The sequence below is a fragment of the Pinus tabuliformis genome, chromosome X (genome assembly GCF_031772625.1).
Source record: "Pinus tabuliformis cultivar Carrire ecotype Pingquan chromosome X, CPIR1, whole genome shotgun sequence".
NCBI classification, from domain to species: domain Eukaryota; kingdom Viridiplantae; phylum Streptophyta; class Pinopsida; order Pinales; family Pinaceae; genus Pinus; species Pinus tabuliformis.
This window is the reverse complement of record NC_142308.1, coordinates 1,667,087,008-1,667,140,539: the sequence shown is the minus strand read 5'-3', so window position 1 is coordinate 1,667,140,539 and position 53,532 is coordinate 1,667,087,008. Positions and strand designations below refer to the sequence as shown.

The 53,532-nt window shown below is 39.7% G+C and overlaps 3 protein-coding genes and 1 pseudogene across 3 annotated transcripts; 3 read left to right on the top strand and 1 right to left on the bottom strand.

Moving 5' to 3' along the window:
- Positions 1 to 6,452: 6,452 nt before the first annotated feature.
- On the top strand, positions 6,453 to 7,617 carry LOC149146410 (transcription factor ABORTED MICROSPORES-like; annotated as a pseudogene).
- A 5,205-nt stretch (positions 7,618 to 12,822) lies between these two features.
- Positions 12,823 to 36,840, top strand: LOC149146409 (protein IQ-DOMAIN 6-like). Its single transcript, XM_089449723.1, has 4 exons — positions 12,823 to 12,878; positions 13,063 to 13,148; positions 36,547 to 36,660; positions 36,743 to 36,840. Exons 1-4 carry the CDS (start codon positions 12,869 to 12,871, stop codon positions 36,821 to 36,823), a joined length of 291 nt encoding a protein of 96 aa, XP_089305849.1. The 5' UTR covers positions 12,823 to 12,868; the 3' UTR covers positions 36,824 to 36,840.
- A 40-nt stretch (positions 36,841 to 36,880) lies between these two features.
- Positions 36,881 to 37,691, top strand: LOC149146408 (protein IQ-DOMAIN 6-like). Its single transcript, XM_089452750.1, has one exon. It carries the CDS (start codon positions 36,881 to 36,883, stop codon positions 37,571 to 37,573), a length of 693 nt encoding a protein of 230 aa, XP_089308876.1. The 3' UTR covers positions 37,574 to 37,691.
- A 664-nt stretch (positions 37,692 to 38,355) lies between these two features.
- Positions 38,356 to 40,019, bottom strand: LOC149146407 (putative methyltransferase TCM_000336). The gene is made up of 4 exons (XM_089448700.1): positions 39,825 to 40,019; positions 39,306 to 39,719; positions 38,944 to 39,216; positions 38,356 to 38,847 (listed from the first exon to the last, which is right to left on the bottom strand). Exons 1-4 carry the CDS (start codon positions 39,891 to 39,893, stop codon positions 38,470 to 38,472), a joined length of 1,134 nt encoding a protein of 377 aa, XP_089304826.1. The 5' UTR covers positions 39,894 to 40,019; the 3' UTR covers positions 38,356 to 38,469.
- Between the last annotated feature and the right edge of the window lie 13,513 nt (positions 40,020 to 53,532).

Here is a 53,532-nt window from a genome sequence, read left to right as displayed (position 1 = left end):
AGCCATGGACATCGCGTTTAAAGGATTGGTCAATAAATCAGTAGTGATTTATCTAGATGATATAACAGTGTACTCCAGAAAACGAAACAACCATCTCCAAGATTTGAAGCAAATCTTTCAAAGATGCTTGAGGTATGGGATTTCGCTCAATCCAAAGAAATCTTTCTTTGCATTAAGCGAAGGGAAATTGCTCGGATTCATAGTATCTAAATCTGGTATTCACATAGAACCTGACAGAATCAAGGAAATTTCTGAAATATCCATACCTCATAAGAAGAAAGCCATGCAATCCTTCCTTGGACAGATCAATTTTGTCAAAAGATTTGTCCCGCATTTTTCACGTATTATTTCACCCTTACAAAATATGACAAAAAAGAATTCAAATTTCAAATGGGGTCTAGATGAGCACGAAGCATTCAACTTAATCAAACAAGCCATCATCAACGCTCCATCTTTGGCTACCCCAAATTTTTCAGAACCTTTCATCTTATACACGTTTGCCTCAGAAAGATCTTATGCTGCGATTTTAACTCAAGCAAATCACGAAAAGGTAGAAGCCCCAATCGCATTCTTTAGCTCGAACTTACAAGGTGCTGAACTCAATTATTCTGACGTCGAGAAACAGGCATATGCCATTTTCAAAGCGATCAAATATTTCAGACCTTTCTTGCTAAAAGCCCATACCAAAGTCATAGTACTGTTTCCAGCGGTAAGAAACCTCCTGATACAGAAGGATGTGGGCGAGAAGAGAGCGAATTGGATCACCGCCTTACAAGAATACGACCTTGAGATCAAACCGGCACACATCGTAAGAGGCCAAGGCTTCTTCAAGATGTTAGCTGGAGCATCGCAAATCCCCGAGAACTCGTCTGAAGAGGTACACACGTATGAGGTAAGCCTAAACGACTCAGAATCATTATATGCTGACACCATTTATTTTCTTAAGAACGAGTATGCTCCATCACGTCTGGATCATACCAAGAAAAGAGCTCTAAGATTAAAAGCTAAGAAATACCAGCTCATAAATGATGTCCTGTTTAAAAGGAATTATGATTCTGTACTTCTTAGGTGTCTTGAGAAAACTGAAGCCGAAAAGGTTTTGCAGGAACTCCATGACGGACTAGCAGGTGGACACTATGCCGGAGATGCGACTGCACACAAAATCTTGCGTGCAGGATATTATTGGCCCACGTTGTTCAAAGACTCATACAATCACGTAAGGAAATGCCAAGTATGCCAGACCGCTGCAGGAAAACAAAGGAAAGCGTCCATGCCGCTACAGCCGGTCAACATCGACCAACCATTTAGTCAATGGGGCTTGGACATAATAGGTGAGATCGTTCCTCACTCTTCTAAGCAGCATAAGTATATCCTTACGGCAACTGATTATTTTACCAAATGGATAGAAGCAGTTCCTCTCAAGACAGTTCATTCTGAAAACATTATTGAATTCATAGACCAATTTATCATAACTAGGTTTGGATTGCAACGGCCTTAATGTTTGATAATGCTTCATATTTTTCTGGAAATGCTATGACTGAGTTTGCGCTCAAAAGAGGGTTCAAACTGAAATATTCTGCCAACTACTATCCGCAAGGTAATGGATTGGCTGAATCAACAAACAAGAACCTAATCAGAATTATCAAAAGAACAGTCGACCAAAACCAAAAGAATTGGCACAAAGCGCTGGTAAATGCTTTATGGGCTGATAGAATCACAAAGAAAGCTTCGATCGACACTTCTCCCTTTAATTTAGTTTACGGGCAGGAAGTGGTTCTTCCGACTCACTTAGTCATTCCCTCTTTGTCTTTAGTACAGTACATCGATGAAGTACCTACTTCCTCATTACAATTAAGACAAATGGAAATAATCAGACTAGAAGAACAAGGAGAACAAGCTAGGAAAACCCATGCACATCACCAAGCGCTAATAAAATCTTCTTTTGACTCAAGCATCATAACCAGAAAAAACTTTCAGATGGGTGATTTAGTTTTGAAATGGGATAAGGCACATCAAGAAAAGGGCAAACATACGAAATTCCAGAAGCTGTGGCTTGGCCCTTTTCAGATTGTAGAAGTCATAGGCCCGTCCACATTCGTGTTGTAGGATCTGGCAGGAAGGAGAGATTCTTTACCTGTCAATGGATTGATTCTTAAATTATATTTTCCATAGAAGAGAAATTTTTCTAATTTTTGTAGGATAGATTTAGTTTTTATATTTCAGTTTGTTTTGTTTTCTCTTTTTATGAATAAAACCCGTTGTAGATGATCATGTGAAAAGGATTCATGAAAAGAGCACGCCAATTCTCTATCAGATTTTGATTTCTCTTGTACAAATAGCAAAATTTTTGGAAAATCTGAATTTTATTATTAACAAATAGAGTTAACTTCACCTTGATTACGATATTAGTTTCAACCTCAAAGAACTTTGACGAAAGCAACCTTTGGTGAAAAAATTGTTTTGTATCAGCACCATGAAAGGTATCCTCAATAATAAAATAAGTACTCTCTGCAAAACTGTTGTTTTCAAAAACTCTATTATTGTCGTCCAGAGCTTTCTTAAGGAAAAACAATGACTTCCTCCCTGCTAAAAGGGAATTGCAGCATTCAGAGAAATAATCCAAGCAAAACACTATATCTCAAAGAATAAGAGGTCTCATCACGAGCCGACTTATCATGATCACAGATATTATAACTTGCTGACTTTGCCAATACTATCTATCAAAACAGGGCAACGACTTAAGATTGTTGCAATCAAAAGACAAGAGGTCTCATCACGAGCCGGCTTGTTCAGCAAAAGTGTAAATCAAGTGAATGACTGTGTCATAATTTGGCCACCAAACCAAGACATTGTTCTTTAGAGAATTAAAAAAGGAAAAGTGTGTCAAAAAGGATTTTCTCTGGAATGTTGCGAGTAACCTCAAGTAGGAAAAAGGATCATTGCTGGATAACATGGTAACCCTGTCGAGGCTATGGACGCTTGTGGGCAGCAGAGGCTCTACCTATGACAAATGAGTATACTTTTAAGCCAGTACGCAGAGAAGACCTTATTTTATCTTTAATCAAGACCAAGTAATGTCTGGTGCGAATGCAAGAAAAGCCTGAGGAAGCAAGAAATTGAGATTAAAAAGGTTGAGACAAAGTACCGTTGACAAGGTGAGGGGGTCTACTCTATCTGTTCATAACAAAATTTATACATATAAGAATTTTGTTGTTTCGGAAGTGAACGGTCAATAGAAATACAGAGATAACTGGTTCTTTACAGTGAATCGCCATTGTTGTGGTCACCAACAACCCCCCTCTTCATTTGATATTAGTAATAACATCAAGCAAAGGGGGACCCTTAGCCAAAAATCCAAAAAATATTTTTGTTTGAAAAGTCTTTTGTATCAGCTCCCTAAAAGCTATATCACGTCGCAACGGAAAAAGGAGCGCTTGCCCAAAGCGCATAAATACACTAAAAAGGAGCGACGCGAGAACCCATCGCATCGCACGCATTAAGAGCGTTTAAAAAAGGAGAACCTAAAGAAACGCCGACGGCCGATATGCGACGTCGCACGTCGCAATGCCACACGAGCAGCACAAAATGACAAAGTGAAAACCTTGCGATGTTGCGATCTGCGATCTGCGACCATGCAAAGATGCGATCTGCGATATTAGCAATATGCGATCTGCGATATCAGCGAGCTGCGATCTGCGATATCTGCGATCTACGATAGCACTTAATAACGTCGCAGACATCGATACTGTGATACCAATCGCAGTAAAAACTCATTGCAAGGATTCTCCGACATACACGGTAGATCCAAAAATGAAAGCGCGCCTTAAGTGAAATTAATGACCGCATGCTCGAATATCCAAAACTGATTGCATCGCATTTATCGAAGAGTCAAGTTATGATGAATGTCATTAATTTCTCATTCATTAGAATTTAATGCTTTCATGTCAATCTTTTCATCATTTCCCTTCTTCTTTGCGTAAACTGCAAGACATGCAACTTATATAAATCTATATGCAGGAAACATCTAAGGAGAAGGGAAGAGCGCCAATAAGACAACAGAGAGAAGATGCCTCCGCAATTGGATGCTGCATGCAGCAGAACTGTGGATTCCAGAGTATCGCCCAATAGGCACTGATGAAAATAGACTGTCCAAGACTCAGAGTCAAAGGCGCACAAAAGCAGCATGTTTACAAAAGATCTTGAAGCTCAGACTTGGTAAAGCAGAGAAAGAAGCGCAAGAGAAGAAAGACGCTCCAGAAAAGCATGGAACAAAGAACAGAAACAGTTCTCGAAACAGGGGATTGTCCATACAGCACAGCTTCTAACTCACTAAGTCATTCGCACGACCGGAAACCGAAATAGAAACAACAAAATCAGTTCGAAAAGGAACTGGGTTGTACTAAGTGTGCGCACAGCGAATACACCCAGCTAGAGAAAGGTTTTCGAAAATATCTTCTAATCTAACAGAAAGAGGTGCCAGCGCTTGTTATTTCTAATTTTCAAGCTCGAACAAAAGGAAAGGACAACCAGCCGACTCTTTCAGGGTGAACAACGCATTGCTTACAGCACTAAGGAGCAGATACAGAAACGGTTAGAAATTAGATTCAGTTTTTAGAAATAAACTTGTTTTTAGTAAAAGGGCGGTCATTTGAAGCCGTTCCCTGAATTTGTGTAAAGTAAAATTAGTCAGTTACTAGTATTTAACCCTTCTCGTTGCATTGGAGAAGGGTCCGAAATTTTGTCAAAAAAGTTGTCCTCAAAACATGCACTTTTGCACCCTCGGAGGGGGTTTTTGATGAATGGACGGATCAAGATTTATTTATGTTTTCATTTTAATACCTGCTACTGATGTTGCACTTATGTACTCTTAGTAGGCATTAGAAGCAAGTAGAAATAGATCATTATTGCTTAAGGTCTGTAAGTTTAAAATCAGTCATAAATGGTACTTTTATCTCTTGACTAGTTTCTGCTTGCATTCTTAGAGTAATATACAGCTGATGTTATTTATATGTTAACGTATGAGTGAGTGGACTACCATTTGGCACTTTTGTATGGTAGAGTCATTAATTTGTGCTTAATACATGAATAGCTGATTATGCAATATGTTGTTCACAACCATTTTGCTTAACTTCTTACGCAAGATGGTTCATCTTAATTGATTTATATTCTCATAATAGCTGAATAATCTTCATTACCATTTATTCTGTGAAATCTTTCTAGATTGCATAATGGAAAAAATTCTGTCCCGGGTTAGTGTAGATTAGATGTATTGTTTTTGTTAGATTAAAGTAGTATAAAGCCATTTTAGAATTTAGAATTAGATTAGTTAAGGAATAATTACATATTTTCTACTATCATTTTCTACACACACACACATCACTATTTTCTACACATACACACACCCCTAGAACGGGAAGTTGGTCCCGTCATCCCCAGTCGGACCCGCTACACCAAACGGGCATGGAGCCACCAACCAGGTTCCCGACCGGGTGGGTATCCCCCTTGTTGTTGACCTGATTTCGGGGCACTCAACAGGTACCAATAGTCAAAGCAAAATGTACATATCCGTTTTTGTATAATCAAAACAAAATATATAAATTTGTCATTTTTTATATAGATAATTGATTGTATATTTCATACATAACAATTAAATTGGGTGGAGTAGGTCTAAAATTGTTTTAGTTTGGCAGTTTATTTTTCTTAGATGTAAAGAGATGTAAAGAAATAAGTTGACTATCCAAAATCTTCCGAGATGTAAGAAATAGATTAAAAATTCAAAATCCAAACACATCCAGTAAAAATGAAAAATGAAAAATTACCATTTAGAAAGCTCTAACAAATAATTAAATATTAAAATTTGCAATTAACATAAATTCAAAGTTTTAATTATAAAAAAATTAAAACATCATAAAAATACTCCGAAAATCCAATAAATACTATAAAGACTGAAACACAACCCAACCAACCTATTATCTAGAAATTTATGCTTGAAAATTATTACTATCAGATTGATGAGAAGTGTTTATTTCCATCACCATCCCATAAAAACTAAATATGTGCAGCTTTCAATAAAGAATATAAGTGAAGGTTTGTACTTAATCTGAAAAATTAGGCGGACAACATAATTGATTTCAGGAGATTACCTCTAATGTCTAATCAATAACATATAGATATAATCATAATGATATCAAGATTTATGACTAAGATACTCGGAAATGTTTAAAAAATATGTAAATGTCTTTCATTTCCATGATGCAGTACGTGTTCAAATAAATACCATATAATATGAATAGAAACCCTGTGTACCTACTAGCCCTTCCATCTGGCCTTATTGTTTCTGTTATATGGCTATACTTGCATGTAACAGTCAGAGACATTTCAATCAGGACCTTATCAGAATTTGGAATGCTGATAAACTTCTCTGCCATTTTCTTTGGGATCCCATTTGCAGAATGTTGTCTGTCACCCCCTCCCCCATGATGTCTGAGTACAGAGACTCCGAAGATCTCTACACGATTATTTCTGCTTACTCCACTTCAACAAACTGTAGACCAGTAGAAAAAGAGAAATCAATGGTGCAATCTATGAACAGCGGTGGGAAGATGAGTTGGGCTGGTGCAAAAAGTCCATCATTGCAAGAGGATGATCAAGGTCCATTCTCAACAAAGAAGAGTTGAAGAGTTGCCATGATGAAAAAATACATGTATGGACTGAAAGGGCTAGGAGGAGTAAAATGAATTGTATGCTCAATACCCTAAAGTCTCTGTTACCTGAGGGTCTCAATTCAAAGGTAGTACTTGATGATTGTTGTCTGGAATAACAGTTCAAGACACTAATATAGGCCATGAGCTAAGCAAATGAGTTTAAAATAGATTTTCATGACTGTACAGACGTGCTAGATTCAGATTGCAGAATTGATAGATTCTTATCAAAGCTGATGTTCTAGATGTTCTAGACACTGAATTGCTGAAGTATTTCTTTCTCAAGTGGACAAAGGAAGAATTGTTGATAAGGCCATTGATTATATCAAGACCCTCCAAACTGCCTTGAAAGATTTGCAAGCCCAACAATCAGAATGTCTGAAAATTCTCTTGGTATTCACATCCTTTCTTCAGTTCCAGTAACATCATCACATCCAGGTCTATAGATTCTTGGATCCAAACTTTTGGGTGGCCAGGCTTTCATCACAATATGGGCCCCTGAGAAGACTGGTTTTCTGCCCAAATTATTTTCTATCATGGATGCCAATCAACTGGAGATTGTAAATTGCACCATAAACGTTGTTGGATCCAACATGGTGTATACCCTTTATGCTAAGGTAAGTAACAGTTCTGAACTTAACCATGGAAATACTTTACTGTCCTTTTACCAGCTACGATATTTGATACATTCTAGGAGCTATGTATACTGATAGTGTTATTTTCCAGAAATTCCTAATCGGATTTTCTCTGTTATATATAGAACTACATCCTGAAGTGTGCTTTCTTTGATTTTTTTTAGTCAAAAAACAATAACCAGCAAGTCACAGCCAAGGACTTGAGCTGTACCATAGATGAACTTAATACCACCATAGCTGGTCCTGAAGAACATACCTTACAAAAGGCTGGCAACAGATAATCTCTGTGGATATCCCAACCAGTGGATTTCTACTCTAAGAGCGATGATTTGTTTTTTTCTTTCATTTGTGCAATTTCTCTGCAAAATATATCCATTCCCAGGTTGGGATGCATACCTCAAACTACTTCTGACATTCGTTGCAGTTTTATGACACTTTGTGGCTGGGATGCATACCGATAAACTATAACCATTCCAAGGATGTGATGCATACTTCAAACTTCTGACATTGGTTTTCCTGAAAATCCAATGCAGTTTTATAATACTTTGTGGTAAGTAAATAGCGGGTTCGGAACTTCAAGCCCCTGTAAGAGCATGGATGCCTATTAGTCTAATAAGCAGAGAGTTACTGCAAATCTACATGAGAATCATTAATTTTTGTATTGAGCAATTATCTGTGTACCTCAGTGTGCTTTTCCACTGAGGTGAGAAAATATCTGAAAATTTGAACATAAATACAACATACAATCGTAGCATTATATAAAAAAACTACTTCACAGACTCAAACCAGATTGCTGGTAAAGCAGTTTAATGGACACTACTTTGGATCATCTATTTTGTAATTGGATACCCATTCAGAAAATATGTTAAGGTAATAAACAACATGGCACAATTATAAAATCCTGACACTAAGATTTTAAACTTTTCAGATAAACTATGACAATGAATAGAATGGTTTGACAATAAGGTGTGATCCAAAGATTCAATGATTATGATGTCCAATACTTTCAAAGTATTGTGACCTCAATCCTTCTACTATGATGTGCTTCCAATTCTGATTGTTGGGCTGGGTCTTGATGTAATCTATGGCCTCATCAACAATTTTTCCTTTGTCCACCTGAGAAACAAATACTTCAACAATTCAGTGTCTAGAAAATTAGGTTTGATAATAACAGCAAAAAACACAACTCTGCAATCAAAATCTAACATGTCTGTACAGACATAAAAATCTATTTTATACTCATTTTCTTAGCTCATGGCCTGTATTAGTGTCTTGAACTTTTATTCCAGACAGAAATCATCAAGTACTACCTTTGGATTGAGACCCTCAGGTAATAGAGACTCTAGAGTATTGAGCATACAATTCATTTTACTCCTCCTAACCCTTTCAGTCCATACATGTGCTTTATGATCAAAGCAACTCTTCTTTGTTGAGGTTGGAGCTTGATCATCCTCTTGCAATCTTGGACTTATTGCACCAGTCCAGCTCCTCTTTCCCCCACTGGTCTTAAATTGCAATATTGACTGTTGGTTTTCCATTGGTGTCAAGTTTTTTGAAGTGGAATAAGCAGAAACAATCGTATAGAGATCTTCAGAGTCTTTGTACTCAGACATCATGGGGAAGGGGGCTACAAACAACATTCTGCAAAGGGGATCAAAAAGAAAATGACAGAGAAGTTTATCCGCATTCCAAATTCTGATAAAGTCCTGATTGAAATCTCTCTGACTGTTACATGGAAGTGTAGACATATATAAGAAACAATAAGGCCAGATGGAGATTGAAAGAGTTGCAGCTATGCAGGCCTTATCAATTGAATGCACTGAATCTATAATACATATCATTATAAAATTCCAAATTCATATATTTTGTTGTGATTATGCAGAAAGAGATATATGTACATTTCGTTTTCATTGTTGGTACTTCCCAATCCATGAATATTTAGACTTATAATCTTTTGCATATTGGAGACACTAGTCGGATCTCTTTTGATAGAAGCGAACACTAAGATTTTAAACTTTTCATATAAACGATGACAATGAATAGAATGGTTTGACAATAAGGTGAGAATCTATTACCCACCAATGTGTAGAATAACTTTGGAAAAGGATGAGGGATGTACAGAGCAAAGTTGTTCATCTTTGGTAGAAAATGGGAAGACAAACTATCAGAGTTAGAAGCTACAAGCATTGCACCTCATATCATGATAGTTCAATGAGGGCATGGGTCGAGGTAAAAGTGTGTATTTTAGTTTACACATAATCCTCATTCACTGCCCAAGCTGTAAAACATTGACATCTCACTTCTCTCTGTGCAGAAACTCTAAGCTACCCAGTTGGTAGGTAATTCTAAAAGTATGCACTACAAAATTCTTGGGCATTGAACATTCATACACATTTCACATTCTAACATACAAAATGTATGACCATAACTTTCAAAATTGGTTACAAGGGCAATACGAGGAAATAAGAGGAAACAGGTAATGGTTTGACAATAAGGTGTGATCCAAAGATTCAATGATTATGATGCCCAATATTTTCAAAGTATTGTGACCTCAGTCTATTGTCAATATTTTCAATAGCTCAGTTCTGGTAACACAAATTCAAACATGGCATATTCAAATGTGAATTAAAGGTATTGAACATTTTGTCATATTTGGAAAACTCTCTGCTAGGTTAAATAATAATTGAAATAGACAGTTTTATTTTTAGAAATTGAAATAACGTAAGAAGTCAGTTTTGATGTTTAGAGAGGTGCATTCTATATTATAGTTCAATATAAAGGTGATGTGTGATTCTATCTATGTATATATATATATATATATATATTAAACATGGAATTGGGAAATGACAGATCTCAGAAATTTTTCATAAACCAGAGTAGTATGAATTCAGTGAGCATTGAAAGTAAACTGCTCCCCACATTCGAAAGAACGTGTAAAGCTATTCAAAGTAAGGAAAGTTGGATGGTGATGTAGAAAGAAGAGCAGAAGAAGTTGCTATGGCCTGGATCAGCAGGCTGTCTGGCGACAAGTTTGGCAACACTAACTGGTCTGTCTTGCAGGCTTTGGTGTTCCCCTCAAAACCCTTGTCTCTTCAGAGAGCATGATCGGTTCCAAAGAATGATAGGTCTCTGTTGCAAAAGAATGGGACAGTCAATGTTTTTCTTATTAAAAACAGAGGTTCCAAAGTAATTGTAACTGCTTTTCTTTTAATGAAAGTGTATGTTTTTTCTTTCTGGAAAATTAAAAAAAAAATCTTTATAGAAAAAAAAAGTGATGCACTCTAGCTCTCCTGGACCTCAGGCACAGATCTAGAACTATTTTCCTGAGCTCAAAAACATACAAATTCTCGCTAGTGCATAATCATATGTCTCACCAAGTCTGTGTCCTTTAAGTAACTCCTTAAAACCAAGTCCAATTGTCTCATTGAACTCAAGTCTCACTATCTTGAACTCAAGTGAACTGTCTCTTGAACTCGAGTCAAACTGCCTTACTGAAATGAAGTCAAACTTACAGAATTTGTATTTATGTTACAACAGTTTTGATGGAAGGTTAAGATTTTGATTTTCTAGGGTTAGGACTTGTATTTATGTGCAGATACAATCACCATGGTCTAGATATTTAGCACTATCAAGGTTCAAGATTAACTGAAGAAGGTGAGCTTCATAAAACTTCTGCTTGAAAATTTGGAGTCAAAAATGAAAAGTTCTGCCAATGGGGTTGTGGTTGAAAAATTGAAGATGACAGAATGTCAGACACCCACAAACTTTCAGTTTCCCTTAAGACATGAGTAAGGGATTGGGGCCATGTTAAAATCCTAGATAATTTTGATGATAGTATATCCCGGTCATGATAACTAAGCCACAGAAAACAACTCATGCTCTGCATTTCGCCCTTTGAGGGCCACTTTTCTTGTGATGCTGGACCTATTCAGGTCAATTGCAATACTTTTCTTTAAGTTAAAGAATCCGTCCTTGGATAAAATAAAATAAAATAACCCTAAAGAATTCCTTGCAAAGTCTGAATCATTACATTCAAGGAAACAAGGCCCAATTATACCCTTAGTGTTATACTCACATTTTAAGATATTTGGTATAGACCATTGGCTGATTTTGTTTATAATTAGTGTGTAGACTGGAAATGTAATAGGGAATTCTGTATAGAGCTCTCGTTGTTGTGCAAATGTATGGGACAAGGACTTACATAAATCCAAAAATAGAAAGTGAGTATGTGAATTTTTTTATTGTATTGATAATAACTAGTATACTAAAGGAATCATTATATTCAAGGAAATAAGGCCCTGTTATACGTTTTACTCACATTTATAGAGAGTTGGTATTAATAATTACGCTTGTTACCCACCAATGTGTAGAATAACTTTGGAAAAGGATGAGGGATGTACAGAGAAAAGTTGTTCAGCTTTGGTAGAAAATGGGAAGACAAACTGTAAGAGTTACAAGCTACAAGCATTGCACCTCATATCATGGTAGTTCAATGACGGCATGGGTCGAGGTAAAAGTGTGTATTTTAGTTTACACATAATCCTCATTCACTGCCCAAGCTATAAAACATTGACATCTCACTTCTCTCTGTGCAGAAACTCTAAGCTACCCAACTGGTAGGTAATTCTAAAAGTATGCACTACAAAATTCTTGGGCATTGAACATTCATACACATTTCACATTCTAACATACAAAATGTATGACCATAACTTTCAAAACTGGTTACAAGGGAAATACCAGGAAATAAGAGGAAACAGGTAATAATGGTTTGAAAATAAGGTGTGATCCAAAGATTCAATGATTATGATGCCCAATATTTTCAAAGTATTGTGACCTCAGTCTAATGTCAATATTTTCAATAGCTTAGTTCTTGTAACACAAATTCAAACATGGCGTATTCAAATGTGAATTAAAGGTATTGAAAGCAAGGGTGGATGATAATGTGTATTCTAAAAATGGATATTTGGTTATGGTCAACCTAATTCATTCATTAATAGATTGAGACCCATGGTTGAGATTGAGCCCCAGCTTGTTGGTGTTGGTTTTGCTAGTAATTCAAAGGTCTTCTGAATAACATGATGTGTGGCTTAGGACGATGAATGGCATAGTGCACCCATCCATGAGATTGCTAAACTCCAATGGCTCGCCATTCATTCTGGACCATAAAGAATATCACTTTGGTTAAAATTATTAATATGTTTATAATAATAAAAATAAAAAATAAAACAAACAAACAGATTATCGCATTAAAAATGGCATTTGAAAACAAATTAGGTGCTGATTACAGACAAGTTTTTTTATGTATGAAGTGTTGAGAATTGAGGATCTCGGATTAGACTTTAGTTGGACTCCGTTGGTTTGGGAGATGTATCATGTGTTACCATTTGTGCATATTATGGGTATAAAGTTTGATATGATGATGGAGATTATTTTCAACCAGTTGTGGGTTGGCAACAACTTTTGTGAATGCCTTGGGTAAGATTCCATTCAAATCAGCCGAGAAATGAAAACTGTGATGATTTTGACCTTGAAATGGCATTATGTAAGTTGCTTCCCTGGGGTTGAATTGTTGCAAGCAAGTTTCATAGAATAATGGATTCTCATGATTTAACTTTTCCATCCAGTTAGCATTCATTAACTGACACATTTCTTAAAGTTTGTTTTCTTTTATTGAATACCAACTTATTAAGTAGAACTATGACCAATTTAATCATTGCATGTTTCAGCCCTTTCATTATCATTGGCAGATCCTCCTCCATACTCGGGGGGCATTGAATATAGTAACCAAGGCACTATTGACATGTCATATGAGGTATGCCTCTAATAACTAGATATTTGCCTGAAAGGAGATATATTAGTCTTCAGATTTTGTTATCATTTGTCTTCCCCTTATTCTTGTTTTGGTAATATTTACATATTTCTAAGATTCAAGTCTCTGCACTTTGCAGGAGGAAAAATGTATTATGCTGTACTATGCATATTATTGTTAATAATTATTGGTGAAAATAAATTTTCATGGCATTAGTGGAGTAATCACTCGCCCTCTTAGGGGATTGAAGAGCTTTCCCCCTTGTGGAACAAGTATAAGCATGAAGATATCTTTGTGTGGACCTCCTAAGGTACGGTGAGAATATGGGTTGCCTAATAAGCATGGAATTGCATATGAGGCTTGAGCCATGAGCTTTGCTAGCTCAAAATCAAAATCAAAATTTCTTTCAAATGGCAACAAATTCTGTTCCTTAGTAGTGTGTGTCCTAAGTCCTCAGGGGAGCAAGGGCAGCAAACGAACTTCTTTCTAAAGAACTAACAAAAGGTTTGATGCATCAGTGCTTCTACAGGGGATGTCCAAACATTCCTGTCAGCTTTGTCATGTTCAAGAGTTTCCTGACAGAGGTATAGGTAGGTCCATTTTGTGTTAGGCGCGTGCTATATTCTATTAGCTGATTCTGTATCCGTTGGATAGAAGATCCATGTGTCTTATTCACTTCAATGCGTTTCATACATCTTTCGAATGCGAGAGTGGAAGGCTTCGTTATGAGGGCTTGGTGTGCATTACGCGTATTTAATTCTTTTTCCAATTCGAGTACATAACAAAGGAAGTCCACATGCCTAAGTGGATAGCCACAAAGTTAGAAAAATTCGTGCATGACTTTATAACGTTAAGTGGATTTGGCTTCATTGGGTTTTTAATTCTGAGAACCTTAGCGTTGATTCTTGAATTGAAAAGATGTCAGGTCTGATGTCAGGTTCAATCACAGTGATCCATATTAGGTAATTCTTGTTGAGGGACATAAGTTTATATTCTGTATTTGATATGAAATACTTCAAAATAATCCTTTTAATATTAATAAGGTGTTCTGTCCAGATGTCATGGATTTTGAGCAGATACAAGGTTCACCTCTTTCTATGCCCAACCTTTACTATAAGTGAAGTCTTGTACAGACATGATTAGGGTCTGTTCCTTGGTCTTTTACATACATGCCAGAGTTGCCATTAGACTTGTGTATCTGATTCTGTTTGATAGCTAGTTTGCGTAGTTTGGAAATTTGTTGAATAGGGAAATAAATCAGGCCATCAAACCTGGGCGATATATGTTCAAAACCGATAATATTTCTGCATACAGAAGGATATACATTAAATATTGGCACCATCAGCAGATGAACCAACATAATGAAATGATTTATGCTTTCATTGGAATGTGTATTTTTAAGAGACTAGTTGGAGTGAGTGTACACTTGTGGTAGCAAGGTTCAAAGAGTTCAGCAGGATTTCTGTTTCCAATTTGAGATTAAATTTTAATCTTACTGATATTGGGGTCTGTTGTTGGGATTTTTACAATCTCTTGTTCAGCTGGAAAATGTAAAATGTGTGGCTCCTACCACAATAGTGAACTCTATGCCAATATTAACTTTTGATGGAAATAAGTCTGAACAGGGATCGGTAGATGAAATGGAGTAAGGGTTTATCTATTATCAGGTTCTCATGTCTTGTATTTAGGATACAATGTATATCATTGTTCTTAACAACCTGTTAGCTACCTATACCAATAGGTTTCATTTTTCATGATTGGCAGGGGAAGTGCCAATATGATCTACTTTGGTGATGCAAAGATCTCATATTCTTGTGGAAGACACATATTTACAGTTGGTTGATGTTGTCCTACTTCTGAATGGATAATCCAACAGTCTAAGCTGGGTCATGCCATGTTTCAATTTTGTGTTGTAGATTAGAGAAAGAAATCTGTCCAAACAGTTCAATCTTGGCAGATAAAGTAGTTAGGTAGAGAATGAAGGTTCCCAACTGTTTAATCTGGGGCCTTGGAAGCAATAAGGTTAGCCTTAAATAGAAAATCAAAAGAAAAAGCCAAAGGAAAAGAAAAGGCACATAAGGGTTTGCAAGTCTAAGTGCACCCTCCTTGGAGTAACAGAAAATGCTAGGCAATAGAGTGAGTAGGTAGATGGGGTTGCAGAAGCATGATTTCTTTCATATCCCTGGACCAAGCAAAGGAAATACATGGTGCTAGTGCAGATCTCTTATTCAGCAGTTTTACAGCAATACAATGAAGCATGTCTAACTTCCTGATTATCCCCCATCACATTCCTTGCTAACATCCCAATACCACCTATGTTCATGAAAGAAAGTCAAAGTCTTTTGTTGATTCTTGTTTCATTAAGAGCCACATTTCTTGTGTAAAATTCTTTTCATTTCGATCTACTTCCTAACTAAGTTTGTTTCCTAAGAACTTAGTATCTATCACTTCCCATTCCTATTCCCCTCCAAAACTAACTACTAACTCTATCTACACTTAATTCCCTATGTTTCCCTTTCCCTATTACTATAACACCATGGTGTATAAAACCCCAAAAATTGTATATTCCCTCCCCTTTTGGCATTATAGCCCTATGCTCAAATATTGGAAAATCATGCAGAATTCAAGTCTAGATCAAGATGCTTTGTGCAAAATCAGGGATTAAACTAACCCCACGTTGGTTTAATAACCTAAGCTCTACCCCTTTTTCCCTTTACAACCCTTTGAAATCATTTACCCACTTTGCTTACAAAAAAGCCTTGTAAAAACCCACTATTACCCCTAACCCGCGCTATTTGCAATTAACACTAAAAACCCATTTTTCCCGCTTTATCCAAAGTTTATTTGCAATGCGCATTTGGATACAAAAATACATTGAAAAAACTATTTTTCCGCCAATGTTTAAAATTCCGCCTGGACGCACATTTCAAGGAATACAATAAAATATTCCCCGCCCCGCTGCCGTATCATCCTTTGGTTTTATCGACCCGTCGACCGTCGGATCTGGGCTTTCCCATCCGACGGCCCATATCCATATCGGGCAGCCCCCGATGACCAGACGTTACCTCTCAAAAAGTGTCAGAGGGTGACGTCAGGCCTCTGCCACGCGTCGCTCCCAAATCTTATCAGGAGGCCGACTGCCAATACCACCACCATACCATAAGCGGTCCGATGGAACCGCTTACCACCCTTCATATACCGCCTGCCCATGTCGCCGCTACGTCACACCCACGTCATGCCACTCAGCGCCGCGTCAGCGCCCAGCCCGCCACTGCTCCGACCTGTCCGCCACCTCACCAGTCCCCGTGGACCACTCACAAGCTGCCACATCACCCTTCCGTACCCAACCCCACCCGATGACGTCATGCTGACGTCATCCAAAAAAAGCGCCAATAACCCAAAAAGTCCATATTTTCACCAAAATTCACGGTTTTTGTCACTTTTACCATAAGAACTGTTTTGCTCTCCTGCATGCATATTATGACCATTTCGCCGCCAACCTGCAAAATTCGACTTAAAGACTGTGGGTGTCTGCAAATTCGCCTACATTGGTCACCGTTGCCAAAGTTTTACCAGTTATTTATCCGAGTTTCCCCTCCACACCTGGTTTGTGCATAATTCTCCAAAGCTAGCGTAAAAATAGTAACAAACAGTGTAACTACCGGCAAATCCCTAGTGACCAGCGTTTATTTTCAATTGTTGGGTCGAAATTCACCTGCAGAGCCCACATTTAGCCAAGTTTCCACCAATTAACAGTTAGTTCGCGCATTCGTGGACTTAAACCTTGCTGCACTAATTCACCGTGAAAACAGTCTTAGTAGGCCCGACATTTACTCTTTCAACTCCCTTGGGGAGCATTGCAATTCTTCTCACCGCAATTTACTCTACTTTTCCCCGCAATTTGCCTTACTTTTGCAAAAGTACCCCTCTGAGTTGCTCTGTCCAGTAAAACTAGTCTTAGTACAATTCATAGTACTATTTAACCATGGAAACACCAGTGGCACTGAACATTCCACCTTTGAATTCCCCTCACAGAGAATTAGAATGGAAAGACTTGGGTGATAAAGATTACCAGATGACTGAGTCACTCTCAATGAATTCCAAGTTTAACATTCATATGCTAAATGAGTTGAAGGCCCAACACCTCAGTGGAGCTGATATCCTAGGAATTTGGGATTCCAATTTACCCATTTTTAACCTTCCTCAAGTCAATGTCCTTCCAGACTTGATCCATCGATGTTGTTCCAACTATGACCCATGTCAAAGAGCTGTTCTCAGCCCCTCAGGATCAGTTCTGTTCCATATCACCCCTGAGGCCATAAATGAGATGCTGCACTTTCACACTGCAAAGCCTCTAACTCCTCTCTCTATGATGGACTTGCTAAAGAAAGGGGGCAAGCTGTCCAGTGCCCAGATCATCAAGATTAATCAGCTGTTCGTTCAACCAAGCTCTGAAGCTGTCAGAACCCCTCCTATAGGGAATCAATATCTCAATGACTTGGGCAAAATGCTGGTGGATTTGATCAGTTATGTCCTGGGGTACACGTCATGTGAGGATGTTGATGATACCATTATGGCTATGCTGTCCATATTTTCCCTGGGATGCCTCCTGCTGCGCACTATGATTATGTTGCATACATTTCCAACAAGATTCATGAACAATTGATGAATCTAGAAAGGGAAAAGGTGTTTAGATACACTTCATACATCTATCACTTATTCTTATTCTATCAACCTGATGCTTTCCCTATTCCTCTCAAGATGTTTGATGCTCAGGGAAACCCAAGGTCTGTGGTATTTTGGACTTCAGTCTTTCATCACATCTCCTTTTCACCATACAGCTACTGTGAATTCATAGACCTATTTATCCATCCAGCTATGACCTTGTTATTGGGTGTTCCTCCTCCAAGATTGACAGATGAGATGCAAAGGATACTCCAACTCTCAAAGGCCTACAGCATTGGTGATTGGTACTTTTACCAACACCACACAGTAATCAGAATATATGGCTATGAGTTGAACCCTTATAGGCTACCAAGATATGTCCCTATGAGACTCTTTGCCTTAGAGTATTTCAAGCAGTTTGGAAATGCAGACCAAGTCCATTTCCACAGCAAAAACAAGAAGGTACAGCTCAAAATCAGAAACCAGCTAGGCCCATTTCTTTACAACAAAAGGGAGGAGGGATGGAAGGAAGCAGATAGGATCCTAGAGGCCCTCCGATTGCAAACCAGTTTCCTATGGTCACCCTATGACCCTAATCATTTCATTAGCCTCAGAAGGGTTAAATATAAAATGGCCACCTATGATCACATCAGATTGCCTCATATTGAGCAATATGCCAATATGTTAAGTTGGAAAGAGGGCACTCTAGAAGAGGCTAATACTAGAGAGGAAATACTACAAAGACAGGCAAAGAATCTTGAGAAAGAAGCTGACTTGGAAACTTGTGGACAGGTTTGCTCTTCTCATCAAAGGCAACTTGGAGCAGCTGCCTCATCCTCTACAACCCACCAGCAAGCAGCCAAAACTACTCATCAGGCTTCCAGCAAGGGTAAAGAAAAGGATATGGAGCAGGAACAACTACCTCCTACAGCAGAACAGCAAAAAGAGAAGCAAGAACAAATAGCTGAGGCCCCAAAATCCAAAGAGCAGCAGGCTCAAGAAACTGTGCCTCCTAGGCAAGAAACGACAGTGGAGGCCTCGGTGCTCCAAACTCCACAAAATGAGGAAAAAAGCAGGAAGAGGGATAGAGAGCAGGAGACTCCCCTCACCACATCCACAAATCAAGGGGAGAAAAGACAGAGAATAAATTCCCTTTCAGAAGAAGAGATGCCTATTGGGCAACCCTTGGGTATGGGCCCACCAAGCATGGAGGCATCTGCCAATTCCTTTCAGCAGGAACAAGAAAGAACCCTTGGAGAAGAGGTCAGCTCCTCAAGTCAGCAAAGGAGAGCTGAAACAGGCATCAAGCAACAATTCATTGACATCAAGAAGAGAAATGAGCCAGTCAGGCTCCAGCTCTACAATCACTTGCTTAAGATGGCCGCTACCAACCAGCAGAGGCTTATGTCAGCTTATGACATAACAGAGGGGAAGATGACCATGAGTCATTTCATGCCCACCATGCTGCAGCCACAATCACCTGCAGACTATATAAGAACCAACCTTGAGGTTCTTGCAAAAGACATCCACCCTATGGACCAGATAGAACTTCACAAGCAAACGTGTGAGATGGTAAATTCAACACTTGCGGACAAGACCTTCTTGGCACATAAGTTGGAAAATAGCCTGAACAATACAACTGCCCAACTTGAGTTGGAGAAGGCATCCTCTCAGGCCAAAGACAACAGGATCAGGTCTTTGGAGGATATAATCATAGAGCTTGGGCATGACCCCAAGGATCCCAAAGCTATACAAGCACTGCTAAAGCAAAGGGATGCAGATATTGCAGCTTTAAAAAAGATGGTGAAGCTCCCAGCAACCCTTCACCCTCAAACAGAAGAGGTTGCCCAGCAAAGAAAGGACCAGGATGTAGCAGCCATGCTGGTAACACTCCACAAGAAATTGGTACAGACAGAGGGAAAACTGGTAGAGACAGAGTCTGCATTACAGGCAGCCCTACAGCAGAAAGAAGGAGGCCAAACATCTCAGCCCCCTTAGCAAGTAATCAACCTTGAGGATCCCCCTCAAATTGTCACTCCTCCCACAGGGCAGACAGTGGAGACAGCTCCATCAACATCGGCACCAGCACCAACATCAGAGCAGGCTCCAAGCCTTGACATGCAGAAGTTGATGAATGAAATTCAAGTCTTAGAAGCCCAGATGGCAGAGCTGAATGAAGCCAAAGAGAAATTAGCTACTCTGAATGAAAAATATGACAAGTCTAAGCAAAGTGTAGCTGAAAGGGGAGAGAAGTGAAGGCCCTTAAGGAGAAGATAAAGGAGCTGGAGAAAGAGCTCACCCTTGACAAGGTGGTGGCTGAGGTCAAGAAAGTTTTATGGGCCAACATTGGCCAATCAATAACAGACCAATGGCAGTATATAGAGACTATTCATGAGCACATGGAGCTCATAAGCAGAGCACACAAGGAAGTCCAAAGAGCAAGGGCATCTCTAGGCAATATGCCTGAGATAGCCAACAGAATGATCAATGTTCTCAATAACCGCACAGGTCCTCAACTAGCAGCAATAGGAATCCCCAATAGAACTGAAACCATCCTGCTGATAAAGAGGGTCCTCACATTGAGAAATCTGGTGCAGACCTTGGATAGAAGATGTCAGGACATGCAAACAGAAGTGAATAAGTTTGTGGAAAAATTCACAGTATTGCATGACAGAGGCCTTCCCAGCTTACTGAACAGCGCAGGAAGGCTACTATCACATGAGAACTATGCAAAAAGGGTAAACACATTTGCCACTAATCAGATCACTGCAGGATCAAGCACTCCAGAGGAAGCAGGGCCTGCATCTGGGCAGAGCCTTTATGAAAAAGTAGAAAATTTGTTTTTTATTATGAATGAAATTGGACATCTGTTCGAAGTGCCTCCAAACTACTACAAATATACAGAGGCAGATGAAACCTTAGGCGCAATTTTGAGGCATCAATTGCCTACACAGGAGTGGTGGACCAGCATGATACAGTTATTACTGTAAACAACAGGCTTTCATCAAATTTTTTCATCAAAATATAAGTCATCATGTTCAAAAAATTTGATGCATTCAGTATGACTGGAAAATACTGAGCTGAGCCAACTCAGCAAAGCAGATTCGGCCACCAAAGCAACACTGACAGCTACAGGTGATAGGGCCGAGAACGCTACAGCACGACAGAGCCATAAAAGCAATTCATTTAGAGTTAAATTCAGAATGCTCAACCGACTCAGTGGCCTCCAAAGGTCAAAAAGACTTCTGACAGAATTAAAGAGTATTCGTTTTTGTATTTAGAGCAGCAATAACTTCCTTATCTGCTTTCCGAAAGTTGGCAGGCGTATTTATTAATCAAATGACTCAGTGGTTCAGATATTTTTGTAGAACCGATTATATATATTCCCCCTCGCATAAGCTTGCAGGGGTTGTTGATTTTCTTTTCAAGAGATCTTATGCTGTAATTATTCAGAGTTTTAATACAAAGAGCTGATGGAATTTCCAAAGTTCTGGGTTGTTTGAAGCGTTGTGGTGTGTTTGCAGAATGCTACAGGATTCCTGTATATTTCATGACACAATAAGTTTTCTTTAACCTCTTCGTTATGTATTTCATTCTTTCATCATCCATTCATGTTCTATGTTTCACAGTTTGATAGCAAAGAAAAAGAATAGCTTCAGGATTTATTCATGGAATACCCTGAACTCAATCTATGCTGTTATGAATGTTTTCCTCAGTTATAGTTATGATAGTGTAATTCTTAATTGCTGCACCTTCAGACTATAATTTTCACAGTGATCATTGTTCAGGAATTCAAGCCTGCTCCTGTGCAATATATCTCATTCTCACACCACCAGTTTAGTGGAAAACTCTTGATTGCCTTCCACTGGCTAATCATAGTTCATCATCACAATTTCAAGTTTGTTTCATGGAATATTTAAATGGCCCTGCAGTTTAAACAATCCCACTCAACATTTCAAACAACCTACAGCCACAGACTCCATTTCCCAATGGACTAAGACTGTCTGAAGTTCTCATCTCAGGTATTGAAAGACATCACTCAACCAAAATTTTAAACCAAACCCTCATCACATAACTAGCCTAAGATCCTCAAGAACAAAGTTAAAAATTTAAAGAGAGAGCCCTCTCTGATTACAGGTTGGCTAGAACCTGTAATCCAAAGCTTGGTTAGTGGTTACCCCAGCCGTATTCCCTCAGGAGTCAAAGGGAACAACCTGGGTGTTAACATAAATGGTGACTCCACTAGGGAGTGAATAAACTTTATAACCCTCTATCTGATCCTTAATATTGTACATAAAGCTTGAATGACAGCCAGATAGCCTTAGAAACTGCCTCTGTTTTGCATTTGTAGGAGTACATAGAAGCTGCCTCAATCAATCTTTATTCAGTCTTAGGTTCCATACAGATGTGCTATGCCTGATCAGTCCTTGTCAAATATCATTATCTCCGAGAAAACTCTCCTAAAGAAAATCACAGAAACTGGCTCCTAAGAAGAAAACCTGATACACTAGGTCAAACCCAGACCCTGATCCATCACCTAAATTTCAGAATCCAAACTTGATTTCAAGAATCCTCAAGAGACACAAATCAGAAGGGACTCTTTCAGATTCAAGTTCTGAAGCAGGTCTTCAAACTAACATTCCAACCCCTGTTAAGGCTTCTCTACATCTTCATACCACTGGCCACCAATCCACTAGTTCTTCATCCACTTCACAAGGTGCTTTTTCCACTCCTCCATTAACTACACATACCCCTCTTATCCCCTTCCCTCCATTTGTCCCAGTTGTCCCTATCGGTTTTGCTGTTACACCAAACATGGCTAATAGATATGCTCCACTGCAGCTACCTACAAATCAAGGTCTTATGCCCCAAGACTACCAAAGCAAGATTTCATATTTTGATGGTACTGGCTCTTATCCAGCCCTTCAACATACCAAGAAAATGCAGGACTACTTTGAAAATTATGAGATAGATGATGATGGGGTTAGGATGAAAATTTTTGTGCAGAGCCTGACAGGTGATGTAAGAACATGGTTTAGAGGACTCCCAGTAAATTCCATAGGTGACCCTGAAGCCCTGTATCAAACCTTTATTAACAGATGGGAGAAGAAAAAGGATCCACTTCATATTTTATCTGAATACAATACCATCAAAAGAGGTCCCCAAGAAACTGTCTTGGATTATTGTGCTCGGTTCAACAATGTTTACAATGCCATTCCCCAAAATCTCAGACCCCCACCTGACGTAGCTTTATACACCTTTCCTGATGGGTTTGATTCAGATATGGCATACCAATTAAGAGAAAGAGCTCCTCGAACTCTAGCTGAAATGCAAGACATAGCAGTAAGTGTAGAATCCAACTTGATAGCTAGGAGAAATAGGACCAGAACTGAAAGAAAGACTACCTTCAAAGAAGAGCCCTCAGGCTTGGATCAGAAATTGGATGCAATAATCACGGGCATGCATAGGTTAGGGGACAGAGTAGAATCAGTTGAGAGGAAGTCATCATGGGAAGCACCGCAGAATAATCCTATCAGGAATCCCAATTTCAGAAGAAACCAAAATCCTAATGTTGGTAAAGCAAGTTCTGAACCAGAGATTAGACCTCCGTTCCAAGAAAATTATACATAAGCATCCACTTCAAATGAGCAGATAGATGACACCCACATTAACCTGATGGGCCTGAATGATGATCAACAAGTTTTTCTGAGTCAAGAAGATCATAAGGATGATGACATTAAGTAGTTCCAAACCAAGTCAGGTGAGTCATTTGACTTTAAACAAGGCTATGACACAGCTGTTTATGAAGTTCATAAGCAATACAAGCTAAGGAGCAGAACTATAAATGTGACACAGCCTGAGAAAACAAAGGACACTCCACTGCCTAAGAAAGCCATTGTCACAACGCCAATTGACAAAACTGATTCAATTACAAATGAAGTAACAGTTGAAGAAATAACTGAAGCATCTCCCTCAAATCAACAACCAATGGCTACATCACCCTTGCAGCCTAATACAAGCAATACTTCTCAAAAGATGAGTAAAAAGGACAAGCCTCAAGATCAAAGTGAGACTCAAGAAGAAAACTTAACTAACAAAGAAAAGGTTGTTAAGCAAGACACCAAGACCCAACCTGAAAGACCTTTTGATTTAGAAGCTGAGATTGGAAAATTGAAAATAGCCATTCCTCTTTCAGAGCTAGCTAAGCATAACATTTACAAACAACAAATCAAGAAGTCCCTTCAACTTACTCATAATAAAGATGATGTCAATGTGTTGGATGATACCCCAGAACTGCTTTTTGGTCCAGAGGTTGATGGAAAGACAGCAGTTACAGGGATCTTACCTTTTTATGTCAGCTTGCATGTTCATGATAAGATATTACACAATGCAATGTTTGACTCAGGCGCCTCTCATAACCTGATGCCTAAATCAGTCATGAAGAGGTTGAATCTAGATATTACAAGACCATATAAGGACCTATTTTCATTTGACTCCAGCCAAGTTAAGTGTTTAGGCTTGATAAAACATCTATGTGTGTCCCTAGTCCAATACCCAAATAAAACAACTATAATGGATGTTGTGGTTGCTAATATCCCACCCAAGTATGGAATGTTGTTATCGAGATCATGGGGGGCTAAACTCCAAGGTTCCCTGCAATTAGACATGTCATATGCCACCATCTCTGTCTTTGGGCAACCCAAGAGGTTATACCGAGAGTCAGTCATGAAATACATGGTGAGTAGTGAAGAAAAGCCTCAAAATTTCCCTATTTATGCAGTCCATTCAGATATGGACTCTTTTATTTTGTTCAATAATGATGTAAGTCAAATGGGTGATAACAAATCTATCATGCTTGAACAAGATCTACACACGAGTAAGCAATCAAGTTCCCAAGAAATCAAGATTGAGAAGTCAATTGATGAGGCAATTCCAAAGGACAAACTAGATAACAAACAAGAACTCCAACTTATAATTCCAAGTCATGAACAAGATGGGGAAAATCCCCTAAATCAAGAGATCCTATGGTTCCTTGAGTTTGATGGTTCAGTCAACAAATTAGGGGCAGGGGCTGGAGTGTGGATTCATAATAAACAAAGAAATCATGCACAAGGCTGGGCTTTTAGGCTTAATTTCAGGTGTACTAACAATATGGCAGAATATGAGGCCCTTCTACTAGGCCTCAAACTGGTAAAATCATTGCAGGCCATAAAAATATCAATCATGGGAGATTCAGACCTTATTATCCAACAAGTGAAAGGCAATTTTGTAACCAATGACAAAAGACTAAGGTCATACAGGTCTGCTACTATTGAAATACTTAAAACTTTTGCTGAATTTCAAATAACCAAAATACCCAGAACCCACAATCTTCATGCACATAGTCTAGCTACATTTGCTAGTACATGCAAATTGCCTTTTGAGCCTAACCATTGTTTTACAGCTGAGATAAAACACAGACCTTCTGTCCCAAACAATGTTAAAGACTGGCAAGTATTTGAGGATGACACACAGATAAATAATTTCTTAACCTTGCAGCATGAATTTTCAGGTTTGAACATTGATGTTGATTCTGTGAAAGACACACAACCTTTGAGTGAACAGGATCAAACAGCAGTATCACCCAAAACAGCAAATCAAATACTTTGTCCAACAAACTTTGACAAGGAAAAATTACAAGAACTTGAACAATTGCAGTTTGATGAAGTAGCTGGTGCAGAGGCTGAAATTATAGAGCTAAAGGATAACTTTCTACCAACAGGCCTAACTCCATTGGAGGAAATTTTTGACTCAAATGATGTGCCTAGAAAACCAAAAATCCAGCCTCTTAATGCTGCCATTGAAGAATGCAACATTGGAACTACTGAAAAACCCAAAATAATAAAATTGTCTGCATTTTACCTCCTGACCAAAGCCTAAATACATTGACCTTTTTAAAGAGTTCCAAGATGTGTTCGCATGGAGTTATGAGGATTTAAAATCCTATGACACCTCGATTATTCAACACACCATCCCTCTCAAGCCTAATCAAAAGCCATTCAAGCAGAAGTTGAGAAGGATCAATCCTATGCTTCTTCCTTCAATTGAGAAAGAAGTGCAAAAAATGTTTAAAGCTGGTATCATAGCACCAATCAGGTTTTCAGACTGGATTTCAAATTTGGTGCCCACAAGAAAGAAAACTGGTGAGATTAGGCTTTGCGTTGATCTAAGGAATTTGAATCAAGTATCCCTTAAAGACAATTATCCCTTACCTAAAATGGATCATATTCTCCAAAGAGTGGTAGGGGCTTCAAGAATCTCATTACTTGATGGGTTCTCAGGTTTTAATCAGATCCTAGTCCACCCTGATGATCAAGATAAAACAGCATTCACAACCCCGTGGGGAACTTTCAAATATGTCAAAATGCCTTTTGGCTTGAAAAATGCAGGAGCTACATTTCAAAGAGCAATGGATATTGCTTTTGCTAAAGAGATTCATGACTTTCTTGTCATTTACTTAGATGACCTCACACCTTTCTCAAAATCTGACCAAGAACATCTGAAACACTTGAGACAAATATTCATAACATGTAGGAAGTATGGGATCTCCTTAAATCCTAAGAAGTCTCTATTTGGTTTGGAAGAAGGTAAGCTGTTAGGTCATATCATTTCAAAGGATGGCATCAGAATTGACCCAGACAGAATACAGGCCATCTTGCAGATGCCCCATCCAAGAAACATCAAAGAATTACAAGCCTTCTTGGGAAAGATCAACTTTTTAAGGAGGTTTATCCCAAACTTAGCAGAATTGATCAGATTACTAAACAACATGCTAAAGAAGGATTCAAAAGTAAAATGGACAGTAGAAGCAAATCAAGCTTTTGAGGGTATAAAATTGGCCCTTGCCCAAACCCCAGTCTTAACAAATCCTCAATTTGACAGAGAATTTATCATTTTCTCTTTTGCCTCCCAACATACCATTGCAGCTGTTTTACTGCAGAAATATGACCAAGGAAATGAAAAACCTATTGCTTTCTTTAGTAGAACCCTTAGAGATGCACCTCTGAAATATCAGATCATGGAGAAGCAAGCTTATGCTTTGGTCAAGGCCATCAAAAACTTTATGATCTACATCTTATACTCCCATGTTATAGCCTATGTACCAAGTCCCATTGTGAAAGATATACTCACTCAAGAAAACTTAGAGGGTAGGAGAGGAAAATGGATTGCCAACATTTTAGAATTTGACATTGAAATAAAACCTACAAAACTGATAAAAGGGCAAGGTTTGGCTAAACTAATGTCTGAAGCAAATTTCCAAGCCTTGGATATAAACCAACTGGACAATGAACCGGAGCTGGCGACTCCAAAGATCAATGTAGCCTTTGAACAATCCCCTTGGTATTCTGATATCTGTTATGTGTTGCAAAACCTGTGTGCTCCCCCAGGATTGTCCAGAACCAAATCTAGATTTCTAAAAATGAAAGCTTCAAAATTCTGTGTTATAGATGGTAATTTACTATGGAAAAATCATGAAGGTATACTGTTGAACTGTCTGAATATGGATGAAACTAACAATGTGATGAAAGAATTTCATGCAGGTGATTGTGGTGGACATTTGTACTGGAAGTCCACTGTGGATAAGATATTAAGGGTAGGTTAATATTGGCCTACTCTGTTCTCTGATGTTAAAAAATTTGCCACTACATGTCATAAATGTCAAGTGTTTGAGGGAAAAAGAAAGTTACTTCCACTTCCCTTAAAGCCTGTTGCAACAGAAAGACCCTTTCAGCAATGGGGCTTGGACTTCATTGGGGAAATTCATCCTTCATGCTCAGGCCAACATAGATGGATTCTAACAACCACAGATTACTTTACTAAATGGATTGAGGTTGTTCCATGTAGACAAGCAAATGATTCAACTATCATTCAGTTCCTTGAGAACAACATTCTGTCTAGATTTGGTTGTCCTGACAAGATAATAACAGATAATGCTGCTGCTTTTAGATCCAAGAAAATGGTGAACTTTTGCCACAAATTCCATATCACTTTGGGTCACTCCACAACATACTACCCTCAAGGCAATGGTTTGGCTGAATCATCAAACAAAAGTCTCATCAACATCATTAAGAAAGTATTGGAAGAGAATAAGAAAAATTGGCATAAGAAGCTTGTAAATGCTTTATGGGCAGATAGGCTAACAACCAAGAGATCCATTGGGGTCAGCCCATATGAATTGGTTTATGGAATGGAAGCCAAATTCCCTTCATCCCTAGGGATCCCTGTCATGAAACTACTTCAAGAAAGCCAAGCTGAACCAAATGACATGCAAAGAAGAGTAAACCAAATTATATGCTTGCAGCAAACCAGAGATCAAGTGTTTAACAGAGTTCAAGTCCTACAAGAGAAGCTGAAGAAAGCCTTTGATAGAAGAACCAAGGCTGAAGATTTCTTTATTGGTGACAAAGTGCTTAAATGGGATTCAAGAAGAGAAGACAAGGGTAAGCATGGCAAGTTTGACTCCCTTTGGAGAGGACCCTTTGTAATTCAAGCAGTACAAGGAAATAACACTTATTTCTTGGAAAATCTGGATGGCACTGAGGCTGAAGAGGGCCCTGTAAATGGCCGGATGTTAAAGCACTACTTTGATTACTTTCCATGTATATAGCATGGTTGTTCCCCTGTACATAATCAGTTGTATATATTATTTTCTTTCAGCATGTGAATAGCTCAGTTTAAGAAGTGTTGTATATAAGCAGAAAAAGGCCTTTATTTCAGCAAGTTCCACAATGATGGCAGATCCCAGTTCTGAAGTCCAAAGAGGAAGTTTCAGGTTTTGAGAACAAGTCAAAAGCCAAGGCATTCTGACCTGCTATTCTTGGTCTTTCAAGAAGAAAAACCATCCCCAAGTGGAGCCACTGTTAGCTACCTATACCAATAGGTTTCATTTTTCATGATTGGCAGGGGAAGTGCCAATATGATCTACTTTGGTGATGCAAAGATCTCATATTCTTGTGGAAGACACATATTTACAGTTGGTTGATGTTGTCCTACTTCTGAATGGATGATCCAACAGTCTAAGCTGGGTCATGCCATGTTTCAATTTTGTGTTGTAGATTAGAGAAAGAAATCTGTCCAAACAGTTCAATCTTGGCAGATAAAGTAGTTAGGTAGAGAATGAAGGTTCCCAACTATTTAATCTGGGGCCTTGGAAGCAATAAGGTTAGCCTTAGATAGAAAATCAAAAGAAAAAGCCAAAGGAAAAGAAAAGGCACATAAGGGTTTGCAAGTCTAAGTGCACCCTCCTTGGAGTAACAAAAAATGCTAGGCAATAGAGTGAGTAGGTAGATGGGGTTGCAGAAGCATGATTTCTTTCATATCCCTGGCCCAAGCAAAGGAAATACATGGTGCCAGTGCAGATCTCTTATTCAGCAGTTTTACAGCAATACAATGAAGCATGTCTAACTTCCTGATTATCCCCCATCACATTCCTTGCTAACATCCCAATACCACCTATGTTCATGAAAGAAAGTCAAAGTCTTTTGTTGATTCTTGTTTCATTAAGAGCCACATTTCTTGTGTAAAATTCTTTTCATTTTGATCTACTTCCTAACTAAGTTTGTTTCCTAAGAACTTAGTATCTATCACTTCCCATTCCTATTCCCCTCCAAAACTAACTACTAACTCTATCTACACTTAATTCCCTATGTTTCCCTTTCCCTATTACTATAACACCATGGTGTATAAAACCCCAAAAAATGTATATTCCCTCCCCTTTGGCATTATAGCCCTATGCTCAAATATTGGAAAATCATGCAGAATTCAAGTCTGGATCAAGATGCTTTGTGCAAAATCAGGGATTAAACTAACCCCACGTTGGTTTAATAACCTAAGCTCTACCCCTTTTTCCCTTTACAACCCTTTGAAATCATTTACCCACTTTGCTTACAAAAAAGCCTTGTAAAAACCCACTATTACCCCTAACCCGCGCTATTTGCAATTAACACTAAAAACCAATTTTTCCCGCTTTATCCAAAGTTTATTTGCAATGCGCATTTGGATACAAAAATACATTGAAAAACCTATTTTTCCGCCAATGTTTAAAATTCTGCCTGGGCACGCATTTCAAGGAATACAATAAAATATTCCCCGCCCCGCTGCCGTATTGTCCTTTCGTTTTATCGACCCGTCGACCGTCGGATCTGGGCTTTCCCATCCGACGGCCCATATCCATATCGGGCGGCCCCCGATGACCGGACGTTACCTCCTGAAAAGTGTCAGAGGGTGACGTCAGGCCTCTGCCACGCGTCGCTCCCAAATCTTATCGGGAGGCCACCTGCCAATACCACCACCGTACCATAAGCGGTCCGATGGAACCGCTTACCACCCTTCATATATCGCCTGCCCATGTCGCCGCTACGTCACGCCCACGTCATGCCACTCAGCGCCGCGTCAGCGCCCGGCCCGCCACTGCTCCGACCTGTCCGCCACCTCACCAGTCCCCGTGGACCACTCACAGGCCGCCACGTCACCCTTCCGTACCCGACCCCACCTGATGACGTCATCCAAAAAAAGCGCCAATAACCCAAAAAGTCCATATTTTCGCCAAAATTCACGGTTTTTGTCACTTTTACCATAAGAACTGTTTTGCTCTCCTACATGCATATTACGACCATTTCGCCGCCAACCTGCAAAATTCGACTTAAAGACCGTGGGCGCCTACAAATTCGCATGCATTGGTCACCGTTGCCAAAGTTTTACCAGGTATTTATCCGAGTTTCCCCTCCGCGCCTGGTTTGTGCATAATTCTCCAAAGCTAGCGTAAAAAGAGTAACAAACAGTGTAATTACCGGCAAATCCCTGGTGACCAGCGTTTAATTTCAATTGTTGGGTCGAAATTCACCTGCAGAGCCCACATTTAGCCAAGTTTCCACCAATTAACAGTTAGTTCGCGCATTCGTGGACTTAAACCTTGCTGCACTAATTCACCGTGAAAACAGTCTTACTAGGCCCGGCATTTACTCTTTCAACTCCCTTGGGGAGCATTTCAATTGTTCTCACCGCAATTTACCCTGTTTTTCCCTGCAATTTGCCTTACTTTTGCAAAAGTACCCCTCTGAGTTGCTCTGTCCAGTAAAACAAGTCTTAGTACAATTCAGAGTACTATTTAACCATGGAAACACCAGTGGCACTGAACATTCCACCTTTGAATGCCCCTCACAGAGAATTAGAATGGAAAGCCTTGGGTGATAAAGATTACCAGATGACTGAGTCAGTCTCAATGAATTCCAAGTTTAACATTCATATGCTAAATGAGTTGAAGGCCCAACACCTCAGTGGAGCTGATATCCTAGGAATTTGGGATTCCAATTTACCCATTTTTAACCTTCCTCAAGTCAATGTCCTTCCAGACTTGATCCATCGATGCTGTTTCAACTATGACCCATGTCAAAGAGCTGTTCTCAGCCCCTCAGGATCAGTTCTGTTCCATATCACCCCTGAGGCCATAAATGAGATGTTGTACTTTCACACTGCAAAGCCTCTAACTCCTCTCTCTATGATGGACTTGCTAAAGAAAGGGGACAAGCTGTCCAGTGCCCAGATCATCAAGATTAATCAGTTGTTCGTTCAACCAAGCTCTGAAGTTGTCAAAACCCCTCCTATAGGGAATCAATATCTCAATGACTTGGGCAAAATGCTGGTGGATTTGATCAGTTATGTCCTGGGGTACAGGTCATGTGAGGATGTTGATGATACCATTATGGCTATGCTGTCCATATTTTCCCCTGGGATGCCTCCTGCTGCGCACTATGATTATGCTGCATACATTGCCAACAAGATTCATGAACAATTGATGAATCTAGAAAGGGAAAAGGTGTTTAGATACACTTCATACATCTATCACTTATTCTTATTCTATCAACCTGATGCTTTCCCTATTCCTCTCAAGAAGTTTGATGCTCAGGGAAACCCAAGGTCTGTGGTATTTTGGACTTCAGTCTTTCATCACATCTCCTTTTCACCATACAGCTACTGTGAATTCATAGACCTATTTATCCATCCAGCTATGACCTTGTTATTGGGTGTTCCTCCTCCAAGATTGACAGATGAGATGCAAAGGATACTCCAGCTCTCAAAGGCCTACAGCATTGGTGATTGGTACTTTTACCAACACCACACAGTAATCAGAATATATGGTTGTGAGTTGAACCCTTATAGGCTGCCAAGATATGTCCCTATGAGACTCTTTGCCTTAGAGTATTTCAGGCAGTTTGGAAATGCAGACCAAGTCCATTTCCACAGCAAAAACAAGAAGGTATAGCTCAAAATCAGAAACCAGCTAGGCCCATTTCTTTACAACAAAAGGGAGGAGGGATGGAAGGAAGCAGATAGGATCCTAGAGGCCCTCCGATTGCAAACCAGTTTCCTATGGTCACCCTATGACCCTAATCATTTCATTAGCCTCAGAAGGGTTAAATATAAAATGGCCACCTATGATCACATCAGATTGCTCATATTGAGCAATATGCCAATATGTTAAGTTGGAAAGAGGGCACTCTAGAAGAGGCTAATACTAGAGAGGAAATACTACAAAGACAAGCAAAGAATCTTGAGAAAGAAGCTGACTTGGAAACTTGTGGACAGGTTTCCTCTTCTCATCAAAGGCAACTTGGAGCAGCTGCCTCATCCTCTACAGCCCACCAGCAAGCAGCCAAAACTACTCATCAGGCTTCCAGCAAGGGTAAAGAAAAGGAGATGGAGCAGGAACAACCACCTCCTACAATAGAACAACAAAAAGAGAAGCAAGAACAAACAGCTGAGGCCCCAAAATCCAAAGAGCAGCAGGCTCAAGAAACTGTGCCTCCTAGGCAAGAAACGACAGTGGAGGCCTCGGTGCTCCAAACTCCACAAAATGAGGAAAAAAGCAGGAAGAGGGATAGAGAGCAGGAGACTCCCCTCACCACATCCACAAATCAAGGGGAGAAAAGACAGAGAATAAATCCCCTTTCAGAAGAAGAGATGCCTATTGGGCAATCCTTGGGTATGGGCCCACCAAGCATGGAGGCATCTGCCAGTTCCTTTCAGCAGGAACAAGAAAGAACCCTTGGAGGAGAGGTCAGCTCCTCAAGTCAGCAAAGGAGAGCTGAAACAGGCATCAAGCAACAATTCATTGACATCAAGAAGAGAAATGAGCCAGTCAGGCTCCAGCTCTACAATCACTTGCTTAAGATGGCCCCTACCAACCAGCAGAGGCTTATGTCAGCTTATGACATAACAGAGGGGAAGATGACCATGAGTCATTTCATGCCCACCATGCTGCAGCCACAATCAGCTGCAGACTATATAAGAACCAACCTTGAGGTTCTTGCAAAAGACATCCACCCTATGGACCAGATAGAACTTCACAAGCAAACGGGTGAGATGGTATATTCAACACTTGCAGACAAGACCTTCTTGGCACATAAGTTGGAAAATAGCCTGAACAATACAACTGCCCAACTTGAGTTGGAGAAGGCATCCTCTCAGGCCAAAGACAACAGGATCAGGTCTTTGGAGGATATAATCATAGAGCTTGGGCATGACCCCAAGGATCCCAAAGCTATACAAGCGCTGTTAAAGCAAAGGGATGCAGATATTGCAGCTTTAAAAAAGATGGTGAAGCTCCCAGCAACCCTTCACCCTCAAACAGAAGAGGTTGCCCAGCAAAGAAAGGACCAGGATGTAGCAGCCATGCTGGTAACACTCCACAAGCAATTGGTACAGACAGAGGGAAAACTGGTACAGACAGAGGGAAAATTGGTAGAGACAGAGGCTGCATTACAGGCAGCCCTACAGCAGAAAGAAGGAGGCCAAACATCTCAGCCCCCTCAGCAAGTAATCAACCTTGAGGATCCCCCTCAAATTGTCACTCCTCCCACAGGGCAGACAGTGGAGACAGCTCCATCAACATCGGCACCAGCACCAACATCAGAGCAGGCTCCAAGCCTTGACATGCAGAAGTTGATGAATGAAATTCAAGTCCTAGAAGCCCAGATGGCAGAGCTGAATGAAGCCAAAGAGAAATTAGCTACTCTGAATGAAAAATATGACAAGTCTAAGCAAAGTGTAGCTGAAAAGGGGAGAGAAGTGAAGGCCCTTAAGGAGAAGATAAAGGAGTTGGAGAAAGAGCTCACCCTTGACAAGGTGATGGCTGAGGTCAAGAAAGTTTTATGGGCCAACATTGGCCAATCAATAACAGACCAATGGCAGTATATAGAGACTATTCATGAGCACATGGAGCTCATAAGCAGAGCACACAAGGAAGTCCAAAGAGCAAGGGCATCTCTAGGCAATATGCATGAGATAACCAACAGAATGATCAATGTTCTCAATAACCGCACAAGTCCTCAACTAGCAGCAATAGGAATCCCCAATAGAACTAAAACCATCCTGCTGATAAAGAGGGTCCTCACATTGAGAAATTTGGTGCAGACCTTGGATAGAAGATGTCAAGACATGCAAACAGAAGTGAATAAGTTTGTGGAAAAATTCACAGTATTGCATGACAGAGGCCTTCCCAGCTTACTGAACAGCGCAGGAAGGCTACTATCACATGAGAACTATGCAAAAAGGGTAAACACATTTGCCACTAATCAGATCACTGCAGGATCAAGCACTCCAGAGGAAGCAGGGCCTGCATCTGGGCAGAGCCTTTATGAAAAAGTAGAAATTTTTTTTTTTATTATGAATGAAATTGGACATCTGTTCGAAGTGCCTCCAAACTACTACAAATATACAGAGGCAGATGAAACCTTAGGCGCAATTTTGAGGCATCAATTGCCTACACAGGAGTGGTGGACCAGCATGATACAGTTATTACTGTAAACAACAGGCTTTCATCAAATTTTTTCATCAAAATATAAGTCATCATGTTCAAAAAATTTGATGCATTCAGTATGACTGGAAAAGACTGGGCTGAGCCAACTCAGCAAAGCAGATTCGGCCACCAAAGCAACACTGACAGCTACAGGTGACAGGGCCAAGAACGCTACAGCACGACAGAGCCATAAAAGCACTTCATTTAGAGTTAAATGCAGAACGCTCAACCGACTCAGTGGCCTCCAAAGGTCAAAAAGACTTCTGACAGAATTAAAGAGTATTCATTTTTGTATTTAGAGCAGCAATAACTTCCTTATCTGTTTTCTGAAAGTTGGCAGGCGTATTTATTAATCAAATGACTCAGCGGTTCAGATATTTTTGTAGAACCGATTATATATATTCCCCCTCGCATAAGCTTGCAGAGGTTGTTGATTTTCTTTTCAAGAGATCTTATGCTGTAGTTATTCGGAGTTTTAATACAAAGAGCTGATGGAATTTCCAAAGTTCTGGGTAGTTTGAAGCGTTGTGGTGTGTTTGCAGAATGCTACAGGATTCTTGTATATTTAATGACACAATAAGTTTTCTTTAACCTCTTCGTTATGTATTTCATTCTTTCATCATCCATTCATGTTCTATGTTTCACAGTTTGATAGCAAAGAAAAAGAATAGCTTCAGGATTTATTCATGGAATACCCTGAACTCAATCTATGCTGTTATGAATGTTTTCCTCAGTTATAGTTATGATAGTGTAATTCTTAATTGCTGCACCTTCAGACTATAATTTTCACAGTGATCATTGTTCAGGAATTCAAGCCTGCTCCTGCGCAATATATCTCATTCTCACACCACCATTTTAGTGGAAAACTCTTGATTGCCTTCCACTGGCTAATCATAGTTCATCATCACAACTTCAAGTTTGTTTCATGGAATATTTAAATGGCCCTGCAGTTTAAACAATCCCACTCAACATTTCAAACAACCTACAGCCACAGACTCCATTGCCCAATGGACTAAGACTGACTGAAGATCTCATCTCAGGTATTGAAAGACATCACTCAACCAAAATTTTAAACCAAACCCTCATCACATAACTAGCCTAAGATCCTCAAGAACAAAGTTAAAAATTTAAAGAGAGAGCCCTCTCTGATTACAGGTTGGCTAGAACCTGTAATCCAAAGCTTGGTTAGTGGTTACCCCGGCCGTATTCCCTCAAGAGTCAAAGGGAACAACCTGGGTGTTAACACAACCTAAGGAGATGATTTATTTTCTGTGATTTTGATAATCTATGTTTTGGGACGTTGTGTAGGAAATGTGCAATATGCCAGTTTGAATATGAATTTGGTGACCAGATCATCTCCTTAACATGCACCCACAGTTTCCATAACCACTGTGGGGCAGAGTGGTTGCTAAATCACTCTAAGTTGTGCCCCATATGTAAGCATGACATTATGGACCAAAAACCTGTGGATACTAAATTTGGTCCATGAGCTTCTGCAACTAAAAATGGCAGAGAAAAGAAACACTGTACAGTTCCCTTTTTGTATAGAATTCAGTGGCTGATTTGTAAATATTACTGCAGTGGTCTTTCTTCGTTAAAAACAAATTTATGGCCACAACTTTGTAAACAGATGTAATATTTAAGGAGAAATATTGTTGTAAAGTGTAGAACTGCCATCGTATTTATTCAGAATCAGCAAATCTATTCTCATCAGAATATGCCTCCTTCCTGCCAAACAGAAACTTAAAAATCTCAATATTTAAGAATCCGAGCATTGCCAGAAGATACCTTATTTCTGCGTTTTCTGGGCACATTTGAAGTACATGGTTTGTTGAACATGTTGTATGCTCAATGCCCCACTTATCTTTTTGGGCAATAAGTTGTATGCTCATGTTTCAGGAGGGGTGGTGTGATAGTCAAGGAACCCTTGAAGAAGTTCGTGCAAAACTGCAAATGAGACAAGAGGGTGCAATCAAACGTGAGAGAGCAATTGCTTATGCTCTCTCCCATCAGGTACATAACTATGTTCAATGCAGAAAAGTCACTTGAAAATTCATTTGTATAAGTCCTTGATTGAACACTCTATTTCTGGCAGATTTTAAATGCTGTGGTAGAATCCTCTGCACAAGACCTTAGATGTAGATGCCAGGTTGACATTTTGAAATTTATATACTAGTAACTTTTATGGGTGTTGAATTGTTTTCAGCAATGGAGAAGCAATTCGAAAGCAAACATGAATTATGTTAGAATTGAGCCAGACAAAAATAGCCGGGGTTGGAGCTGGTTAGAACACTGGATGGCTGCAAAGCCTTGGGAGAATAGACTCATGGAACAAGACCAAATGGATGCTTGTGAAATTCAGTCTCTCAAAAGCTATGATGATGCTGGAGAGAATATGAGGAAATCTCATGAACCAGGCAAAGTTAAAGTTCGCAGAAACAATATTAGTGTTCGTGTTGCTGCAAAACCACCTTCAGCGGTTTCCAGTCATCCTACTGGTAGATCATCTTCAAAGCCTAGCTCTGATATCCAATCTGATGAGAGCTCAACAATCTCAAGGGGATCATGTACTCCAAAATCTGGAAATACTCTGCAGACATCAGATGAGAGTGTGGGAAGGCCTAATTACATGAACTCTACAGAGTCTGCCAAGGCTAAAATACGCTCGTCCAGTGCTCCAAAGATAAGACCCTCATATGATGATCTTCAATTGCAGAAGAAAGTTTCTTCATATAATGTTGAAGTGAAGAGCACAGCCGGTTCAGATTCTTCTCTGCATGCTTGCAAATTGATTCCACCTATGTTGAGATCTGACAAATCATCTACCAAGAGTGGAGAGATTTCTTCTTGTTCTTATGGAAAGTCCCAAAAACCCTTTTATCAATGCTATGTTTCAGAGTTCTATCGTGTCACTACTAGTGGCTGAAGGTTGAAAACTCTGTTGTGAATGGTTTGAGCTACAGTGACCAGCATTTCATGGGCATTCTTCTGTATGTTTGAACAGAAGTTCAACTTAGCTGCAGAGATTAAGATTTCAGCTTCCAGCTGAACTGTCAGATGCTCTTTAGGAGTGGAGAGTAAAATTTTGAGTTCAATTTTAAATAGTTTTTACTTAAGAACTCAAAAGAAGACATGAAATATTTTCATTTGTTTAGTTGGGCCAACATGAAACATCTGTTTGTGGTTGCACAAAGCGGGATCAAAATGTTGGTGCTAGAATCTAGGCCTCATTACTGACTCTATAGTGTTGTTTCTCAAGGTTGTCCTCTGCCACTTAAGGTCCACTAGAGTAGTCTTGCATGTGTTTAGTTCTTTTTATGATGGAGAGAAACCCATTTTGAAATCACACAACTTCTCTTCTATGCTATTATTTCTTATGCATTGTATAAAATTTCAACTTCTTTTTCTATACTATTATTTCTTATGCCATTGCCTTATGGTGTTTCCTTTGCAACATGTGTTACAAATGCTAGTAATATATATTATATATATGAATGAGGAAAGAGCTAACCAGCCATATATTGGGTATTTAATGCCCAAATATATGCACCCAAGTTAGCCCGATAACACAGGGGCGCCCAAATATTATTTAACTTGCGTGCATATATTTGGGCATTAAATACCCAAGATATGACTAGTTAGCTCTTTCCTATGAATGCTACCAAACTTCCCATAAATAATTATTACAACTAAACAGACAACTCCTCGTAATTAACTCTTTCTTTGAAAAGTGTAGCATTGAAACTTCGACACTGACAAATTGCCCCAAAAATAGGGACAAATGCATGAGCCGTCCTTTATTTTTCAACATTACTAAAGCTTTCATTTACGCTGGAGGACGATAACCAGATCTCCTCCCTTCTCTGCATATTCGATGAAATCACTCAATCTCCTCGCCATTATTTCTCCATATTTCTCGAACAACGCATCCATTATTTCTTCTCCAAAATGGTGTTTCATTAGACTTTCCAACACTGCTCTGAATTGCTTTGACAGGGTTTTACCATATGATTCCTTTGCAGAGGCTGAGCCTGTTATGGCTTCCAATTCCTCTTTCGGAACATTTTCTGATCGTCTCAGAAGCTCCAGTCGTTGTACTTCGAATGAACCCTCTTTCGCTATTTCATTGCTTACTTCCTCTGGACATGGACAATATATGGGGATGTTGAACGAGTCCACCTTCTCCTCCTCGATAAAACCCTGCATCAATAAAACGTCTCGACTTATAGTTATAACTATTTCAATCCACTACAAACCCATTTCCCATTCAAAATGAAGGTAAAAGCTATAAGTTACCTGATTTACCAATTCATTCAAAATGGTTCCTAATAATTTGAAGGCGAGGCCGAAAGGACCCTGATCGGTTGGATCGTGAGGTGTTCGACCCAGTAACAGCAAAAACATGCGGCCCCCGCCAACCATCTCCTCTGCACGGGATCTCAGAAACGTGTTGAAATCCCTCTGAAATTGAAGAAAATACGCTTCGCCGACTGCCCGACATCCGCCTTGGCAAAAGATATTTCCCTTGTTCCATGTTGCTGAATTTTTCTCTAAAATCTCAGCTGGAACCTGATCATCCTCACACGAAAACTAACCTAAGAATCCAGAGTAAGCTATACTTATTCTAGTAAGTTATATATGTGTTTGTGAAAACATACCTGGGAAAACCAGTGAAGACCAAACGAAGAATGAACGAAATGGAGAGCCTTGTCTGGAAATAGCCTTCCGTAGAACGAACCCGGTACACCTGCTGCGAAATACGATCTATCTACGGCTTCCTCTTCATTGTGATTATCAGTATTTAGTGAAAAAGAAGGCAAAATTCCAAAGAGCGAGTTAAAATCAGAAGCCGGAAGATCGTTAAAGAACACTTGAAACTGCGGAAGAGAAATTCCCGCAGCCGTATATTTGGCTTTGAGGGTGTTTGTTATATTTTGGGCGGTGAAGAGAGCATTGGGGCTGGACGAACAACCGAGGTCTGCAATGCGGAACGTGTTGCAGCATTCCATCATCATCTTCATAGATAAAAGTGTTTCCTCCAAAATAGGCTTTACAATGTCTGATCCTCTCCTCTGCAATATGGCATTGCCATCAATAGTTAGAAAACACAAAATTATTCCAATCGAATATATGGTTATCAGTACTGTAAAAAAAAATGATGGATTGAAATTCAAAACCTGGAAGAAAGAATTTTGAGCATAGCTGCAATCTCCGAGGCCAGCGTTCATATGAAGCACTCTCTCCATCTCCTTGCAATCACAAGGCAAACCAACAAAATACTCCTTTAAATAGCAAATGAAACCAACAACTTCATTAAACAATATTTTCCAGCAAGGCGATGGACATCAAATTCAACTTTCTCGTGCTGTTGAACTTTTATTTATTTTTCCTACTGCTGCTGAACAGATTTTGGAATCTTACAGTCAGGATAGAAGTCAGACCTGTATGATTCCAGGCACCTTCGGGTTAACCTGTATGCAATTAACGTAGGGATGGTTTGGTTGGCTTTTAATGCAGTGGTAGATGAGCAGTTGGTAAGTAGTGTATGTGTTTTAAGGTGGAATATATAGATGGATAAGTATGTGTATATATTAAAATATATTTTATTGAATTATTGTATAAATATTTAAAAATTATGGTATAAATATTGTAAGTGTATTAAGGAATTATGGTAAAAAAATGTCTCTCAGTTATTTACACGACATTCTATTATGCAAAGGTTACACTAAGACTTTCAAATTATGATACAATTAAAAATTTGAAAATTATTCCTTTCAAAAATATTAAAATAAATATTTGTCTTCAAAAGTTAAACGTCATAACTTGTTTTGGTCAATGTTGAAGGAATAGTTATCAACAACTAATTGATTGCTAGAGTTTTTAGTCATTGAATTTTTTGTTTGATGCCTATTACCTTGTTTTGACCAAGAAACCTTCTCAACCATTTAAAATTTCATATTCAATTTTGTTATTTTATATATATGTTATGATTGATTCTACTTTTGTTGTATAATTATTACATGTGAAGGTCTTATTCTAACCTTTGCACAATACAATGTAATGTGGATAATTGCTTCAAAATTTTATGTCATAATTTGGAGGTAGTTGCAATATTTATGCCATAATTTTTAGATATTTGTACAATGGTTTTCCATTATTACCATTTATAACAAGGGCTACATTGTAGGTAGTACTTGTGGCTTAGCTTAAATATAGTTTAACTAAAGTAAGAAATAACAAAGACAACAACTTCATCACAAAAATAAAACAACTAATAAAATGTTGTACGGTTGAATGTCATCACCAAAAATTAAGAAATATGATTAACTAATATTGTTTATATTAACATATATACACTTTAATATATATGTTATTTTGTTTTTATATATATATATATATATATATATTAAATTTGCTAAAATTGGTTTTTAATATAATAATAAGTTATCTTAAATTGAAAATAAGGAGAAAAAATAGAATTCATGAAAATGTAAATAATAGAAAAAAATTAAATTAAAAAAAAAAGAAATAAATCTAAAAATAAAAATTTAGTAACTAAGAAAACACATAATAAGACCTCAACCAATCACTTTACAAATAAACAAATTTAAGTAATAATAAAAAATAACAAAAATTGAATTCCTAATGTTAAACTATGGATAAGCAACATAATTTTTTTGTCAAAGACAAACTAATACCCAAGTCAAAACAAAACTGAATGTAATACCATGCATGTGGCAAGTATAATAAAACTGCCTAAACTTAAAATCCTTGAAAATAGCTCATACTACATAAATAACATATTTACTATTAGTTGTTGTCCTCCATAATTTAAGCAAGTATTGGTATAATTGTGAATTAGGCATTACATATTTAGAAATTTGGCAAAACAATTTTACTATTAATTTACTTTATTTTAAATTTTTATGTCTAACATTTCTACAACATATTTAAAATATCACTTCGGATATTTATTTCTAAAAGTGAAAATTAGACGCACTAATAAGAGCACTATTAACAAGGTAATCATATCTAAGTAAGGGTAGTAGTAGAATACCATATATATGCATATGATACATTTTCTTAGTGTCATAACCATGTCTAATGCGAAGAATGAGAGAAACATATTAGTAATATCCATATCGTTCAAGTTATTATCAATTCTTTTTTGGCTGAAGCAAGAATAGGACCTTCTATTCATATGAAGCTAAAAAATTGGTTACATAAAGTACAATACCCCCTAAGGAGCAGAATGCCAAAGAGTTAACTGGTGCCCTGTGCTTTGGGAACTGAGCCAACTACTCGAGAACCTGGCTAAGGGCCCACAAAACCAAACAACCTTCTAAACCAAATGAGGTGAAATCAAAAAGCCAATAAGTGGACCCGAAGAGAAAATAGAGACCGCGGTGAAAATATTTCGGTTCCGCAAGATAGATAACCATCGAGCAGTTGTTCCGCCCAAAATCTCCCTAACCCGCTCCTGAGATGGAACGTGCAAGAAATATATCCCGGTCCCACCAACAAGCACAAAAAACCTCAGTCGTAGATCTATCACCACTGGATCCAACGAGTGTGAAGGATATCGGGCTGGAAAGAAGAGCGAGGAATACCCGCCCGATGAAGGTGGTATTCTCTCTCCTCCTTGAGCCACGTGTTGAATGGTTAGTGGCATCAGAAGCATTTCTGTAAAACCACTTATGGTAATGCGGACGCCTGATAACCACTGTAACTGTAGCAAAACCACCTTGTACTGTAGCAAAGTTGTTGGTGCCACCTTTTGGTTTCGCGCTCTTTCTCCTCTGCCTTCCATCCATCTACGAGACCCAAATATACCAATTCTCGGGTTGCCTGTTTGTTAAACCCTTAACATCCATCTTCTTAATTTTCAACTGACTGTTTCCCCTTCATGTACTGATAATGCTCCCTATCTGCGTGAGCCAGAGTGTAGCAGTCCTCACACAGTTGTCCTACAGGAACCGACTCCCATGAGCAACACTTTTTGTCTCTTGTGCATAGTACCCCTTCATTAGCTAGCCGGTCCGCCACTCTGTTGGCATCTCTTCGCACATGAACAAAGCTAAGAGTTCTAAGTATTCTTAGGTGAGATTGAATTCGGTGATAGACCTACGAAAGTCTCCAGTGGTTTGAAACTTTGTCTGGTGTTGTGCCAGTGCCTATCCTTTTGACCGAATTAATTGTTAATTCCGAGTCTGCCTCTATGATTGTGTTATGTAAATTGTGCTCAATCAAAATTTCTAAGCCTTGCTCAATGGCCATGAGTTCTGCCATATTGTTAGTTTCCCTCCCCAAATGACTGTGAAAGATGACTTTTATATTTCCCTCTTCATCTCTTATGACTCCTCCATAACCAGCATCCCCAGGGTTTCCTTTTGAGGCTCCATCTATGTTGAATTTCAAAAATCCATGGGGAGGGGGTTGCCAGAAAGCCTTTCCTTCTGATATGTGCCTTGCTTTCTTTTTTATGCCCTGAGGGACATGTGACTGGAGCCCCAACAGTTCGAGAATGTGAGCATCCCGTTGACCAGGGGGTTTCTCAGGAGGTTGCTTCAGAAGGGCATTAACTGTTTCTTTGAGCTGTTTTAGGATCTGAGCCATGATGCTTTGTGTTGAACCAGATTTAGCTTTGAAGATCCTATTGTTGCATTCTTTCCAAACATCCCAGATCAAAAATCCTAGAATCAGAGTCCAGGCTAAATTGATTGTCTCATTATCTGAGAAGTCTTTCCTCCAATTATTTAAAGTTTCAGTAATGTCATTTTCGTTCCTGATTGTTTGGTTGAAGATAGAGGCCACCCAATTCCATAAGGTGGAGGTGAAAGAGCAGAGGTTGAGAAGGTGATCCATAGTTTCCTCCTACAAACCACATAACTGGCATCTTGATGGACCAGCAAAACCTCTCTTTCTGAGATTTTCCTATGTTAGAATCTTTTTATGTTGTACCAGCCATATGAACATTTTGATCTTCATCGAGTGTGGGTTGTTCCAAATGTCTTTCCAAGTCTTGTGAGGGCTTGAGTTGGAGCCCAAGAGGTTGGAGCCTCAAAACTGAACATGACTAAAGTGATTAGGGGTAGGTGCTCCTAAGTGTAGAAACACTGCTAAACAGAGTTCGTGCTCTTGAGGTTGGAGCCTCACTGAAGTCCAAGTTGGAGCTTGGCAACTATTCACAGTCAAATACATACTTATATTGTATTTTATTTCATTGTATTGTCTTGAGTTTTAATAAAATCGTTTATTACTGTTGTTGGTTTCTGTGTTCTGTGTATACATATACATATCTATATATGCTGTTGGCAATCACTAGAATAAAAAGTAAGAAATACTGATTCACCCCCCCAGTATTTCCAACAACGTCCTGTGTTATTGTCTTCACACAACTCTAGCTGCAGTGTGGCCCGTGTTAATTACCCGAGCCTTCCTTAATTAGGTTATGTTCGCTAATTACTTAGAATGTTTTCATACATAATCATTCATACCAGTGTTTATCAAGTGCATGCATATAAATAACCAGATAAAAATAATGCATAACATCAAAATATAGATCTATGAATAGATGCACAGTACTCTAAATCAAACTTATCTTTATTAATAATCCTTTTCAAGTTCAGTTCAATTATAGACCCGACTACGCCCTGTGCACTTAGTTGCAGATCCTCTTCCTACTGCTACAACCCAATACACTTCAACTTTCCCCTTTTGCTCTAACCATGCCTTCGCACCTATCTATTACTTTCTTTCTAAAAAACTATCTTTACACTTAGAGCCTCACTTTATTTATACACTCCCATGGTCTGCAGACCATCGGTAGGCTGACACAACTTTACGTTATTTTACAATTCTTAGGGTGGACAACCCTAGGAATCATCTTAGACTTTCGCGCTCCGCGCCCATACTTCGCGGAGTCTTACAATACAATTGACCAAAACTCGAGCTTTAAGCCCCAAAACCTGTTGTAGGGGATCCCATGCCCAACAGGCCCCCAACACAATCATCGTGACTCACCCCGAGTCATTGTGAAACGATCTTGGCACGGAGCCCTTCCAACTGTGCTTGTGTTGCTCGAAGGTCCGCAATGCACTGTTCTGTCGTTTTCTAGATCTGCTGCACTCTTTCGACTGAATGCTCGCTGTCAGTGGAAAATCCTTGTCTTAAAGCATGCATCACTTTCATCTGTGCGAGCTTCCTTCGATATCAACAGCGATGAGGAAGGCCTCATAAATCCAAGGCTAGATGTGTGCTTTAAGTACTAACTCTTTTTGGTGCGTGACATCAACTTTTTCCTTCAATGCCTTCGCTTGTTGTAGCTTCGCTAGCCGCTAGGTCAGGACCACTATCTGTGACATTCTGTCCACACTGTCATATTGCATTTGAAGCTCTCACGCCTCTATTTCCAGGCGTTGTATGGTGGGGTCCTCCTATAAAGAAGTGAGGACCGTGAAAGATTCTTCCAACATAGTCGTACAGGTCTGCATTGCTTGTCCTATTTCCTCCAGCCCCTTTTGGATAGAACTAGTGCACTGTTCCATAACTTTCGAGGGCGTGGATGACTATGCCTTTAATCGCAATTCAACAATCTTAAGGTTAAGGTCCAACTAGATCCTCGTCGCTTCCTCTTTTGCCTCACGGAATCCACTAGCCAATTTGTGAATCCACACTCCTATTGGTAGGTATGTCGCAATTTCTAATTCTAGGGCACGGCGACATGCTTCCTCTACTATTTGTTTCAACTGCTGATTCTATGCAAACGCTTCATCACGTTGTAGGCTAAGCTGCTCGATGTTGATTTACTGTTCACTAAGTAGTTGCACTGCGCATCCTTCCCTAGCGCGGAGTTATGCTATCATTCCGTCCTGTAGCTAGTATAATATATCCCGTGGAAGGGTAGCCAAGTAGAGGCCAAGCCCCTTGATCTAGCCCACTGCGGCTCTATCCTCCATGCTATCTGTTGTTAGTGCTCCTTCCAGAAGCATGACGGTGTTAGCCATTTTTGCCGGGCAATAACTGCTCCGTTGTCGATGTACCTATGGCACCGTAGGCATCTACCATTCCCTCTTATGGGGGCCACACCGAAGTTCCTACAGTTGTGCCCTTAGGGCCCCCAACACATTTTGTTTCTCCGTCATTGCTTCCTGGAGCGCTTCCCTGGTGACCTCGTGAATTGTGTCGTCGATGTTGTAAAGGTCACCCTCGGCTAGTGTAATGGGTTCACCATCTAGTTTGGAAGCCTTGGTCTTCTTCCGTGGGCCTATTCGTTTCGTATCGTGCGGTCGTTTCAATTGTGTAGATGTCGTGCATGGGTCCACACCTTCCACCATGTCTTTTGTCCCTTATCATGTGGTCAGGTCCAGGCCTCTTTCCTCCTGCATCGTGGTGGCCCTAGTTGTGAGTATTGCTGCTACCTTTTTTGCAGCCTTGGTTTGTTCTGTGGTAGTCTTCACTACCTCGCAGGAAGCCTTTACCTCCTTGGCCAACTGCTCATTGCGCTTCTGCTATGCCAGCAGCTTGGTGGCATTCTTTTGTTTTTGTATCGCTATCTCATCACAAGCTGTTAGATCTGGGGCATGCCACTTGGGTGGCCATGAGTCAAGCACAACGAAAACAACGTCATCAATCGCGATGAAAGTGAGTTTGGTTCAGTTCTGCTTCGAATCCTTTTGCACCTTGATATACACATTGTGCATATCAGCCTTAAAGTCTGCAAAGCTTCGCAGTTTGTCATAAACTGTGGGGTATAGGCACGACCTTTTGTTGATCCACATCTGGACACTTGCCTCCATGAGCACCCAGAAAATCTTGGTCTTGCAGATCCTCGTGGTGTCCTCCGTCACCCAGAGCGATGCGTATTTTGCTGCCTCTGGCAAGTCCTGTTCGAGGGGAGGGAATTGACTGTCCTCAGGCAGTTCCCCTGTCACCAATAAGATAGAAAAGAGCAACCACGCATAGTGGAAGGTCTTGCCCTGCTCCTGAGCTTCTTTGCAATTGGTTAGGAATTCCTCACAAAGGAATTTAGCCTAGTTGAATTGGACCCCCTCCATGCATTGTTCGGCCAGCGCGACGACCGTCGCTGGTACCTCATTGCCCCAGCATTTTCTCATCACCTTCCCAACCAGCCGCTAGGTGGCTATGCGCACCCATTTCACTTGAATGCTACTAATTACGTAGCCTCTCTACTTCTTTTCCAACTTGTATTTCTTCTTCATAGCCTCTGCGAGCACCAAATATCCACATTTTCCGGCAATTTTCGTGGGGTCCCTTCCCGTACAGGGAAGCCAAGAAATCCTATGAATAAGCTTCGTCATGATGGGAATAGGCTCCTCCAACCACATGTATCGCACCAGGAAAAGCAGTTGCCTAATGACAAAGATTGTGATTGGTGCTTGGTGAAAGTGTGGAATCCATAGTAGGTGGAGTAGCCTGGCCTCCTCCACCCCGTGAAGCCATTTTTGCGGCTCTAGCGCTGTAACCGACCCCTCCTTACTTTGTTTCATGAGTTTTCTAGTCTCCAAATGTGGGAAATTTTCACTGTCTATGAGGTCCTAATCTTCAAATTTCATCATGGGCATGTGGCCTAGAACCAAACCTTCAAACAGGATTCCATCTGGGAGGAGGAGTGTGCTCTTAATGGCATCCAAATCCTTGGGTACTTTTTCTTTCCCTCTCCACGAAGGGACATATTTGGGCAGTTTTTCTGCAACGTGCATTCGATGAATGTCTTCCTTCATTTCTTCATCTGCTTTGATCTCTTCTACGAATGTTTGGAGATCCTCCTCCTCATCATTTGTCTCAAGATTAATAGTCTTGCCCTTGTCTTCCATAGACAGTTTACCAAACAGTGGATTTCGCGAAGACATGTCCTACTACATGTGGATCCTTTTTTAGCCTCGACGTCCGAGGTGATTTTAGAATTTTTGGTGCATCCCCCACCGGCAGCGTAGGGCTCTGCGCGGCTTCCTCAGTTGTCGACATCATTCTATTCAGGAAGTCCCATGTCTCCTTAGGCAATGTCTCAAACACTGAACTTGCTCTCAAAGCCTCCAAATTCGTAAGGTCCATACCCACTTGATAGCGCGACAACTGAATTCTCAAAACACCAAGCGTTATTCGCTAGATAGCGATTTATGATTTACAGGCATTTTTGAATTCAAATTCAACCTTTCCCCCTTCATTTGGCCCATTAATGCTAGATTGGCGGCAAATCGTCCCAAATCTAGTTTTGACTTCGTGTCTTAATTGCCCACCACCGACTCCTTTTTGCCTTAAATTGGACATCTTGTCATGAACAGTGACACCAACGGTCACCTCCCAGCCTACACGTGTGGCGGTGCAGGCCCCGATGCATGGGCACAACCCTTGTGACATATTGATCCTGCGCGTAACCTCCTTATCGCATAGCTCCCATACAGACTCTTTTATAGTCCAGTGCTCTCTTTCAACTGCTTGGAATGCTAAGATTGGGCTCCCTATGGATAGTCAGGTGGTCACACCACCTATGCGTGGCTTGAATTCACCTCCTGGCCTAGTCTATGGGCACTCCTTAATTACCCTCACGATAGTCAGTGCCGCACATTCTTTCGTCTGCAGTGCGCTCCCCTGGTTACTTTGTTTGGTAAGGTGCGGTCGTAGCCATGGTAGCAAAGTCACAAATTCTCGGCGACAATCTTCTAAAGTAGTAGTATGGCTACCCATATCTTGTTCTGTCATTCTTAGTTTATCGATGTGACATGCTTGCACGAATTCATTTTCCAGTTTGTTGGTTTCTGTGTCCATTAACATGCTTTTCTTCCTCAGCCGTACCCGATCTTCTTCAAGTTTGCAAAGTTTAATGTTCCCTTGCTGAATGGCTTCCTGTAAATACATAATTCCTTTGTCCGGGTCCTCGCGTGCCATCCCAACTATGGGAGCTGCTACATGAGGATTCCTTCCGTCCAAAAATATGATCTCGTCTCTGCTCTTCAGCTTTGGAATCATGTCCACGCTTAGGCTTTTTCACATGGCCCTATAGGCCCATCGAACCACTGGTACGCATAGGTCCCAATCAGTTCGTCTCACTTGGTGAACTCTGTTCAGGATTCCGCATACCTTCTTGAATGCTTCTACATGGAACGTTTGTGGTGTGTGTCACTTTTCCTACTGTTGCGTCTTGTCCCAATTTTTGATCCTTAGTTTGGGGTGTGCTTGTGCGGACTGCATAGCGCACGTCTGTACCCATCGACATAGGTGGGTGCACAAACTGCTCCATGTTGGCTGCCCAACTCTCATTCGAAGCTGGGAGCTTCCAAACTGCAAGTGCATCATCCTTCTACATCTGTGCCAGTCCTTAAAGTTTTCTTGATGTGTACCCCACCATCATGTGGGTGTTGCGCGCAGTTCCCATTTCAACGCATCGAGCCGCTACTATTCCAGTACCGCGCTTTCAAATTCGCTTAAGAATTCATCCACCACTGTCAATCCATCATATGTCGGCAGCTCTCTTGACTCTGTTGTCACGCAATGCAGTGATCGAATCATCATGTTGCAATTCACCATCATTACTTCGTGCAACCGATTCTACCATCGCTCTACTTCTTCGTCTGAATCCAAAGTGCAGGAGCTTTTGCGCTCCCACAATATTCTCCCAACTGCAATCAGATTCACCCAATCCTAGTCTCACATAGTTATCTTGTAAATACAATCAAGCTTATCATCATTATCATCATTACACACGGGTTCAGTTTAGCGCACTCCTTTGACTAGGTCTAGCAGGACTACTAAGCGTAATGAATTTTTCTCGAATATAATATTCCGCTTCTTCATATTGATGACTCTATTAGGGCCTGGATCTACCTCAGGCTAAAAGAAGGTAGGTCTAGGGTAACATCAAACCATACCTAACCTGGTAGCTAGCCCTACAAGGTCGGGAGAGGGCTCTCTCCTTGTAAATTTCAGTCAAGATGACTGAATCAAAAATGGATTTTAGGCTAGGTATAGTAGCTCTAGGGTTTTTGGATTTGTTTGGGTCGAAACAACAAGAGAAAGGATGATTTGGATTATGGCATCAATGTGAGTTTCTGTTGGCAAACCTGGAGCAAATTAAGTGCCATGTTTGGCCAAGTGAAGATTGTAAATGTGAGAAGTATAAGGGAGAAAGCCCGCTACCCTGTAGGCATCAAATAAAGGATGGATCTGCAGCAGCAACTCTAGATAAAAGAGAATAACGAGGTTTCTCAACAAAACATCTAACAAAGGATGAATTCTGCTAAGACAACCATTACAACTAACAGTAAAATCATCATGAAAGGAGTATCATTATGGATGAATTCCTAACATATCACTTATATAATGTTGAAACAAAGGAGAAAAGCATAATATGTAAATGAATTATAGGAGAAAAAACATACTAAACATTTAAGCACCGTGATGAATCCCAGCCTAAAGGGAAAAAACTGCTTTATTATGATATTCAATAAAAATTTACACAAAGCCAAGACAGCCTCTCTACTGCCAAAATCGAACTAAAGAATCTAGTTTTTAGAACGTTGATGGTAATCACCAATGACAGGGTATGTGGCAAATCTGTTATGTGGCTAATTCACGTCTAGGGTAACATCAAACCACGCTTAACCTGGTGGCTAGCCCTACCAAGTCAGGAGAGGGCTCTCTCCTTGTCAATCTTAGTTGAGATGACTGAATTAAATATGGATTTTAGGCTAGGTATAGTGTGCAGGAGTTTTTTTGAAAGGTTTTGGGTCAAAACTGCAATAGAAAGGATGATTGGGATATGGAGTCAATGCCAATATCTACCGGCAAACCTGGGGTAAATTAAGTGCCATGTTCAGCCAAGTGAAGATTGCAAATGTGAGAAGTATGAGAGAGAAAGCCCATTGCCCTGCAGGAATTAGGCAAAGGATGAATCTGCAACAACAACTTTAGATGAAAGAGAATCATGAGGTTTCTCAACAAAGCATCTAGCCAAGGATGAATTCTACTAAGACAACCATTACAACTAACATCAAAATCATCACGAAAGGAGCATCATTATAGATGAATTCCTAACATATCACTTAGGTAATGTTGTAACAAGGCAGGAAAAACATAATGTATAAGTTAATTACGAGAAAAACATACTAAACATCAACACCGTGATGAATCCCAGGCCTAAAGGGAAAAAACTGCTTTATTATGATATTCAATAAAACTTTACACAAAGCCAAGACAACCTCTCTGCTGCCAAAATTGAACCTGTACATCATGAAATTCATAAAATATATACATTTTCTCATCCCCGTACTAAGGGAATTGAGCTCAACCATCTTCTTCAAAATAGAATCAATTACATTAAACTTGGACCGAATTTCTGAAAATAGGTGTTGATGATGAACTCGTATCTCCTAAACCATAGCACATGTTAAAAAATGAAAGAGGTTTTTGTAGATAAGGTCATGTTGGAGAAAAACCTCTCTCAAATTTTGGAAATTCATTTCCAGTTGCTCGAAATCTATGACACAAAATCATCTCTGAAACAGAAAATCATTAATTAAAATTTAAATCTGTGAAAATGAGCTGCAAAGATCTAGCCACATATCCAAATTCACAACACCTGTGAATAAAATGAAAGATGTTTTTGTTATATGGATCATGATTAACAAAAAACTTCTTGGGTTTTCAAAAATTACTTTCCATCTGTTGTAAAATGGCACCGCACTAAAATGACTAAAGCAATAAAATAAATGAAAAATTTGCTTTGTTTTAATGCAGGCTCCAAATATCACTACATATCTCCCACATAGTAGCATTTGTGCATAAAATAAAGGATTTTTTTGTTATATGGTACGTGATGGACCAAAACCTCTTTCACTTTTGAAAAATTCCTTACCATTATTTCAGAAACTAATCTTGTAGTAAACTTGTCGTTGTGTGTAGCAACTGACCTCAAAACATGCATAACCAGGAATCACTCATTCATTTCGATCATATCTTCTGATCCAAAAACCAGTTACGGGAGTGTGATATACTGTTGGAAATACTTTTCTGAGCTTCTTCTAATGGAAATACTTAGGATATGATTTTCACTGAAGGTAATGTGCAAAACATCTCTGAAAACCAGACATAGTAAGAGCCCATTTTGCTCCTTGGTGACAAGCTGCAAAAACTGAAACTAATAGACTCCATTCATATCAGTGGCCCAATCTATTCCTAACAACGTGGGAGAGGGTTTGCTGTCATCGACAATCTCTATCACTTCAAAATCTGTCTCTGTGCTCGGACCTTCAATATCCACTGTTACCCCTTGCAACCTTCTCATGGGAAAAATCTTCTGTTGGTTCGCCATTCATAATTGGATAGGGGACCACTGTAATGTGGGCCTACCCATGTGTTCCCGTGTTTGCTTTAGTAACACATTCACATTTGAACCTAGATCTAGTATTACCTGATCCATTTCATACTCACTAATCTACGCAGTCAATTTCATTTCCCTTCCAGTGCGCAATGAATGGTTCCCTAATTTCCAGACTACATGCGGTTCTCCTGACCCCGTGCACTTGGTGATCAGCTCCTGTAGTCCCTTAACTGCCTTGTTGTCACATAGCAGTTTCATGCATGTCTCCAAAAAGGTAGTGAGCATTGAAGGATCCATTCCTGATTATGGTTGATCCTTACTACATGAAGTGGAGGCCTCTGTGAAGCTCTTCTTAGCTTCCATGAACGTCTCCTTTGCACGTTCTAAGTCAAACTTAGGTTCTTTTGCAGGAGCCTTGTGAACCCATGTATCTTCCTCTGGCTGCTTCCCATTATCCTTTCCTATGGTTGCACCGCTTTTGAGCATCATGTTCACATTTGGGTCTTCTTCACGCGGTTCAGACCTCATCATTTGTATATTCTGAGTCAGAGGAGGCTGGAATACCCCTTTTTCGCACATCTGTGTGATCAACGTAGGACAATCTATTGTTTCATGATCAAACTGAGTACAATATGAACAAGATGTCTGTTGGCTTATATGGGCTTGACCCAGGTTTGAAAGAGTTATTTAGCCAAACAAATCCCGCAGCTACCGACCCTTTCAGCAACAGCCCGTGAAGCACGGACTGAGGTCTCACCGGAGGTTGTAGGGGAGGGTGCTAGAACCAGGTTTCTGCACCCTTGGGATGTCTTGATGTGGTGTGGAAGGTTCACTCACCATTATGTGGCTTCGCGTCAATCTGCCTCGCATAGATCCGAATCCAGGAAAATCCTTACTACTTTTTAATGCATTGTTTATAGATTAGATCTACTTTTCACGGTCTTTAATCAAACATTTAACAGAAATAACCAGTTCGCACACCTAGAAAAGATACAGATTCACATAGACTCATAACATAAGCATACATGCATAGATCAAACAGTTATATCAATCATAAATTAGCCAGATCCGTAATAATTCAGATTTAACACAGAATTTCAGAATTAACTTATCTTTATTCACTTCCTTCACCAATACATCCAAATCCACCCTGCGCACTAAGTTACAGGGGTCCACGCACATATCTACGAACTCTACTAGGCCTCTGCACACATAGCTATAGAGCCTCTATCTATCTACCAACACCCTTGACTCAGACTTACAGACGCTTCCAGACTTCATTCTTCAAAAACCCATTACATTCCAGATCCAAAAGTACATACCAAAAACTGACTTCTATCCATAGAGCCTCGCTCTATTTATACATTCCCATGCTCCATGGACTATGGGCAAGCCGACTTACTTCTTATTATTCTATATTATTTCTTGGGTGGACAACCCTTTAACTTGACTCATTTACAATTCGTGCTCCACGCACTTCATGGAGTCCTTACCATACCTTTCCCAAAATTGCAGGCTTTAAGCCCCAAAACTGTTACGCGGGCCCT

Bases quoted from the DNA above. Each gene is read 5' to 3' on its own strand.
- LOC149146409 (XM_089449723.1), top strand. The intron at 13,149-36,546 runs GTATGCCTCTAA...CTCATGTTTCAG, and splicing joins CTATTGACATGTCATATGAG to GAGGGGTGGTGTGATAGTCA. The intron at 36,661-36,742 runs GTACATAACTAT...TATTTCTGGCAG, and splicing joins CTTATGCTCTCTCCCATCAG to ATTTTAAATGCTGTGGTAGA.
- LOC149146408 (XM_089452750.1), top strand. From the start codon at position 36,881: ATGAATTATGTTAGAATTGAGCCAGACAAAAATAGCCGGGGTTGGAGC.
- LOC149146407 (XM_089448700.1), bottom strand. From the start codon at position 39,893: ATGGAGAGAGTGCTTCATATGAACGCTGGCCTCGGAGATTGCAGCTAT. The intron at 39,217-39,305 runs GTATGTTTTCAC...GAGGATGATCAG, and splicing joins GTCTTCACTGGTTTTCCCAG to GTTCCAGCTGAGATTTTAGA. The intron at 38,848-38,943 runs GTAACTTATAGC...TTATTGATGCAG, and splicing joins TGAATGAATTGGTAAATCAG to GGTTTTATCGAGGAGGAGAA.